We start from the raw sequence: 55028 nt of genomic DNA on the forward strand, positions 1-55028 counted from the left end.
TGCATGACAATATGAACAAAGCATTACATTAAAGGAGTAGTTCACTTCCAGAATAAAAATTTACAGATAATGTACTCACCCCATTGTTGTTCATACCTTTCTTTCTTCAAACGTAAAGAAATGATGGGTAACGCTTTAGATTACAACCCGCAAAGAACTACGTAAGTAAACTGAATTTACGGTGTATGTTTCTGTAATTATAGTGTACCTATAAAGAACGTACATGTAGGTATACGGGAACAATATGTTATATTTGGGTAATAAGGGGATAACAAACCAGATATTCAACCTGCAAAGAACTACATAAGTATACTGAATTTACGGTGTACGTTTCTGTAATAATAGTGTACCTATTAAAGAACGTACATGTAGGTATACGGGAACAATATGTTACGTTTTGGTAATAGAGAGTAACAACCAGATATATTTCATATTAAGTAAACGTTAAATGTTTAGATGATGTAAATATGTCAGTATTGTACATTTAATGTTTGTAAAAATGTAAATAAATGTACATTTTGTAGAACCACATTTTACGCCGCGTTGTTGTATTGTATACCAACCCTGTAACTTCGTTGAACAAGAGGGGAACAGTCGCCACTTTAATTTACAGCCCGCAGAGGGCACAATTACCCTGTAACTACATGGAACAAGAGCATATTTTCCCAGTAATTTTAAAAAGCTTAGGTATAGATACACCAAACTTACGATTTAATAGAACAGGTACCTGTTAAGTTTTTTTTTTTAAATTAATCCATTATAAATTATTTGCATATCTGTTTGCTAGCCCCGTTATTACCCAAACGTAACATATTGCTCCCTTATACTTACACGTAGGTACAATATAAATACGAAACATACACTGTAACTTCAGTTTACTTACGCAGTTCTTTGCAGGTTGTATATCTGGTTGTTACTCTCTATTACCAAAAAACGTAACATATTGTTGCCGTATACCTACACATACGTTCTTGAATAGGTACACTATAATTACAGAAACATACACCGTAAATTCAGTTTACTTATGTAGTTCTTTGCGGATTTAATCTAAAGGTTACCAAATTATGTTTTTTTTTTGAAAACATTTCCTTTATTCTCCAAATATGGACTTCAATTTTGCTCCTGAGTTTGAACGTCCAAAATGCATTTAAATGCAGCTTTATAGGTACACTATCCCAGCTGAGGAAGAAAGGGTCTTATCTAGTAAACGATCGGCCATTTTCTAAAAAAAAGAAAACATTTATGTACTTTTTAACCTCAAAGTCATGTTTAGCTCAGAAATAATCTACTTGTGATGGTCCTTAAATTTAGGTAGGTTGGAAAACTCCTCCAACTTCAAAATTACATCGCTGTTTTTTGGTAAAGGGACTTTTGTCCTTTTTTAAATGTTCACTTTATAAACACTGGCTGTACTTGTACAGCGATGCAAACGATTTTGAAGTTGGAGGAGAAAATGATTTTTTCGACATACCCTAACTGTATTGACCAGAACTTAAAGAGTACACATTACATGGCAGAGCTAGACAAGACGAGCAAATGGTACATACATTTGTTTGTCTGTGAAACCGGGGGTGAATGTGATTAATTTTACTAAAATAGTAATTCCAGCCATTTAACAATTTGGTCAAATGGGTGACTAAAAAGCCTTTACAGATGCCTTCCCTAGTGAAAAAAAAAAAACTAACAAAAATGTATTTGAAATACTTATTTTCATACTAAGTATACTACAAATACATTTACATATTATTTACATATTAGTAAACTGGTATACTTAAAGTATAAAGTGTAAATTGCCCTTTTGGCACCAACTGGCTTAGTATTTTCAGTGTTCAGTCTTTTGGTTTCAAATGAACAACTTTAAAATTATTAAGAATTTACTTGTGTCCCTTTTAGAAAGAGCTCATCAAGAGCTTTCATTTGATATACATATATCTCCATTTCACCCAAAATGTCACTTACGCCCTTCTGGTTCTCACCCCTTGATATATACTTCTGCTCTAGTCTTAAAGAAACAGTTCTCCTAAAAAACCCACTGACTTTCATTGTATGAGTAAAATCAAAATATCTTCTTTAGTGTTCTACAGAAGAAAGAAATTCATACAGATTTGAAATGGCAAAAAAACACTGTCATGAAAGAATGTTTGAAGAATATATCCAAACTATTGAGCTGATACATCGGCTAAACCTACAATCAGCATCCAGGACTGAAACAATCCATTTTATAATTGACTTTAAGGTGCTAAAGAATCTGAGCAAGTAAAATGGGTTATAAAATACTCACACTGAATGTCCAGCATCACTGATGAGTTTTGGCTGCCATGTTTGTTCTGAGCTGTACAGTGGTACCAGCCTCTGTGTTTCAGGTCGGTCCTATTGAAGGTAAGAGTGTGTCCAGTCTGCAGCTGCTCCAACTGTCCTTCACTCTCTCTGGACCAGGTGTAGTTCAACACTGCTGGATTTGCATCACTGCTGCAGATCAGAGTCACTGAACTGCCCTCCAACACAGAGCTGGAGGGAATCACAGACACTGATGTGTTTTTAGGCGAATCTGAAGGGAAAACAAATTTAGGGCCTCACAATAAAAATCACAATAATATAATTCACAAGTCAAAACTAAAAAGCATCACAAAGCATCACTTACACTGAACATGTAATGTGATGTTGTTCTGTGCTGTTTTGTTCTTGTCCTGTAGCTGGTAGGTTATAGTGCAGGTGAAAGTGACTCTGTGCTGACGGTGAGTAGCAGTGAAGTTCAGATCAGAGATGAGCTCCTGTAGTCTGCTGCTCTCACTGAGGGGGATTCTGGGAGTGGAGCTCCATGTGAGAGTTGGTGGAGGAGAGGAGCAGAGAGTCTCAGCAGAGCAGCGCAGACTCACAGAGCTCCCCTCCAACACCTCCAACACCTCCTCCTGATCCTGCACCTCCTTCTGCTCCACATACAGCTGCACTATAGGTTTGGGGGGAGAGTCTGAAAAAAACACAATTATATTATGTTGTTTTGTCACTTCATCATTTCAGATAATGACGGTGATACTGATATTATTTTACTGTATTAGATCACAACTTGTCATAATATTTCCAGTCTTTAAGTCACTCACCGATCACATTTATTGAAGTTGACTCTGTATCATAGGTCCATTTCAGTCCACCATTGCCCTCAATCCTGAAGTAATATTTACCATTATGATTTGAAGTAATATTGTAAAAGACAGTGGTGCAGTTCTTTTCGTGTAGTTTTCCAGTTATTTTCCCACTGAATTGATTAGGTTTGGGATCACTGGAATTAAACACTTGATTGTTAACCCCATGTGTTCCATCTTTGAGCCACAATCCTGTAGCTGCACTTTCAGTGAGGTCTTTGTCATAATCATTTTTAATCTCAAAAGTGCAGTTTATGATCACACATGATCCACTGAGAGCTTCAATATTTTTTGGCAAACTGATGCTGAAATCTCTACAGCAAACACCTACAACACAAACATAATAGAAATGTGAGAAATAATTTTAAAAATTCTTATAAATATCAAAAAATTTTTTTTTTTTTTTGTTAATTTAGTTTATAAATTGATATTGATATACCTTTCAACAGAAAACCAAGAAGAATTATTTTCTCTGCTGTCCAGATGTTCATATTTTCATTCAATAAGGAACATCAACCTATAGGTAAAAAACAAATTGGAAGGAAAAAAGATAAATGCAACACTGGGTAAACTGAGCCACCCCCTATACACCTCATTTATGCACAAATTATGTTATATATTATCTGTTATAATACTTTCTGTGATTAAGAGACATTTCTTTGAGTTTGCAATAGTACTGACAACATGCAATCAAGATGAATAAATACTGCAATGACTCTGGAATTAGATATTTAAACAATTAGTTAATTTTGCTTTATCCATATAAAAATAAGCATAATTAGAAAATTAATGATAATAAATAATTTAGTGTGATTCTTTTTTTATAATGTACAGTATTTGTAATAATGCTTATCATTAATAAAATAAATTAAATAAAGACAAATCTACCACTGTCCATATAATATATCCTTTTTAAAACAAATTTAACATATTGTATATGACAGCATCTGATTATGCTCAATAAGTATATTAACTTTTAGATTAATGTAATAGATGTAAAACAGCAAAAAGACTATTAAAATCTGACAGAGGGAATCTGTAAAAGAAACTGAATCTGACCTTCCTGAGAGCAGAAAGTGTGGGAAACTCCTGTTTAGATCCCAAGTTTCCGGTTGTAACTCCTGCTGCTGATTAGAGATGGAGTGAAGCTGTGCTGCAGAAACAGAATCTGAAGCATAATCTACTGACTTGCATCAGATCTACTATAACTTCCCTTTTTCATCACATCACAGCAGTACTTCCTGGATCAGCATTGACATGCATTGTTCAAACAAAGACTTTAATATAATTTCTATCAATAAAGTCTATTTCTAAAAAAACTATACAACTTGCATAAATTTGTACATTCGTCTAATTTAGTCTGTTGTTCACACAAAGCTATAGTATGGCTTCAGGAAACATCAGATGTAGTGCACAGGTTTTATAGATGTATGAGGGAGAGGGAAAAAAGTCAGGTGATAATGTAAATAATAAACAATATTATAATTGTATGGAAAAAACCTAAATAACTTAAAATTCAACTAGTGTTACATGAGCAACAGTCTACAGTATCTCTGTGGATAATGTGCTCATAATGCTGCTCTCTGCTGGTCAAATGATGAAGCACCAGTACAGTTCATTAGCTCTTTGAGTAATGTTTTCATTTTTATTTTAATGAAATATCTTTAACCAGAGAGAAAAAGATCAGAATCAGAAGAATCATGCAAGATGTAAAAATAACGAACATGTACATCACCCAAAAAAAAAAAAAAAAAAAAAAAAAAAAGAAAAGAATTAAAAGCCACCAGAATCAAGAATCAAAAAGCCACCATACTGGGCCAAGCATTTACAAAAGCTTTTTGGAAATCCCCTTACTTTCAGGATGATTATCTCTAGAAGGGTAGGAAAGAAATAGGAAATCAGAAGCATTCTACTGTAAAAACTAACATTTTTATATAGCAAATAGCTCCATAAAAAAGGCTCAAACCTAAAATATTCATGTACATACATTATATTTACCTAGGTAGCCCATAAAAAAAGATTTAGCACTACAGCTTAAACCATTCCTGTTATAAACTGAGCAATCATGATCATTACATTTGGACTTGAGTTCTGAGTCTTAAGAACTTGCTAAATGTTATACATGTACCCTACAACATGTTCTAGAGATTAGTTTTTGAAACCATGTGTTCCAGGCAACCAGGGACACCAAGTATATCAGCTTTTGCAAAGAGCTATTGATGTATTTCCTCTTGAGCTTCACACTGCCTTAGATCCTGCTCTCTAATGTGATCACTGTTGTGCTGTGGAGGAAATTAAAGAATGTTGTTGTTCTAAAGGTAATCATGGTGTTTAATAAGTATTTATACCTTATAATTCAAACACAATATGGCTAGTCACAGTACTTCTATTCTATTCAGTACTTCTGTTACAGTACGTCTATTTCTGCCCCACCACAAGTTTTAGCACTCTGGAATGAATCTATGTTTTTGAATGAATCGGTTGAGTGAATGAATGACTCATTCATAATGACAGTCATTTGTCAGTTCAGAGTGGCGTTTCAATATAAGCCTGCAGAAAGAGTCACTGACAATCCCCACCATTAATGCACAGACCAACAGCCTGGAATATGTGAACACAGACAAGCGGGTGAAACAAATACAGAAAAGTTCCAGTGCTGTTGGACTATGGATGATTTCTAATGGCACTGTGCACCCTTGAAGGGCACTGTAGATAGGGGGCACCACATGACAGGTCATTCCAATTCTCTTACTTCTTTTTTACGCAATCAACACTTTCAAGCTCCAAAAAGTCCAAAAGACATTTCATAACAAATAAAAATACATAAAATGACACAGAAATGATAACAAACAAATAAGTAGGGTCATGTGCACATAAAATGTTTTGTAATGCATCAGGCTTAAAAACAAAGAATCCAAGTGCAGTTAGTTGTTTTCTGTTAGATTATGAATGCAAATGAAAACTCTTTAACAGATAAAATCTCATGTCAAGTCTTTCATGTAACATACAGGTGCATCTCAATAAATTAGAATGTCGTGAAAGGTCATTTATTTCAGTAATTCAACTAAAATTGTGAAACTTGTGTATTAAATAAATTCAGTGCACACAGACTGAAGTAGTTTAAGTCTTTGGTTCTTTTAATTGTGATTTTGGCTTACATTTAACAAAAACCCACCAATTCACTATCTCAACAAATCAGAATACTTCATAAGACCAATAAAAAAAAAAAAAAAAAAAAAACATTTTTAGTGAACTGTTGGCCTTCTGGAAAGTATGTTCATTTACTGTATATGTATTCAATTCTTGGTAGGGGCTCCTTTTGCTTTAATTACTGGCTCAATTCGGCGTGGCATGGAGGTGATCAGTCTGTGGCACTGCTGAGGTGGTATGGAAGCCCAGGTTTCTTTGACAGTGGCCTTCAGCTCATCTGCATTTTTTGGTCTCTTGTTTCTTATTTTCCTCTTGACAATACCTAATAGATTCTCTATGGGGTTCAGGTCTGCTGAGTTTGCTGGCCAATCAAGCACACCAACACCATGGTCATTTAACCAACTTTTGGTGCTTTTGGGAGTGTGGGCAGGTGCCAAATCCTGCTGGAAAATGAAATCAGCATCTTTAAAAAGCTGGTCAACAGAAGGAAGCATGAAGTGCTCTAAAATTTCTTGGTAAACAGGTGCAGTGGCTTTGGTTTTCAAAAAACACAGTGGACCAACACCAGCAGATGACATTGCACCCCAAATCATCACAGACTTTGGAAACTTAATACTGGACTTCAAGCAACTTGGACTATTAGCTTCTCCACCCTTCCTCCAGACTCTAGGACCTTGGTTTCCAAATGAAATACAAAACTTGCTCTCATCTGAAAAGAGGACTTTGGACCACTGGGCAACAGTCCATTTCTTCTTCTCCTTAGCCCAGGTAAGACGCCTCTGATGTTGTCTGTGGTTCAGGAGTGGCTTAACAAGAGGAATAAGACAACTGTAGCCAAATTCCTTGACACGTCTGTGTGTGGTGGCTCTTGATGCCTTGAACCAAGCCTCAGTCCATTCCTTGTGAAGTTCACCCAAATTCTTGAATCGATTTTGCTTGACAAGCCTCTCAAGGCTGCGGTTCTCTCAGTTGGTTGTGCATCTTTTCTTCCACACTTTTTCCTTCCACTCCATTTTCTGTTAACATGCTTGGATACAGCACTCTGTGAACAGACAGCTTCTTTGGCAATGAATGTTTGTGGCTTACCCTCCTTGTGAAGGGTGTCAATGATTGTCTTCTGGACAACTGTCAGATCAGCAGTCTTCCCCATGATTGTGTAGCCTAGTGAACCAAACTGAGAGACCATTTTGAAGGCTCAGGAAACCTTTGCAGGTGTTTTGAGTTGATTAGCTGATTGGCGTGTCTCCATATTCTAATTTGTTGAGATTGAATGAATTGGTGGGTTTTTGTTAAATGCCAAAATCATCACAATTAAAAGAACCAAAGACTTAAACTACTTAGTCTGTGTGCATTGAATTTATTTAATACACAAGTTTAAAATTTGAGTTGAATTACTGAATAACTTTTCCACAACATTCTAATTTATTGAGAACTGTTTGCAGTATATAAAAATCCAGAAATCACAGTTGACTAAGGAGGACAAAGGAGGAGATGAAATGTCTATTTGTTATTTATTGTGTGTCACCTCTCTTAATGTTCAAAGTCTCATATTCAGAGGGTGGAGCAGAGAGCTGAAGGGAAGCATATGTGTCGGCTGCCTCATTCTGAGCCTGAAAACAAAAACACTCTTCAACACCATCATTGTTATGTCGTATTACTTTATCTACTATTTACTTCAAGAGACTCACCTTCAGCTTCATGGTCAATCTGGAAAAATAGTAGACTATTTATTAAAAAGAGTTCAAGCTCAGCACATCAGTACATTTATCTCTTGTTTGAGAAATGTGTTGTTACTGTCTGAATGACTTACTGTCTCATTTTGTAGAGTCCAAGTCCAACAGTCAGAGCGTACAGAACCAGAATCAGTGTTAATATGATCAAGAATGAAACTGTAGACTGTTGACAATCTAAAAACATGAAAAATATAGGACACAACAGAAAAGAGAGAAAAGAAAGAGTCTCAATACTTCCAAAGTAGTATTTACATGGAGCACAGTATCTTGACTTTGTACCAAAATAGAGGAATACTTTTTTTTTTTTTTTTTGTATTAAAATGAGAAAAACAAAAACTGTAATCATTCTGCTCCTGTCAATGATAAATGTTACAGTTCAGTACTGCTGGATTTGCATCACTGCTGCAGGTCAGAGTCACTGAACTGAGCATCTGAGAAGAATAGATAAAAGATTGATATGGCGAAAAATACTGGACTACTGGGGAAGTGAGGGTAGCTAATATTTCTGTAAGTTACTGTACAAAGTGGCCCAATTATTTGGACATAAGCATCACTTAAAAATATATGAATGAATGTATTTGCATTAAATAACAAAACATCAAAACAAGTGGCATTTGTTTTAAAGCAGATGCCATTTGGTAAGATGTTAATGTCATGTAACTGTTCAGAGACATGAAGAATCAAAACACAGTATTTATTGAAGGGGTAATCGACAAAGTCCAAAAATGGGCAAAGGTCATGTACAATCACACAATCCAAACAAAGACTGAGAGATTTGGAACAACATTAGTGAGATTAATCATGACAGAATATTATTTTTTTACGTCTTATTTTTGAACTACGCCTTTTATTAACACTTATGATCTCTGTTTTACTACTGGCTCTGTCCTTTTCAAACTGGTTAGAAACATTTTGTCACAAACTAATGTGTGAATAATGTTGAACTGAATGACTGTGCTGATGCATCAGCAGCCATTTTTAGTGTCAAGATATTTACAGTTCCAGTGCTATTACTTATAAATAAAACTGGGGGTGTGACAAACTGTACCAACTGCACAAATGAAATGATGCAAATATGCTGAAGGTGGCGCTGTTGTCTATGACATACGGCTGTCAGTAAGAGCTCTCTGCCCTGTAACAAACAATATGCTAATATTGCTTATAAATAATCCGTAATAAAACAGGGCAACAACAAGGTATAAAAGTTAAAGAAATGTAGCATATTTTTTACAATAGTATTAAAAATCGACAATCTGTAGAGACAGTAATTTTCATAAAGTGTCAGCTAAAAAAAAAAAAAAAAAAGGAAAGGGGGGGGTGATAAGTTCAGAGTGGAAGAGGAAAGAGATGGTGGAGTACAGAAATGAGACAAAAGCAAAGTCTGGTGGGTTCACCATGGTAATACCATGATACTAAATGATGATTACCACATTCATACTGACACTCCAAGTCACTTAAAAAAAACTGTACAATTATTTTACTGTACCAAAAACACGCCCCACTGAGACCATACTGAGGGGAGTCTGATTCCTTCAACTGTTTGTCAGTGCAGATGTGGTTATCAAAAACCAACTGAACTTCAACTGAATTAAGATGCAGTGAAGTATTTGGACACAATGTCTGAATGTCATTCATTCATGATACAAAATGACTAAGATGTATTCACAAACAAATAATGCAAGTGCTTTTCTCAGAACTAATTTCTCTACTCTGCTTTACTTGTTAAGCTAGTGGCTATCAAGGTACTTTTAGTAGATGTGTGAAGACTGTTCTCATCAAGTTCACACAGAGGAACCACAGCACTATTCATCACATTAGTGTCTGACAGTCACAAAGTGTCAAAGTGTTTTTTTGTGTTTGTTGTGAGCAGTATTTCTATAGTTTATCATCTAAACCCTAAGCATTTATTTTTTTAAATGTTTTTTCCAAACATATTTTAAATAAATGTCACTAAAACTGTTGCTTTGTTTGTTCTCATGTTTTTTAACATGAAATCACAAAACTGTAAGTTATTCTAAACAAAATGCAAAACTGTAAATATCTCCAAAATTGATCTATTAAATTATAAAATAAAACTAATGTAAACTGTGACTGCAGCTTTTGAACTTTAAGTGGTCAGTCACTTCATTATCAGTTTTAAAAAAAGATTGTGACTGGACTATCAGCTTCCTGCTCAGCATTCACACATTAGCAAGTGCCTTTCTCATCCACTCTATTAATAAAGAAAACTTTTTTCTCCAGACCTATCTAAAGTCTAATCAGATCTCTGTGCACAAGAAAGAAGTGTCATATAAGCCATTAAAAAAGCTCATTATTAAAAAGAATTTAAAAATCATTTGAAAAATATTAAAGAACTCCACTCCCAGAACAACAATTTACAAATAATCTTTCTTTCTTCAGTGGTAAAGAAATTATGTTTTTTGAGGAAAACTGCTATGGTGCCCTGAGTTTGAACTTCCAAAATGCAGTTTAAGTGCGGCTTCAAACGATCCCAAATGCCTTTATAAACGATCCCAGCTGAGGAAGAAGGGTCTTATCAAGCAAAACGATAGGTTATTTTTAATAAAAAATTATACAATTTATATGCTTTTTAATGCCAAATGCTCATCTTGTCTTACTCTGCCTGGACTGTTTTTTGTTCCTGTTCATGACAGTTAGGGTATGTCGAAAAACTCCCATCTCATGTTCTTCCTCAACTTCAAAATCATCCTGTACTGCTGTTTTACCTTTTTTGTTAAGGGTGTTTGATCTTCTTTGCATGTTCACTTTGCAAAGACTGGGTCGGAACTTCTGCAGCGATGTAGGATGATTTTGAAATTATTTTTGAAGTTGAGGGAGAAAATACAATTGAAGTTTTTTGATATACCCTAACTGTCTTGAGCCAGAATACACAGAGTTCATGGAGAGAAAGGCAAGACGAGCATTTGAGATTAAAAAGTATTTAAATTGTATTTTTTAAAATAAAAATAACCGATCGTTTTGCTAGATAAGACCCTTCTTCCTCGGCTGGGATCATTTACAACCGCATTTGGGATCGTTTGAAGCCGCATTTAAACTGCATTTTCAAGTTCAAAATCAGGGTACCATATCCATATGGAGAAAAATCCTGAAATGTTTTCCTCAAAAAACCTAATTTCTTTACAACTGAAGAAAGAAAGACATAAACATCTTAAACAACCCAATTTACACACAGCTATAAACGGGCCATTAGGCTACTGAACTACCAATTGAATTATATGTGTTATAAATTTGACAGATAACTTGCTGATCAGCTTTCAAACATTAAGAAGAGCTTTTCAAATCCTCTCTGTGAATAAGAAAACTTTCTACTCCAGACCAAAAGTCTGTTACAGTCTAATCAGATCTTTGTGCAGCACCAAACAGAAAGGCCCAAACAGGACTCACCTGCATCAAAAGTACATGATTACATTTAGCAAAAGGTTAAAAAAGGCACTTTTTTTAAAAAAAAAAAAAAAAAAAGAAAGTAGAGTAGAGAGAAGAGGTAATGAGGTAGTTAGATGAGATTTTAATGCCATGCCAGCAGCTGAGGCTAATTTGATGGCAACAAATTAATGATCTCCATCTTAAGTGGGTGTGTGCAATGCATATGAGCTTTAAGCTTTGTAATGGCATTAAAAATCAACACAACATGTTACACACACTTGTGTTTGCTTAGTTTTAAAGTGTCAAAAACTAAACCTACAAACCTTTCTCAGCCATATCTTTTTCTTATTTTAAAGCCCAATTCACAATCACCAGATTAGATCATGTCACTTCTCAAACTTTCCACAACCCGACAAACACCGACTGAGCATGTTCAATGGACAAGTAACACGCTGATCCAACAACATCTGATGAACTCAACTGTCTGTTATTAGCATTTGTCAGCATCTGTCTGTACAGTGTGAATTGGCCTTAAGAAGGTTGTCAGTAGGGGGAAATACTAACACTTATACAAACAATGAAATGGAAATGTGTACAAAAATAACTGGTCCTCCTAAGTAAACTAGCATTCCTAAACCAGCATTTAAAACAAAAAAAGAAAATGTAAAACAAGCTTACCAGCCTGAAAAATGAGAAAACAGTCTGTCCTGTGTAGTTACAGTTGCTGAGTGAGTTCCACAATTTGTGCCCTCAGATTTTTCAGCCAGTTGAATTTTGAATGCAGCTTCCAAAAAAAAAAAAAAAAGGCTGAATAATTTATATTTCATATTAATATCACGCCGGTGTAATTAGATCGTTCAGTGCCACACATCAGCTGCCAAATTCAAATCTGCGTTCGCGCTGCGCATTATAACCAATCACACACGATTCTGTTGAACTCATGAACGCTTTGGCCAATCAGAGGCGTTCAGATGAGTCATCGCTGAAGTGCAGTGTTTTGTTCAGTGCATGCTTGCTGAGTGAATTTGCTCGCTGGTGAATTCTCACCAGAAACCAAATGTCCAAATGTGCATCCGAATAAAAAAAAAAAAGTTATTCAATTCAAAATGTAAACAGATTCAGTGTTTTTGAGAGTGCTTGAGCTCCTAACAGAAGTTAATGATAATGTTCTTTGATAATGAAGGCTACATATTCTTTCCTTCTCTTTCCAAGTGTTAGAATAAGTAACTTACAATGTTTTTATTAAATTCACGTTAAACACAAAAATAAGCCATATTAAAAATATTTGTAACACTTTATAATAAGGTTCCATTAGTTAATGTTAATTAATGTATTAACTAACATTAATGAACAATACATACAGTATTTATTCGATCTTTGTTAATGTTAATGAAAATACAGTTGTTCATTGTTAGTACATGTTAGTTTACATTGCATTAACTAATGTAAACAAACACAACTTTTGATTTCAATAATGCATTAGTAAATTTTGAAATGAACATGAACTAAGATTAATAAATGCTGTAGAAGTATTGTTCATTCTTAGTTTATGTTAATAGCCTACAGTAATGTTAACTAACAAACCTTATTGTAAAGTGTTTCCAAAATATTTTATGCGCTATAGGTGATAGATTACACTAACATTAGGCAACTTGCCCATCGCCCATTATAGATCAACCAACATGATCTATAAAGGTGCAAAATGCATGTACTTATATTTGAGAATGGAGATATTTAATACATTTGGGAATATTTCAATATAAATATAAATATAAATATATAAAAGAAACAATTTCAACCAAGTCATAATCCGTCCCTGCAAGTGGGACTGTAGGCAGGCTATGAGGTTGTTCACACTAAGGAAATACATAACAGTAGCTACACCCTCATCTGACAATGGAGTGCAATAAATAAATGATATGACAAATGCAGAGATGGCTTAAAAAATTAATAATAGAATTTTATTTTAGACTAATGTTGCTTCAGAAATGAAATGTTGTGCATAAGTGTATAAGTTTGCCTGACATCAAAGGTTTTGATATAGTCTAATCAGATATGGATTATATGCCATGTAAATATACCATGCAAAATAATATATTTTTTTTACTTTTTTTTTTTTTTAAATAAAGCCTTAAAGCATATAAACAGTAAAGTTTAATTTAAGCGTTTTAAAATCATTTTCACACACTCCAGTTCAGGAGAGGGATTCCCATCAACCTCACAAAAACAAACAGTTGCATCAGTTTTGACACAGCTGGAGGATGGAGATATTTTAGGGGCATCTGAAAGTATTAAAGTAAGAAAAACAGAATAACTGTAATGATTCTGCTCCTGTCAGTGATAAATGTTACAGTTTAGTTTAGGGGCATCTGAGAAGAAAAGATAAAAGATTAATTGAGAAAAACTAAGGTGTTACAACCTCAGTTGTATTTGTTTCTCTTTTGTTCTATTTATGTATGCGTTTTGTGTTGCAGAGGTGGCTGTTCCGTGATTGGCTGTTGTCATTATTGAAGGCTGCCTCCTATTGGTGCTGACCACATGACGAGTGTTTAAAAATCTTCCATTCATCTTCTTCCAGAGCTTCTTTGAACATACATTTGCATTAGGTAACAAAATAGCAAAACAAGTTGTATTTTTTGTATTTTTTTAAATTTTGTTTATTTTGATTTTGTTTTGGGATTGTATTTTCATTGTATTTTGTTCATAATTTGTAAATTCTTGTAATTACTGCTTTGTTGGGTTGTAGGGTTCCGATGCCATTTATTTTGTTTGTTATTTCCAAACTTTGTTTAAAATATGTTTTGGAAGATAATCTCTGTATTTGAAGAGACTTTCTCCCATCATTTACTGACTCTCATAACAATCCAAACTGTGTACATGTCATTCTTTTGAGTGTTGCTTTGGACCCTACTGACTTTAAAGGGGTCATGAACTGAGAAACCAAAATTCTCTTTTCTTGACATATAAGAGGTCATTGCACTATAAAAACATCTTTATAAAAAGCTTATATTAAAGGCAGTCTGTCAAAATGACAGCTTTTTGAATGTATTACTCTTTGATGTAATAGGTAGTTAATCATTCTTTAGAATTATGCAGGGGGGTGTGGGGCTGTGAACAGCGCCAATATCCATCAAACTGTCCCTAGCAATAATTTTGATAAAACAATTAAATATACTATAAAAACATGTCTTTCAAAGGTATATCATTAATGCGAAAATTATATCGAGGGTGGGTGGCAGTCTGTCCCCAAAATGACAGCTTCAAAAGCAAGCCTATTGATGTAATAAGCTAGTTAATCAGAAGAAGATCAACATCACTGCCTGTTTAACCCCGCCCACTGATTAGTGCATAGTGTTTAGCAATAATTTTGATAAAACAATTAAATATATGTATATGTTTTTGACATGTGACATGAAACTGTGGTCAAAGGTCTACTATTAATGTGAAAATGATTGGGTGGTCGGGGGTGGGTGGTTTTACTTGTCCCCACCAATGTCAAAAGCAAGCCTATGCCCTTGTAGATAAGCAAAGTTCCAGACCGCATCAGTAAGAACTCAGTCCTTTGTTTACTTCATTTTACCACAGATTCATTTACAATTACCTATAGCATCAACGACGCAACGCTTGTTCCCTTATCTCAGGGAACTGAGGTTATGTCAGTAACCGGAGAGACACAATTCAATGCAGAATTTTCAGCAAGACTGAAACTAAAAGATGATGCTGTCCCACCTAAATTGGATCTGACAGTGATGTTACAACAAAAGTGTGTTCATTACATGGTCACTATTGCTTGGTCTCTTCTTACAGATCATTTGATATGTACTGAGTTATTTATGTGTTTTAAACCTAAATCACAGTGGTGTCCATCTATGAGGAATGAATGTGGGCTGTTAGCCAATCGTAGCAGTTACGTTTTTCAGAGTCTACAATCCACCACGACTATTCAAACAGAGCATTCTGCTGAAGGGGGGATAAAAGCAGGACAGAAAATAGCCTATTACTTCTAAATTTTGATGCTTTTTGATGTAAAAATCTTGATAACATTATAAGTTGACCTCAGAGAACAGTACAAAAGAAAAAACAAAGGCAGTTCATGACCCCTTTAACTGTCAGTTCATGACCCCTTTAACTGTCATCATTATTTTAACACTAAAGCATTAAATTTGTCTGTGCATTTAAATTAAATAAACATAAATGTGTTGTAAGGTTAACCAAACAACTTAAAGGCTTTTAAAATATTTTATGGCCTTAAACATAGTAAAGATAAACATTCTTCATAGAGTCGTAAAGGTCTTTGCACAGTCCGAATTTCTCGTCCAAAATTTTACATAAATGTTATAACATAAATATGACCTCACGTTGTGTCAATCACCTTTACACACTGCCTCTGAAACTTTCGTCCTTCATAAAAAAGTTTGGATCAGGTTCAATTTTCTTTGTTTTCACATCTGTAGTAAGCATTTTGGTAGGAAAGGATGACGAATATAAAAAAAAAAAGGTTTGAAATCAAAAAAAAAAAACTGTCATGAAAGAATGTTTGAAGAATACAAAAATTTCGGACTCAGTGTGCAATGATCTTTACAGCTCATTTTATAATTGATGTCACAGTCCTAATGAATGTGACAAATAATGGCTATTGTGTATTACTCACACTGAATGTCCAGCATCACTGATGAGTTTTGGCTGCCATGTTTGTTCTGAGCTGTACAGTGGTACCAGCCTCTGTGTTTCAGGTCGGTCCTATTGAAGGTAAGAGTGTCTCCAGTCTCCAGCTGCTCCAACTGTCCTTCACTCTCTCTGGACCAGGTGTAGTTCAACACTGCTGGATTTGCATCACTGCTGCAGATCAGAGTCACTGAACTGCCCTCCAACACAGAGCTGAGACACATGCTTAGAACTACACATTAGCTGGTCTAGAGCAAAATTAAGCTTTTGACCAAAAAAAGCTACTTGAGCATAAGAAACAAAACTTATGATACAGTTGTTGTCAGATTTCATTGGGGATTGCAAATATGAAAATGATCATCAGCTTGGTGAACAGTTTTAAAGAATTTGATGTTTCCTCATTCAGAGAGACAGAAGCTGCACTTGCATGATTGAAATAGCAGCCCGAGAGGTGTTTCAAAGATGGTCGCCAAATGAATTGGCTTGCCTCAGCGTACCTTCAGAAGAACTGTTTGAATAAGTGCCATTACATATACAGTGCCATGTGGTTTGATATTTTGTTATTTAATGCACTTATCTAGCGTAAGAATTGGTTATTCATTTAATAATAATACAATTTATATACTTTTTAATGCCAAATGCTCGTCTTGTTTTACTCTGCCTGGTCTGTTTTTGTTCTGGTTCATGACAGTTAGGGTATGTCGAAAAACCCATCTAATGTTCTCCTTCAACTTCAGAATCGTCCTATATCGCTGTTTTATCTTTTTTGTTAAGGGTGTTTGAACACTTTGCATGTTTACTTTGCAAAGGCTGGAACTGCCCTTCTGCAGTGATGTAGGATGATTTTGAAATGTTTTTTGAAGTTGAGAGAGAAAATATGATTAGGAGTTTTTCGAAAGATCCTAACTGTACTTGAGCCAGAATACTCCTAGATTTCAGGGAGAGAAAAGCAAGAGGAGCGCCTTTTGAGATTATCAAAGTATTTAAATTGTATTTTTAAAATGAAAATAACAGATTAGCTGGTACACTAGATAAGACCCTTCTTCCTTGGCTGTGAAAATTTACAACCGCATTTGGGATCATTTGAGTCGTTGCTGCATTTAAACTCCATTTTGGAAAGTTTTAAAAATCGGGGCACCATCATCAGTCCATTATATGGAGAAAAATGCAGAAATGTTTTCCTCAAAAAACATAATGAATTTACTTGACTGAAGACCTTCAAAGACATGAACATCTTGGATGACAAGGACAGTGCCACATTATATGTGAATCTTTGTTTTGGAAGCAATAATATTCAGACATTAAGTGACTCAAGTGTCCAAAAGTGTTCAAACACATTATTGGGCCACTTGAGAGTATATTGAGGGGGGAGAACCAGAAGGGCGTAAGTGATATTTCACCAACTTTACAGGAGGGCCAAAACAAAAATTTTACCATAATTTAATCTAACTTTGTGTACTGATTTCAATCATTTATAATAAAAATCTGTACACTCATTCCATTTCACCCTTCATACCATTTCATGTATAAAAATATGGGCTCATCTGATAACAATATGAACAAAGCATTACATTAAAGGAGTAGTTAACATCCAGAACAAAAATTTGCAGTAATGTACTCACCCCGTTGTCATCCAAGATGTTCATGCCTTTCTTTCTTCAGTCATAAAGAAATTATGTTTTTTAAGGAAAACATTTCAGGAATTATCTCCATATAATGGACTTCAATGGTGTCCGTGAGTTTGAACGTCCAAATGTAGTTTAAATGCAGCTACAAAGAACTCTAAACGATCCCAGCCGAGGAATAAGGGTCTTATCTAGCGAAACAATCAAAAAAATTACAAATGTATGTAATTTTTTAACCTCAAATGCTCATCACGTCTGCCATGCGCATGCATACTCTGTGTAATTCTGGTCAATACATTTAGGGTAGGTTGGAAAACTGTAAGGCAAAACACATTTGTTGCTATTGAGGTGGGATATGGGTAAGGTTAGGGAGAGGTTTGGTGGTATGGGTAGGTTTAAGGGTGGGTTAAGGTGTAAGGGATGGGTCAACAGTGTAATTAAAAATGTACTTACAGAAATTAATTACAGATGTAATTACATGCAGGTATTTTTAAAATCTAAGTACAATGTAAATACATGTATGCACACAATGAGTGCACTGTATCAAATGATTAATTTTAATGTAAGTACTTAGTAGTAAGGCCACTTAATATAAAGTGGGACCTAAATTTTGTATTTTTTTAAGAAAATGACAGATCGTTTTGCTGGATAAGACCCTTATTCCTCGGCTGGGATTGATTAGAGTCCTTTGAAGCTGCATTTAAACTGCATTTTTGATGTTCAAACTCTGGGGTACCATTGAAGTCCATTATATGGAGAAAAATCCTAAAATATTTTCCTCAAAAAACTATTTCTTTATGACTGAAGAAAGAAAGGCATGAACATCTTGGATGACAAAGGAGTGAGTACATTATCTGTAAATTTTTGTTCTGGAAGTGAACTACTCCTTTAATGAGTTTAAAGGAAATAATCTATTGTGATAACATAAAATATCACATAAAAAGCCCTTATATCAAATTAGTTAACTGAGGCCCAGTTTCACAGACAGAGTTTAGACTAAGTCAGGATTAGGCCATAGTTCAACTAGGACATTTAAGTAATTTTTATAAACGTGCTAGGGAAAAGACATTACTGATGTGCATCTTGAGACAAAACAAAGGCGCTGATATATTTTAAGATCAGTTATTGCAAGTTTGTTTCAGTCGAAACAGCTCAGACTTACATTTTAGTCTGGGATTAGGTTTAGGTCTTCTCTGTGAAACGGGGGGGTGAATGTGATTAATTTTACTAAAATAGTAATCCCAGCCATTTAACAATTTGGTCAAATAGGTGACTAAAAAGCCTTTACAGATGCCTTCCCTAGTGAAAAATAAATATACAAAAATGCATTTGAAATACTTATTTTCATACTAAGTATACTACAAATACATGTACATATTATTTACATATTAGTAAACTGGTATACTTAAAGTATAAAGTGTAAATTAAGTGTAAAACTAATTCTGTGGCATAAGTGCAGTTATGCCCTTTTAGCACCAACTGGCTTAGTATTTTCAATGTCTTAAGTTACTTAAGTCTTTTGGTTTCTAATGAATAACTTAAAATTTTTTAAGAATTCACTTGTGTCCTTTTGCCAGTAGAAAGAGCTCATCAAGAGCATATATATATATACATATATCTCCATTTCACCCAAAATGTCACTTACGCCCTTCCAGGGGCGGATCTACCGGGGTGGCACGGGGTGTCAACTGCCACCCTAAGAAAAAGCTGTGCCACCCCACCTGCCACCCCAGAATTATCACAGAATAAATGTGAGCAGTGTTTCACGTGCTACTTTTCAGCCGCAGCGATGACAGCGTAAGGCAAAACAATGGCAAAAAACACGTCTTTCAATAAAATGTGCACGATAGTTGCACGCGCACGCAGCGCGCGCCCAGTGTAATGGACTTCATTAACAAATGACTCTTATCAACCGGTTCTTTTTGAGTCAAAACACAAAGCGCGGCCCAGTTCACTAACGAGTTGTTTTACATTTGTTCGTAAATCCGATAATTACTGCTACAAATCTAATCCCGTACGGATATGTCTGAGATCGCGTAATTGTTTGATGATCTGATTCTCTGACCGCTCGCACCACGTTCATCATTGATATAGACCTTTTTGCCGTATCCGACGAAACAATAATAGCATGAAATCAATAAGAAGATGCCGATCACGGAAACTAATAGCAGAGTTGGGTAAGCATCTGGTCGTATTACAGATTTCTCGATTGTCAACACAATGTAACTGATGTTAGTTGGCTTATATTCCCAAACCATTAATTCAGTGCTGAAAACAAAGACACATTTCTCAAAAAGTTTAACAATAAGTAAGTTAAACAATAAGCAGCAAAACTGATGACACACCAATCAGAATCATTTACATGGGTATTATACTTACACATGCAGTGTAATTATGGTAGTACATTAGATGTACATTAGTACATTAGATTTCACTATTCTATATGTACAGTAAACTGTAGTACATGTTGTACACCTTCAGAAGTGTGACTGTCAAATTTTATTTGTAACCATTTTTTTATGTGTAGCCTACTGCATTTTTGCAGAACTGAGAAATGACTACTTAGAGATATAGTCTTTTGTCAGAAGACCAAATAGTACTGTATATTCTAATGAAATTTAGCCAAATGTGCAGAGGATGATTAATTTATGTTGTGTACTGTAATAGACATTGAATTGCAAATTAATTCCTAATAAGACTCTTTTGTTAGTATTACTGATCTCACGAGTGTTCACTGGGCAGGAAAGTCATTGTTGTATTTGAATTGTGTGTAAGCATTTAAAAATACCTGTAATCACTAGATTGAAATGTTTGAAAGACATATTTATGCTGGCTTGTCTTAAGACTTGTTTAAAAACATAAATTGTTTGGTCAGTTAGATGTTCTAGATGTTTGGTGAAGTGTTGCTAGTTATTTGTTAGGATATTCTGGGTGGTTGCTAGGCTCTTGCTATGCAGTTGCTGGGGTGTTGCTAAATTATATGGTTGATAGTGTGTTCTGGGTGATTACAGACATTTCTACCTCGATTAATAACAGAAAATCAACCATTGTTTACAAAACTGATCCAGTTTCAGTGCTTTGATATTATAATATTTCTTTCTAATGTTAGGAAATTAAGATTAAATCATCAACATTAACATCTTAAACTTGCACTAAAACACGATTTATACCATCTAAGTAGTAATTAAATAGAATTGCATGTATTCTTTAGTGATGCAAGCTCAGAAACATTTACTGTATAACCTGTTTAAGTTTTTTTTTATATATTGTTTATTGACTTGGTGCCATGATGGACATTGAAATGTTGTTATTTATTTTTCATTTTAAACAGTATAGATGACTTAATGGTAATGCAATATTTGTGAACACAACTGTGTATGTCAGACTATAAATCCCCAAAAACTATGCATGGGGGCTTTCTTTGGTGTTGCCACCCCTAATAGACCCCATGCCACCCCTTTGCCACCCTAAAAATTATTTTCTAGATCCACCCCTGCGCCCTTCTGGTTCTCACTCCTCGATATATACTTTTACTTTTAGTCTTAGAGAGACAGTTCTCCCAAAAAACCATTCATTGTATGAGTAAAATCAAAATATATTCTTTAGTGTTCTATAGAAGAAAGAAATTCACACAGATTTGAAATGGCAAAAAAACAACAACAACAACAACAACAATAACAACAACAACAACAACAACAACAACAACAACAACAACAACAACAACAACAAACACCATCATGAAAGAATGTTTGAAGAATATATATCCAAACTATTGTGCTGATACATCGGCTAAACCTACAGTCAGCATCCAGGACTGAAACAATTAATTTTATAATTGACTTTAAGGTGCTAATGAATCTGAGCAAGTAAAATGGGTTATAAAATACTCACACTGAATGTCCAGCATCACTGATGAGTTTTGGCTGCCATGTTTGTTCTGAGCTGTACAGTGGTACCAGCCTCCGTGTTTCCGGTCGGTCCTATTGAAGGTAAGAGTGTGTCCAGTCTGCCGCTGCTCCAACTGTCCTTCACTCTCTCTGGACCAGGTGTAGTTCAACACTGCTGGATTTGCATCACTGCTGCAGATCAGAGTCACTGAACTGCCCTCCAACACAGAGCTGGAGGGAATCACAGACACTGATGTGTTTTTAGGGGAATCTGAAGGGAAAACAAATTCAGGGCCTCACGATAAAAATCACAATAATATAATTCACAAGTCAAAACTAAAAAGCATCACAAAGCATCACTTACACTGAACATATAATGTGATGTTGTTCTGTGCTGTTTTGTTCTCGTCCTGTAGCTGGTAGGTTATAGTGCAGGTGAAAGTGACTCTGTGCTGACGGTGAGTAGCAGTGAAGTTCAGATCAGAGATGAGCTCCTGTAGTCTGCTGCTCTCACTGAGGGGGATTCTGGGAGTGGAGCTCCATGTGAGAGTTGGTGGAGGAGAGGAGCAGAGAGTCTCAGCAGAGCAGCGCAGACTCACAGAGCTCCCCTCCAACACCTCCAACACCTCCTCCTGATCCTGCACCTCCTTCTGCGCCACATACAGCTGCACTGTGGGTTTGTGGGGAGACTCTGAAACAGAGACAGTAAAATGACAATGGTAGCAACATTTAAAACACTGATTCAACATATTTGTTTTCAAATAAATGGCTCAAATCACTCACCAATGACATTCATAGTGGAGAAGAGTTGTCCGTAGGTGTATTTCAGATCACCACTTATGATCCTGAAGTAATATTTACCATTGTGATTTGAATTAACATTATAAAAGATAGTGGTGCAGTTCTTTTCGTGTAGTTTTCCAGTTATTTTCCCACTGAAGTGATTAGGTTTAGAATCTTTGGAATTAAACACTTTATTGTTATTCCCTTTCACTGCATCTTTGAACCACACTCCTATAGCGCTCTCATTGAGATTTCTGTCATGTCCTTCATTAATCTCAAAAGTGCACTTTATGATCACACAGGATCCACTGAGAGCTTCAATCTTCTGTGGCAGACTGATGCTGAAATCTCTACAGCAAACACCTACAACACACACACAATAGAAATGTGAGATATAATTATTATAAATATCAAGAAAAGAGGTGTGGAATGTTTTTGTTGTTGTTAATTTAGTTTATGAATGGAAAATACTGAAACCTTTTAACAGAAAACCGAGAAGAATTATTTTTCCTGCTGTCCAGACGTTCATATTGTCAATAAATAAGCAACATCAACCTATAGGTGGAAAGCAAATTGCCCCAAAAAAAGGAAGAAAGAAAAATGCAACACTGGATAAACTTCGTAATAATGTTCATCATTAATTAAATAAAGACAAATCTACCACAGACATTTAAAATTGTCCATATAATTTATCCTTTTTAAAAGTAATTTAACATATTTGATATGACAGCATCTGTTTATGTTTATTGAGTATATTCATTTTAGATTGTAAATAGATGTAAAACAGCAAAAAGGAAATCAAAATCTGACAGAGGGAATTTGTAAAAGAAATTGAATCTGACCTTCCTGAGAGCAGAAAGTGTGGGAAACTCCTGTTTAGATCCCAAGTTTCCAGCTGTTACACTGAACTGTTACGGACTGAAGCTGTGCTGCAGAAACAGAATCTGAAGCATAATCTACTGACTTGCATCAGATCTACTATAACTTCCCTTTTTCATCACATCACAGCAGTACTTCCTGGATCAGCATTAACATGCATTGTTCACACAAAGACTTTAATATCATTTCTATTAATAAAGTCTATTGCTACAAAAGCTATACAACTTGCATAAATTTGTACATTTGTCTAATTTAAGTCTGTTGTCACACAAAGCTTTAGTTTGGCTTCAGGAAACCTCAGATGTAGTGCACAGGTTTTATAGATGTATATGAGGGAGAGGGAAAAAAGTCAGGTGATAATGTTAATAATAAACAATATTATAAATGTATAGGGAAAAAAAGCCTAAATAACTTAAATTTCATTTTTTTTTTTTTTTTTACAGTGTCTATTTGTTGTTTATTGTGTGTCACCTCTCTTAATGTTCAAAGTCTCATATTCAGAGGGTGGAGCAGAGAGATGAAGAGAAGCATATGTGCCGGCTGCCTCATTCTGAGCCTGAAAACAAAAACACTCTTCAACACCATCATTGTTATGTTGTCTTACTATATCTTCTGTTTACTTAAAGAGACTCACCTTCAGCTTCATGGTCAATCTGGAAAAATAGTAGACTATTTAGATAAAAAAGAGTTCAAGCTCAGCACATCAGTACATTTATCTCTTGTTTGAGAAATGTGTTGTTACTGTCTGAATGACTTACTGTCTCATTTTGTAGAGTCCAAGTCCAACAGTCAGAGCGTACAGAACCAGAATCAGTGTTAATATGATCAAGAGTAAAACTGTAGACTGTTGACAATCTAAAAACATGAAAAATATAGGACACAATAGAAAATAGAGAAAAGAAAGAGTCACAATACTTCCAAAGTAGTATTTACATGGAGCACAGTATCTTGACTTTGCAGCAAAATAGAATACTTTTTTTTTTTCTTAAGTACAGTGATTTTTGGAGGCAAGTACAGGTGTTGTACAGTCTGACAGCTTTATGTATATTTTCACAATACAGCAGTCTTAGGTTCCTTATGTATTGTATAAAACCGTTTCAACATAATAAAAATATTAAGGTTTTAGCATAAAACATTATTTTACCAAGCTAATTCTTTGATGGATATCAATTCATTGAAATATATATTTCCTGACATAATGACACAATGTTGTCATGATTCACCTGCAAACTGCAGATGACAGAGAGGCAGTTGAAGTTGTTTTCTTGCAGTTCCATGAGTGTTTTTGCTGACACACTGCAGAGTGGATGTGTGTGTGAGAGACTGATGTAGAGTGATGGAGCTCCTCAAGCCTGTGCTGCTCAATCGCTCTTCACTGATGAACATGTTTGAAGAGTTAGCGACAGGACGTCCAGACAGATGCCACTCCAGTTCAGGAGAGGGATTCCCATCAACCTCACAGAACACACAGGTACATCAGTTCTGGTACAGCTGGAGGATGGAGAGATTTTAGGGGCATCTGAAAGTATTAAAATGAGAAAAACAATAACTGTAATCATTCTGCTCCTGTCAATGATAAATGTTGCTTTTGGACCCAAATGACTTTAAAGGAGAAGTCCACTTCCAAAACAAAGATTCACCTAATGTACTCTAGAGAAAAGCTAACAGTACCAAGGTGTTCATATGTCTTTATTTCTTCAGTCGTAAAAGAAATAATATGTTATTTGAATAAAAAATTTCAAAGCAAGTGGCATTTATTCCATATATGGGACTGATATTTTGTCCCGATTTTGAACTTCCAAATATAGTTCAAATGCTTGGAACTTAAAGCAAACGAATCCCAAATGCGGTTGTAAATGTTTTGAATTTTTTTCATGTTCAGTTCATGACAGTTAGAGGTATGTCAAAAAACTCCTATCCTAATTTTGTTCATGGGGACCCTCAACTTCAAAATCATCCTATAAAGCTGTAAAAATACCTTATTTGTTAGAGCTGTTTAATCATCTTTGCATGTTCACTTTGCATAGACTGGGTCGGTACTTCTGCAGCGGTGTAGGATGATTTTGAAATGATTTTTGAAGTTGAGGGAGTTTTTTCGACATACCCTAACTGTCTTGAACCAGAATACACTGAGTTCAAGGAGAGCAAGGCAAGACAAGATGAGCATTTTAAAATAGAAAGTATTTAAATTGTATTTTTTTTATGAAAATAACCGATCGTTTCGCTAGATAAGATCCTTTCTCCTTTTGAAGAGGTTGTTTCCACCGCATTTGGTATCGTTTGAAGCCGCATTTAAACTGCCTTTTGAAAGTTCGAAATCAGGGCCCCATACCAGTCCATTATATGGAGGAAAATGCAGAAATGTTTTCCTCAAAAAACTATTTCTTTACGAATGAAGAAAGAAAGACATGAACATGTTGGATGACAAGGGGGTGAGTACATTATATGTAAATATAATTTGTTTTGGAAGTGGACTTCTCCTTTAACTGACATTGTTAACTTTAACACTTGTGATCTCTGTTTTTCCACTGGCTCTGTCCTCTTCACACTAGTTAGATCAACATTATGTAAAAATGCAGCAGAAACAGTGTCACAAACATATGTGTGAATCGTGGCTAAATAACACAAAAACAGCATCATAACTGTTCATTTTATAATTGACTTTAAAATTGACAAGGTAAAATTTGCTGTTATGTAATACTCACACTGAATGTCCAGCATCACTGAAGAGTTTTGGCTGCCATGTTGGTTCTGAGCTGTACAGTGGTACCAGCCTCTGTGTTTCAGGTCGGTCCTATTGAAGGTAAGAGTGTGTCCAGTCTGCAGCTGCTCCAACTGTCCTTCACTCTCTCTGGACCAGGTGTAGTTCAACACTGCTGGATTTGCATCACTGCTGCAGATCAGAGTCACTGAACTGCCCTCCAACACAGAGCTGGAGGGAATCACAGACACTGATGTGTTTTTGGGGAATCTGAAGCAAAGCAAATTCAGGGCCTCACAATAAAAATCACAATAATATAATTCATAAGTCAAAACTAAAGAGCATCACAAAGCATCACTTACACTGAACATGTAATGTGATGTTGTTCTGTGCTGTTTTGTTCTTGTCCTGTAGCTGGTAGGTTATAGTGCAGGTGAAAGTGACTCTGTGCTGACGGTGAGTAGCAGTGAAGTTCAGATCAGAGATGAGCTCCTGTAGTCTGCTGCTCTCACTGAGGGGGATTCTGGGAGTGGAGCTCCATGTGAGAGTTGGTGGAGGAGAGGAGCAGAGAGTCTCAGCAGAGCAGCGCAGACTCACAGAGCTCCCCTCCAACACCTCCTCCTGATCCTGCACCTCCTTCTGCTCCACATACAGCTGCACTGTGGGTTTGGGGGGAGACTCTGAAATACATACAATTATATTATATTGTTTTAACTATCATTTCATAATTTCAGATAATGATGGTGATACAGATTTTATTGTACTGGATTAGATCACAATTTGTCATAATATTTCCAGCCATAAGTCACTCACTGATCACATTTATTGAAGTTAAGTTTTTATCATAGGTCCATTTCAGTTTATCTTTACTCCTCAATCCTCTTTTCGTGTAGTTTTCCAGTTATTTCCCCTTTGAACCAATTAGATTTATGGTCCCTAAATTGTTGTTCATATTAGTTCCATCTTTGAGCCACAGTCCAGTAGCAGCAGTCTCAGTGATCCCTTTGTCATATCCTTCATTAATCTCAAATCTGCACTTTATGATCACACAGGATCCACTGAGAGCTTCAATCTTCTGTGGCAGACTGATGCTGAAATCTCTACAGCAAACACCTACAACACACACATAACAGAATGAGAAATAATTTTAAAATGATTATAAATATCTAGAAAAGAGGTCTGGATTTTTTTTTTTTTTTTTATTATTATTATTGTTTTTGTGTTAATGTAGTTTATAAATGGAAATATACTCAAACCTTTCAACAGAAAAATAATTACTTTCTCTGCCATCCAGATGTCCATCTTTTCATTCAATGAAGAACCTATAGATGAACAGCAAATTGACAAAAAAAAAAAAAAAAAGAAAGAAAGAAAAAAAAATGCACCACTGGATAAACTGAGCCACCCCCTGTACACCTAATTTATGCACAATTTCTGTTATATCATATAGCACCGACAACATGCAATCAAGATGAACAAATACTGCAGTGAATTTGGAATTAATTAATTAGAAATTAATGAGTAATAATAAATAATTTAGTGTGGGTTTTTTAATAAAGTATTTGTAATAATCATTAATTAAAGACATTTAAAATTGTCCATATAATATATCCTTTTAAAAATTATTTAATATATTGTATATGACAGCATCTGCTTATGTTCAATGAGTATATTAATTTTAGTTTATTGTAATGGAAGTAAAACGGCAAAAAGACTACCAAAATCTGACAGAGGTAATCTTTAAAAGAAACTGAATCTGACCTTCCAAAGGGCAGAAAGAGTGGGAAACTCCTGTTTAGATCCCAAGTTTCCGGCTGTAGAGACGGAGTGAAGCTGTGCTGCAGGAACAGAATCTAAACCATAATCTACTGACTGGCATCAGATCTATTATAACTTCCCTTTTTCATCACATCACACCAGTACTTCCTGGATCAGCATTAACATGTATTCATGTGCATAGACAGAGCCTTAAATTTAATTCTTGGAAAGTCTTTTGCTACCAAAACTATACAATCTACATAAACCTGTACATTCCATCTAATTTCAGTCTGTTGCTCACACAGAAAACTTGAGATGTAGTGGATGATGTATGAGCAGGGGGAGGGGAAAAAGTCAGGTGAAAATGTAGTAAATAATAAACAATATTATGTTGCAGAGAGTCTCAGCAGAGCAGTGCAGACTCACTCAGAGCTCACCTCCAACACCTCCAACACCTCCTCCTGAACCTCCTTCTGCTCCACATACAGCTGCACTGAAATACACACACATTAATGTTGTACATATGAATATGTTGATTATAAAGTGACATTTTGGTCAAAAACTATACAGCCTATCAGTTGATCATGAAAACCTGTGTTTTGAGCTTTAAAATCATATGAATAATTTAGTAAACTAAGTATATTCTCAGGTTTTGACCTTTAAGACATATTCAGTCACTGTCATTTCTAATGTAAAAAAAAAGAAAAAAAAAAAGTTCCACCAGCTTCCTGCTCAGCATTCACACATTAACAGCTTTTTAAATCCTCTCTGTGAATAAAGGTCATTTTTTTCTTTAGACAAAAAACATCTGATACAGTCTGATCTGGGTCCACATTTAGAACCGCTGCGTACGCACAAAACCTGCCCTGAAAGATATGTATTATATGAATTTAGGCATATTTGTAGTGGATGCGCTTGATCACTTTTCCTGTGGTGTGCTATGTTTTAATGACAGTGAGGAGTGCTATAGGTGCACAATAATTCATATTTAAACTAAACTGCAGATTGCATATTACAAGAAAATATTTTTGTAGCGAGAACAATGATGAATAATGCGCACTTTGATATTTTGGTGGACACTGGATTTAGTGGTCGAACGGTCCATTCTCCAGTTTGAATAGGTCCAGTTGGTCTGATGCTACGGTGGCCCATATGCGCTGAGTGCAATGCACTGTTGTGACACTTTTAACCCATAACCATCACTAAAATTGACTTGTGCAGCAGACCAGAAGGGATATCCTTTGTTGCCCTTGTGCATCAATCGGCCTTGGGTGCATAACATCCTGTTGATGGTTTGTAGTTTGCTGTTCTGAGCACTGTTGGTGAATTCAGCTACATCAGTTCTGATACAGCTGAAGGAGTTAGTGATTTTAGGGGTATCTGAAAAAAATGAAAAATATAATATTTTTGAATATGAGTAGTCTTGAAAAAAAAAACATTGTTTTTAAACACTGTACAAATGTTCTAAAGTAAATGTCTGTAAGCAGAGCAGAGTATGTGAAGCACCACAGAATCATATTGAAGGAATAATAATAGTTCAGCACTTAAATTTAACTCTCATTCATGTCACACCAAACATGTCAAACTATAATTAAAAATGAAACCACACCTTCTAAAAGAAAGCAGAAAAGAATCATATTCTCTGTTCATCTCTTCATTAACAACTGCTTCTGTAGGGAAACACACATTTGTAAATCTGCACAGATGACAAAAATAAACTCTTGGAAATCATAAATTTAGCTGCACAAAAAAGCACATTGATTTATCATTTTTTAAAACAGATATTCATAAATGCATTGGCAGTACTGCAGTGAAATCTATGTGACAGAAATAATGAGATGGTCAAATATTTGTTATAAATAAGCCTTATGTTAATGACTTTATTACAAATTTAATCACAATGTCTTGTAACTTCATGAAATGATACAGCAAAATGATTCTTGAAGTCTGGCGCTGTTCCAGCAAAATCAATAAACAGGCTTTCAGCATAACCAAACCCTTGTCTTGGCTCTTTCTTTAACTTTCAATATGCAAATATTACATCTACAAAACATATTACTGGAATCTAATTAATGTTTCCACATAAACTGACATAAAAATAAGTATAAACGTTCAAGAAATGTAGCATATTTTTAGAATCATATTTAAAAAATGGACAATCTAAAAGTGAGCTAGCTCTGTAATAAAAAATAAACGCCTACAAATGAGTTTAACAAATATTTTTAAAATACTCAGTGACAGTTCAGTAACAAGCAATATGCTAATATTGCTTTTAAATAATCCGGCAAAAATAGTTAAAAGTATAAAAGTTCAATAAAAATGTAGCATATTTTTATAATAATATTAAAAACTGACAATCTATAGAGACAGATGATGATTACCACATTCATACTGACACTCCAAGCCACACAAAAAAGTTGTACAATTATTTTACTGTCCAAAAAACATGCCCTGCTGAGACAAGGCTGATTCCTTCAACTGTTTGTCATTGCAGATGTGGTTATCAAAAACCAACTGAACTTCAACTGAATTAATATGCAGTGTAATTAGTTATAGTATTTGGACATGTATGTCTGAATGTCACACATTCATGATACAAAATGACTAAGATGTATTCACAAACAAATAATGCAAGTGCTTTTCTCAGAACTAATTTCTCTACTCTGTTTTACTTGTTATGTTAGCAGCTATCAAGGTACTTTTAGTAGATGTGTGAAGACTGTTCTCATCAAGTTCACACAGAGGAACCACAGCACTATTCATCATATTAGTGTCTGACAGTCACAAAGTGTCAAAGTACTTTTCTGTGTTTGTTGTGAGTAGTATTTCTATAGTTCATCATCTAAACCCTAACCATTTATTTTTTTAATCTTTTTCCAAACATATTTTAAATAAATGTCACTTTTATTGTTGCTTTGTTTTTTTCTCATGTTCGTTTTTTAACATGAAATCACTAAACTTGTCAGTTAAGTTATTCTAAACAAAATGCAAAATTGTAAATATCTTCAAAATTGATCTATTAAATTATAAAATAAAACTAATGCAAACTGTGACTGCAGCTTTTAAACTTGAAGTGGTCAGTCACTTCATTATCATTTTAAAAGAAAAAAACAAAAAAAAAAAAGGATTGTGGCTGGACTATCAGCTTCCTGCTCAGCATTCACACATTAACAAGTCCCTTTCTCATCCACTTTCAAAATGTAAACAGATTCAGTGATTATAACAGGAGTTTTTGAGAGTGCTTGAGCTCCTAACAGAAGATAATGATAATGTTCTTTGATAATGAAGGCTACATATTCTTTCCTCTCTTTCCAAGTGTTAGAATTAGTAACTTACAATGTTTTTATTAAATTCACGTTAAATACAAAGATAAGTCATATTAAAAATATTTGTAACACTTTATAATAAGGTTCCATTAGTTAATGTCAATTAATGTATTAACTAACATTAATGAACAATACATACAGTATTCATTGATCTTTGTTAATGTTAATGAAAATACAGTCATTCATTGTTAGTACATGTTAGTTTACATTGCAATAACTAATGTTAACAAGCACAACTTTTGATTTCAATAATGCATTAGTAAATTTTGAAATGAATAAAGAATTAAAATTAATTTAAAATAATAATAATAATAATAATAATAATAATAATAATAAAAGCATGGGTTACAGTGTGGTACTTACATCAAAGTAAATGAGGTCAAACTGTAAACATTAAAATACTGTTTCAAGAGTATAGCCACAAAATGTAAAGACTATGCATATATTTTGCATGATTTGTGATTTTGTAAGCATTTTACAGCTTTGCTGCAGTGACGTTGCAGCGACCTGTCACTTGCAGATGAGATTAGGAAACAACAATGATCCAATTGGTTCTTTTTAAGAAAACAAGGGAGGAACTTGAAATATTCCTTAAACAACTAAGACGGCAATCTTTTGTCCACACTAAAATGTTACTGTATGACTGTATATACATAACCCATAAGTTGTTCCCTTTTTTTACTTTTACAGTTATTTTAGCTTCTGTTTCAAGCTTGAAAGCTCTAGTCAACACTTATTGTAAAATATGCTTGTGTGAGCAATTCTAGCTCAAATGGTGATACTTTCATACGTTGTATCTTCTGATGGCTGGGAGAACACTCCGATCTTTGCCTCCTGCTCTAGTATGGTTTGATTTTCCTCAGACTTCATCACAGCTGAGACGCTGCTGTTGGGCTGATCACTTCCTGTTGAGCTCTCTTCCTCTGATACTCCACCAGGATAACATCGGACCACAGCGTAGTCTTTTGTCAATGAGGAGACGCCCCTGATCTCATCTGACTCTGGTGGTGGCATCTTTGTGAAGTCAATGGAGGCATAATAGAGGGGTTCTTTGCGATTCTGGGTGGCAGCTCCATTTGGTGACAACATGGCGGTATTGGCATAAACAGGGTCACTCTCATCTCCAGCAGTGGAGATCTGTGGAATATTCTGCTTTTAAAACATTGAAATGAGTGTGTTTTGTTGCAATATTTCAAAATGAAAAAGATACATTGAGGGAACTCACCCTGTCAGTCAGAACGAGTCCAGGGTCACTGTCTCGTCTGGGCCTGGGCCATCTTCCTCTTCTGAAAAATAATTTCCATGTGCACATAATCAAAGAATACTGACATAAACATCAGCCAAGTATGGATTTGACATATGACTGGGGCAAAGAATTTTTAAAGTTTAAGACATTATTTAATTATTGCTTAAGTTGGGAACCTTTATTCCACAAAAAGCCACAGTAAAAATTATATATATTTTTTTAACAATAGAAAATACAGTGCATGTACCTTGCAAAGATACATAAAATGCAGCACAAGATCACCACAGTAGCCCCAACAGCTACTCCAGCCAAAAAAGAGAAAGAATGGAAACCTAATAATAATTAAAAGAAAGAGAAAAAAAGTTTTGGGAGAACCACTAAGAGAATCTACCAGCTATATGCAATAAAAAAGCATCAAATTCTACTGAGGCTAGTGATTCTGCTTCCTCATCTAGCAGCTAGTTTGAATTGTGGTTAGTAACAGAAGTGGTTTGTGTCTGAAGCAAAAAGAAGGCTCTTTTGCAGCTTGTTTAAATAGACATTTACACATGATGTGTGAAGTAATGAAGAATTAAGCATTTGTCTTTTCTCTAATGTAACAACTGGAAATGAACACCACCCATTAAACTGTATTAAATGTATAAATAATGGTATTTAAGATCATGCATCTGTAAATGCTTTACATTAAACATTAACATAAACCTTAAAAATCAGTAAATGTCTATAAAAATTACCTGACTCCTGATAAGTGACATGAAGCAAATGAAACTCTTGACTTGCAGTTCCATGAGTGTTGTTGCTGACACACTGCAGAGTGGATGTGTTTGTGAGAGACTGATGTAGAGTGATGGAGCTCCTCAAGCCTGTGCTGCTCAATCGCTCTTCACTGATCAACGTGTTTGAAGAGTTAGTGACAGGACGTCCAGACAGATGCCACTCCAGTTCAGGAGAGGGATTCCCATCAACCTCACAGAAACACACAGTTACATCAGTTCTGTAACAGCTGGAGGATGGAGAGATTTTAGGGGCATCTGAAAGTATTAAAGTGAGAAAAACAGAATAACTATAATGATTCTGCTCCTGTCAGTGATAAATGTAACAGTTTAGTTTAGGGGCATCTGAGAAGAAAAGATAAAAGATTAATTGTGGTAAAACTAAGGAGTGCTTTGGAAGGTTACATACTGTATACAGTGGCTCAATTATTTGGACATAAGCATCACCTAACATATAAATGTTCATAACTTTCATTGTTATCCGCAATTTACATTTAAGATGAAACTTCATTTCCATGTCTAGTGGGAAGATGAACGTAATACAGTATAAAATGTTTAAACTTAGGATGCCTGGATTCATTCTGACTCTGCTGAATCTGAAGTGCTGCCTGTACTTTGTCACTGCTACGCTGTAATAAAAGTTATTCTTCATCAAGATCTTCAACATCCTCATCACTTTTACTTACAGGGCCATTGTATATATACTTTTTTTAGTCTTAAAGAGACAGTTCTCCCAAAAAACCCACTCACTTCGATTGAGTAAAATCAAAATATCTTCTTTAGTGTTCTACAGATATTCATATTCATATAGATTTGAAATTGCAAAAAAACACAATCATGAAAGAATGTTTGAAGAATATATCCAAACTATTGCACTGATACATCGACTAAACCTACAATCAGCATCCAGGACTGAAACAATTCATTTTATTATTCACTTTAAGGTACTAATAAGTGTGACAAGGCAAAATTAGCTGTTATGTATTACTCACACTGAATATCCAGCATCACTGGTGAGTTTTGGCTGCCATGTTTGTTCAGAGCTGTACAGTGGTACCAGCCTCTGTGTTTCAGGTCAGTCCTATTGAAGGTAAGAGTGTGTCCAGTCTGCAGCTGCTCCAACTGTCCTTCACTCTCTCTGGACCAGGTGTAGTTCAACACTGCTGGATTTGCATCACTGCTGCAGATCAGAGTCACTGAACTGCCCCCCAACACAGAGCTGGAGGGAATCACAGACACTGATGTGTTTTTTGGGGCATCTGAGAAGAAAATGTAAAAACATTGGTAGAGGAAGGAATAACTGATGTCATTTTGCTTGATATTTTATGCAATAATATTCAGAAATGATGTGTGGCTGAAGTATCCAAAAGTGTTCAACTATGTTTTGGGGCCATTGTATATATACTTTTTTTAGTCTTAAAGAGACAGTTTTCCCAAAAAGAAAATTTTTTTGGACCCTATAGACTTTCATTTTAAGGCAAAATCAGAATGTCTCTTGTGTTCTGCAGAAGAACGAAACTCATACAGGTTTAAAAAGACACAAAGGAAACTAAATTATGACAGAATATTTATTTTTGCATGAACTAAGCCTTTTCTTAACATTTATGTTATTTCTGTTTTACCACTGGCTCTGTCCTCTTCGCACTGGTTAGAAAAGCATGACAGTAACTGCAACAAAAAACAATTTTGTCACAAATGAATGTGTGAATACTGTTAAACTGGACAATTGTGCATCAGCAGCTATGTCAGTGTGTATTTGCAAAACACATTAGTGTCCAGATATACTCATCTGAAGGTCTCAAGCTACAGTGTCTGGAACTCAACAGCAAATGTTCAAGCACTAATGAGAATAAATCCCAACATTTAAATGATAATTTAAATGGTAACAGAACAGCTCAGGCTTTTTAATTATTATTTGGGATTAAATCAAGATAAACATTTTTTATAGTAGCTATTACTATAATATAATAATAATAATCTATATAATCATAATAATCCCTTCTCTGCATTCTCTCTCAAGGCAAGTAGTAGTAACTGAGTGGATATGATAATAAATAAGTTATTGGTTACTTGCTACCTGACAGCTACACCTCACTGACATTGAATTACATACATATCTCAATGCCTTTTGGCACCATCTGGCTTAGTATTTTCAGTGTCTTTCAGTCTTTTGGTTTCTAATGAACAACTTCAAAATTATTAAGAATTCACTTGTGTCCTTTTGCCAGTAGAAAGAGCTCATCAAGAGCTTTCATTTGATATAAATATATCTCCGTTTCACCCAAAATGTCATTTATGCCCTTCTGGTTCTCACCCCTCGATATATACTTGTGCTCTAGTCTTAAAGAGACAGTTCTTCCAAAAAAAAACCCCACTGACTTTCATTGTATGAGTAAAAACAAAATATTTTCTTTAGTGTTCTACAGAAGAAAGAAATTCATACAGATTTTAAATGGCAAAAAAAAAAAACACTGATGTGTTTTTAGGTGAATCTGAAAGGAAAACAAATTTAGGGCCTCACAATAAAAATCACAATAATATAATTCATAAGTCAAAACTAAAAAGCATCACAAAGCATCACTTACACTGAACATGTAATGTGATGTTGTTCTGTGCTGTTTTGTTCTTGTCCTGTAGCTGGTAGGTTATAGTGCAGGTGAAAGTGACTCTGTGCTGACGGTGAGTAGCAGTGAAGTTCAGATCAGAGATGAGCTCCTGTAGTCTGCTGCTCTCACTGAGGGGGATTCTGGGAGTGGAGCTCCATGTGAGAGTTGGTGGAGGAGAGGAGCAGAGAGTCTCAGCAGAGCAGCGCAGACTCACAGAGCTCCCCTCCAACACCTCCAACACCTCCTCCTGATCCTGCACCTCCTTCTGCTCCACATACAGCTGCACTGTGGGTTTGTGGGGAGAGCCTAAAACAGAAAAAGTAAAATAATAATGATACAAACTTCGTAAAACACTCATTTAACACGTTTTTTATAAATAACAGTTTCAAATCACTCACCAATGACATTTATAGTGGACATGTTTGTTGTGTAGGTGTATACCAGATCACCACTCATGATCCTGAAGTAATATTTACCATTGTGATTTGAACAACATTGTAAAAGATAGTGGTGCAGTTCTTCTTGTGTAGTTTTCCAGTTATTTTCCCACTGAACTTAGGTTTGGAATCACTGGAATTAAACACTTGATTGATAAACGGATGTGTTCCATCTTTGAACCACACTCCTGTAGCTGCACTCAGTGAGGTCTTTGTCATAATTGTCCTTAATCTCAAAAGTGCAGTTTATGATCACACATGATCCACTGAGAGCTTCAATATTTTCTGGCAAACTGATGCTGAAATCTCTACAGCAAACACCTACAACACAAACATATTAGAAACATGAGAAATAATAATAAAAAAATATTATAAATATCAGGAAAGGAGGCCTGGAATGTTTTATTTTATTTATTTATTTTTTGTTAATTTGGAAATATACCACAAAACCTTTCAACAGAAATTTGAGCAAAGCCAAAATTATTTTCTCTGCTGTCCAGATGTTCATATTTTTATTCAATAAGGAACATCAATTAGGAAATCAAGTAAAAATCAGTTAAATGAAGACACCTCATTTAAAAAATTCCTACTGTAATTATGTTATAAACTTTTCTGTTTGATTATTAGACATTTTTTTGAGTTTGCAAAATATACTGAAAAAATTAAAAATAAATACTGCAATGAATTTGGAATTAGATATTGAATTAACTAGTTAATTTTAATAATAAAAAATTTATTGAAACATTTTTAATATAAATAATTTTGTACTTTATTTTATAATGTATAATGCTAATATTAGACAAATTAATTAAATAAAGACAAATCTACCACTGTCCATATAATATATCATTTTTTTTAAAAGTAATTTAACATATTGGATATGACAGCATCTATTTATGTACAATGAGTATATTCATTTTTAGATTAATGTAATAGATGTAAAACAGCAAAAAGGAAATCAAACTCTGACAGAAGGAATTTGTAAAAGAAACTTAATCTGACCTTCCTGAGAGCAGAAAGTGTGGGAAACTCCTGTTTAGATCCCAAGTTTCTGGAAATAACTCCTGCTGCTGATTAGAGACGAAGTGAAGCTGTGCTGCAGAAACAAAATCTGAAGCATAATCTACTGACTTGCATCAGATCTATTATAACTTCCCTTTTTCATCACATCACAGCAGTACTTCCTGGATCAGCATTAACATGCATTATTCACACAAAGACTTTAATTTCATTTCTATTAATAAAGTCTATTGCTATAAAAACTATACAACTTGCATAAATTTGTACATTCGTCTAATTTAAGTCTGTTGTCACACAAAGCTTTAGTTTGGCTTCAGGAAACCTCAGATGTAGTGCACAGGTTTTATAGATGTATGAGGGAGAGGGAAAAAAGTCAGGTGATAATATTAAACAGTATTATAAATAATAAACAATATTATAATTGTATGGAAAAAAACTAAAATCACTTAAAATTCAACTACAGTGTTAGATGAGCAACAGTCTACAGTATCTCTGTGGATAATGTGCTCATAATGCTGCTCTCTGCTGGTCAAATGATGAAACACCAGTACAGTTCATTAGCACTTTGGGTAACGTTTTCATTTTTATTTTAATGAAATATTTTTAACCAGAGAGAAAAAGATCAGAATCAGAAGAATCATGCAAGATGTAAAAATAATGAACATGTACATCACCCAAAAAAAAAAAAAAAAAAAAAAAATGAACATTTGTCAGTCCAGACTGGGCCAGAATCCATTTATAAAAGCTTAATTAAGCACAGACCGACAGCCTGGACCATGTGAACACAGACAAGCAGGTGATACAAATACAAAAAGTTCCAGTGCTGTTGGACTATGGATGATTTCTAATGGCACTGTGCACCCTTGAAGGGCACTGTAGATAGGGGGCACCACATGACAGGTCATTCCAATTCTCTTACTTCTTTTTTACACAATCAACACTTTCAAGCTCCAAAAAGTCCAAAAGACATTGTATAACAAATAATAGGCCTACCTGAAAATATATTGTCAGAAATAGTACATAAAATGACACAGAAATGATAATAAACAAATAACTAAGGTCCATGTGCACATAAAATGTTTTGTAATGCATCAGGCTTATAAAACGTAAGGAATCCATGTGCAGTTAGTTGTTTTCTGTTAGATTATGAATGCAAATGAAAACTCTTAACAGGTCAAATCTCATGTCTTTCATGTGGAAATATATGCAGTATATAAAAATCCAGAAATCACAGCTGACTAAGGAAGAGGAGATAAAATGTCTATTTGTTGTTTATTGTGTGTCACCTCTACTAATGTTCAGAGTGTCATATTCAGAGGGTGGAGCAGAGAGATGAAGGGAAGCATATGTGTCGGCTGCCTCATTCTGAGCCTGAAAACAAAAACACTCTTCAACACCATCATCATTATGTTGTCTTACTATATCTACTATTTACACAAAGAGACTCACCTTCAGCTTCATGCTCAATCTGAAAAATAATAGACTACATATTATTAAAAAAAGTTCAAACTCAGCACATCAGTACATTTATCTCTTGTTTGAGAAATGTGTTGTTACTGTCAGAATGACTTACTGTCTCATTTTGTAGAGTCCAAGTCCAACAGTCAGAGCGTACAGAACCAGAATCAGTGTTAATATGATCAAGAATGAAACCGTAGACTGTTGACAATCTAAAAACATGAAAAATATAGGACACAACAGAAAAGAGAGAAAAGAAAGAGTCTCAATACTTCAGTATCAAAGAATACTTTTGTAAGATGTGAAATTATTTCCTAGAATCCAGAACTCTGACAAAAACAGATGCCATGCAACAAAAAAAAAACTAATCTGGAGTATTTACATGGAGCGCAGTATCTTGACTTTATAGCAAAATAGAATACTTTTGTAAGATGTGAAATTATTTCCTCATGAATTTAAAGTCCAGGAACTCTGACAAAAACAGATGCCATGCAACAAAACAATAAAACTAATCTGGAGAAGAGATCTTCAAAGAGGGCAAACAACACCACCCCTATTGCTCATTTACACCTCTCCTCTCCCCTCCCTGCATCTCACACTTTTCCCCCAAAAGATTCCACTGAAAGTCACTAAGAATGTCCATATACTACATGCGTTACATTTTGTGAATATGTTGAATTTTCCCTTTCATGTTTGGTATCGTTCTAAAGGTCTCTGTGCGATTGGTAAAATGGTCTCAATTTCACAGCAGTCACTTATATTATGAGGAAGACTGAACACTTTTGTAGAATTGTGTTTTGGTGCTGAGGGGTGTGTTTTCCCCTTAGGGTCGGGTGAGAATCTCCAGCCAGGTGTGACCCTGTGGGTCATGAGATCTCCTGACACACCAAAAGGTCTTTATGTTTTTACAACTGATTGGAAGATTTGTTTGTTTTGGTCTGGGTATATAAGCAAAGTGACAAAACACTACGGGGGGATTCTGTATTCAGAAGAACCCCCACACTGTGTGTGAGAGTCTCTGGAGCTTTGCCTCCAAACCTCTCACATGCTGTTGTGTATCTCTCTGCGCTCAGGTATGCATCTCCCACTCTTAGATTTATCTTTGAGTAATTGATGTTATGTATTTATTTGAATTGGAAATGAATTTAATTCTGAATTGGATTTTCATTGTTTAATTGTGTAATTGGCGTGATACATTTTACCTGACAAATAAATTGTTCTATTTGATTCAATCTGATCTCTTCTGAAATCAATATTTCTAGTAGATTAAAGTGTAGTCTGATATTTTCCACAAAGTTTGCGTCCAGGATGGATCATACCGAAGTACCAATGGTTGGACCATGGGGAACACCATTAAGGGCTTCCGATTACTGACTGTCACTGGCTTAACACGTTGTAGTTCTCGTGATTATAGAAAAAAATACACTTTATGGTAAGAGCTGCAGGGTGCAGTCTGCATAAAATGTATTATAACCACCCCTCATCCTCTGAGTAAGTCCAGAACTGGCGAGCTTGTGTCGTGTGTTCACTGTTGGCCAAGTGAATTGCAAAACGATATTAGGTCCTTAATGAATGAATAATTGAAAGTATGGGATTTACAGAATAATCAAGTATCTAAAGTAATAGACACTGATATTTATGATCAGCCTAAATTAAACACCTCAATTCTAATGATCATATGAAATTGGAGTCAGATTAAACATGGAGCTAGATTAAAATTGAAACTAAATCCTAATAAATTAAGCAAACTTTGCAGAAGCGTTGTGAAAAGACTGAACATGCATTAAACCTTCAATCAGGCCACTGGACTCTGCGTTTGGGCCAGTGGATGGATCCTTACACTTTTTTTTCCTTGTTTATTAAGTACAGTGATTTTTGAAGGCAGTTACAGGTGTTGTACAGTCTGACAGCTTTATGTATATTTTCACAATACAGCAGTCTTAGTCGTTTCAACATATTAAAAATATTAAGAATTTGACATAAAACATTATTTTACCAAGCTAAATAAAAATAAAATAAAATTTACCTGACTCCTGATAAGTGACATGAAGCAAATGAAATGCTTGACTTGCAGTTCCATGAGTGTTTTTACTGACACACTGCAGAGTGGATGTGTGTGTGAGAGACTGATGTAGAGTGATGGAGCTCCTCAAGCCTGTGCTGCTCAATCGCTCTTCACTGATGAACATGTTTGAAGAGTTAGTGACAGGACGTCCAGACAGATGCCACTCCAGTTCTGGAGAGGGATTCCCATCAACCTCACAGAAACAAGTACATCAGTTCTGGTGTAGCTGGAGGACGAAGAGATCATAGGGGCATCTGAAAGTATTAAAAAAAAAAAAAAAAAAGAAAACAAACAAACAAAAAAACACTAATGATTCTGCTCCTGTCAATGATAAATGTTACAGTTCAGTACTGCTGGATTTGCATCACTGCTGCAGGTCAGAGTCACTGAACTGCCCTCCAACACAGAGCTGGAGGCAATTTCTGAAGCTGATGTGTTTTTACGAGCATCTGAGAAGAATACATAAAAGACTAATATGGCGAAAACTAACTGGACTACTGGGGAAGGGAGGGTAGCTAATATTTCTGTAAGTTACATACTGTACAAAGTGGCCCAATTATTTGGACATAAGCATCACTTAAAAATATATGAATGAATGTATTTGCATTAGGTAACAAAACATCAAAACAAGTGGCATTTGTTTTAAAGCAGATGCCATTTGGTAAGATGTTAATGTCATGTAACTGTTCAGAGACATGAAGGCAGAGAATCAAAACACAGTATTTATTGAAGGGGTGACAAAGTCCAAAAACAGGCAAAGGTCATGTACAATCACACAACTCAAACAAAGACTGAGAGATTTGGAACAACATTAGTGAGATTAATCATGACAGAATATTATTTTTTACATGAACTACGCCTTTTATTAACACTTATGATCTCTGTTTTACTACTGGCTCTGTCCTTTTCAAACTGGTTAGAAACATTTTGTCACAAACGAATGTGTGAATAATGTTGACCTGAATGACTGTGCTGATGCATGAGCAGCCATTTTAGTGTGTATTTGCAAAACACATTAGTGTCCAGATATACTGCTCTGATGGTCTCAGGCTACAATGTCTGGAACTCAACAGAAAATGACTGAAGCACTAATGAGAATTATTTTTGAGTTTGTGAACTTCAAGCTCTAAATGTATTAAATAAAACTGAAATAAACAGTAATGTGGTAAGGTTAACAGAACAAATTAAAGGCTTTTTAATTATTATTCAAGATTAAATTTAATGAAGCTAAGGATAAATTAAATTTAAGGATACATTTCTTTTTCATAGTAGCTATTAATGTGTCATAACACAATAACAGTGTCAAAATTGTTCATTTTATAATTGACTTTAAGGTGCTAATAAAATGACAAGGTAAAATTGGCTGTTATGTAATACTCACACTGAATGTCCAGCATCACTGATGAGTTTTGGCTGCCATGTTTGTTCTGAGCTGTACAGTGGTACCAGCCTCTGTGTTTCAGGTCGGTCCTATTGAAGGTAAGAGTGTGTCCAGTCTCCAGCTGCTCCAACTGTCCTTCACGCGAATCTGAAGGCAAAGCAAATTCAGGGCCTCACAATAAAAATAACAATAATATAATTCATAAGTCAAAACTAAAGAGAATCACAAAGTTGACTCTGTAGCAAAGTTCCATTTCAGTTTATCTTTACTCTTCAATCCTCTTTTCGTGTAGTTTTCCAGTTATTTCCCCTCTGAACCAATTAGATTTACGGTTCCTGGAGTTAAACACTAAATTGTTGTTCATATTAGTTCCATCTTTGAGCCACAGTCCAGTAGCAGCAGTCTCAGTGAGGTCTTTGTCATGTTTCATTAATCTCAAATCTGCAGTTTATGATCACACAGGATCGTCCATCTTTTCATTCAATGAAGAACCTATAGATGAAAAGCAAATTGACCAAAAAAAAAAAAAAAAAAAAATGAAGAAAGAAAAAATGCACCACTGGATAAACTGAGCCACCCCCTGTACACCTAATTTTTGCACAAATTCTGTTATATCATATAGCACCGACAACATGCAGTCAAGTCAAGATGAATAAATGCTGCAGTGAATTTGGAATTAATTAATTAATTAATTAGAAATTAATTATTAATAATAAATAATTTAGTGTAATGTATTTGTAATAATCATTAAAGTAAAATCTACTAGACATTTAAAATTGTCCATATAATATATCCTTTTTAAAAATGTAATATATTGTATATGACAGCATCTGCTTATGTTCAATGAGTATATTAATTTTAGTTTATTGTAATGGAAGTAAAACGGCAAAAAGACAGATCTGACAGAGGGAATCTGTAAAAGAAACTGAATCTGACCTTCCAGAGGGCAGAAAGTGTGGGAAACTCCTGTTTAGATCCCAAGTTTCCGGCTGTAGAGACGGAGTGAAGCTGTGCTGCAGGAACAGAATCTAAAGCATAATCTACTGACTGGCATCAGATCTATTATAACTTCCCTTTTCCATCACAACACACCAGTACTTCCTGGATCAGCATGAACATGTATTCATGTACATAGAGCCTTAAATTTAATTCCTGGAAAGTCTTTCGCTACAAAAACTATACAACCATGTGGTTTGACCTTTAAGACATATTCAGTCACTGTCATTTCTAATGTTAAAAAAAAAGAAAAGAAAAAAGTTCCACCAGCTTCCTGCTCTGCATTCACACATTAACAGCTTTTTAAATCCTTTCTGTGAATAAAGGTCATTTTTTTTTTTTAGATAAAAAGCATCTGATACAGTCTGATCTGGATCCACATTTAGAACCGTTGCGTACGCACAAAACCTGCCCTGAAAGATATGTATTATATGAATTTAGGCATATTTGTAGTGGATGCGCTTGATCACTTTTCCTGTGGTGTGCTGTGTTTTAATGACAGCGAGGAGTGCTATAGGTCCAATATAATTCATATTTAAACTAAACTGCAGATCTCATGTTACGTGAAAATATTTTTGTAGCGAGAACAATGATCAATGATGAACACTTACTTCGATATTTTGGCGGACACTGGATTTAGTGGTCGAATGGTCCATTCTCCAGTTTGAATAGGTCCAGTTGGTCTGATGCTATGGGGGCCCATATGCACTGTTGTGACATTTTTAACCCATAACCATCACTAACATTTTGTGTGACTTGTGCAACAGTAGACTTTCTGTTGGCTCAGACCAGAAGGGACAGCCTTTGTTGCCCTTGTGCATCAATCGGCCTTGGGTGCATAACATCCTGTTGATGGTTTGTAGTTTGCTGTTCTGAGCACTGTTGGTGAATTCAGCTACATCAGTTCTGATACAACTGAAGGAGTTAGTGATTTTAGGGGTATCTGAAAAAAAAAAGAAAAATATAATATTTTTGAATATGAGTAGTCTTGAGAAAAAAATAAACATTGTTTTTAAACACTGTACAAATGTTCTAAAGTAAATGTCTGTAAGCAGAGCAGAGTATGTGAAGCACCACAGAATCATATAGAAGGAATAATAATAGTTTAGCACTTAAATTCACACTCATTCATATCACACCAGACATGTCAAACTATAATTAAAAAATAGATGTGAAGAAGAGAAATGAAACCACACCTTCTAAAAGAAAGCAGAAAAGAATCATTTTCTCTGCCGTGTCCATCTCTTCATTAACAACTGCTCAGTCCTGTAGGAAAACACACATTTGTAAATCTGCACAGATGGCAAAAATAAACTCTTGGAAATCATTAATTTAGCTGCACAAAATTGCACATTTATCATTTTTGAAACAGATATTCATAAATTCATTGCAAGCAACCTACAGTTCCAGTGCTATTACTTATAAATAAAACTGGGGTGACAAACTGTACCAACTGCACAAGTGAAATGATGCAAATATGCTGAAGGTGGCGCTGTTGTCTATGACATACAGCTGTCATCAAGACCTTTCTGCCCTGTAACAAGGAATATGCTAATGTTGCTTATAAATAATCCGTAATAAAACACGGCAAAAACAACGTATAAAAGTTCAAGAAATGTAGCATATTTTTATAATAATATTAAAAATTGACAATCTATAGAGTCAGATGATGGTTACCACATTCATACTGACACTCCAAGCCACTTCAAAAAACTGTACAATTATTTTACTGTCCAAAAAACATGCCCTGCTGAGACCATGCTGAGAGGAGTCTGATTCCTTCAACTGTTTGTCAGTGCAGATGTGGTTATCAAAAACCAACTGAACTTCAACTGAATTAATATGCAGTGAAGTATTTGGACACAATGTTTGAATGTCATTCAGTCATGATACAAAATGACTAAGATGTATTCACAAACAAATAATGCAAGTGCTTTTCTCAGAACTATTTTCACTACTCTGCTTTATTTGTTAAGCTAGTGGTACTTTTAGTAGATGTGTGAAGACTGTTCTCATCAAGTTCACACAGAGAAACCACAGCACTATTCATCCCATTAGCGTCTGACAGTCACAAAGTACTTTTTTGTGTTTGTTGTGAGCAGTATTTCTATTGTTTATCATTTAAACCCTAACCATTTTTTAAATGTTTTTTCCAAACATATTTTAAATAAATGTCACTTTTACTGTTGCTTTTTTTTTTTCTCATGTTGTTTTTTAACATGAAATCACAAAACTTGTGAGGTTGACTTATTCTAAACAAAATGCAAAACTGTAAATATCTCCAAAAATTAAAAATTGATCTATTAAATTATAAAATAAAACTAATGTAAACTGTGACTGCAGCTTTTGAACATTCAGTGGTCAGTCACTTCATCATCAGTTTTAAAAAAAGGATTGTGGCTGGACTATCAGCTTCCTGCTCAGCATTCACACATTAACAAGTGCCTTTCTCATCCACTCTATTAATAAAGAAAACTTTTTTCTCCAGACCAAAAGCATCTAAAGTCTAATCAGATCTCTGTGCACAAGAAAGAAGTGTCATATAAGCCATTAAAAAAGCTCATTATTAAAATAATTTAAAAAATAATTTGAAAAATATTAAAGAAGAACTCCACTTCCAGAACAACAATTTACAAATAATCTTTCTTTCTTCAGTCGTAAAGAAATTATGTTTTTCGAGGAAAACATTTCAGCATTTTTCTCCATATAATGGACTGCTATGGTGTCCCGAGTTTGAACTTCCAAAATGCAGTTTAAATGCGGCTTCAAACAATCGCAAACGTGGTTGTAAACAATCCCAGCCAAAAAAGAAGGGTCTTATCTAGCGTAAGATCGGTTATTTTAATAAAAATGATACAATTTATATGCTTTTTAATGTCAAATGCTTATCTTGTCTTACTCTGCCTGGACTGTTTTTTTTCCTGTTCATGACAGTTAGGGTATGTCGAAAAACTCCCATCTCATGTTCTCCCTCAACTTCAAAATCATCCTATATCGCTGTTTTACCTTATTTGTTTGATCTTCTTTGCATGTTCACTTTGCGAAGACTGGGTTGGAATTTCTGCAGCGATGTAGGATGATTTTGAAATTGTAAATTGAACTTTTTCGACATACCCTAACTGTCTTGAACCAGAATACACAGAGTTCATGGAGAGAAAGGCATAACCAATCACACACGATTCTGTTGAACTCATGAACGCATTGGCCAATCAGAGGCGTTCAGATGAGTCATCACTGAAGTGCGGTGTTTTGTTCAGTGCGTGCTTGCTGAGTGAATTTGATCACCAGAAACCAAATGTCCAAATGTGCGTCCGATTTAAAAAAAGTTATTCAATTCATTCAGTGATTATAACAGGAGTTTTTGAGAGTGCTTGAGCTCCTAACAGAAGTTAATGATAATGTTCTTTGATAATGAAGGCTACATATTCTTTCCTGTCTTTCCAAGTGTTAGAATTAGTAACTTACAATGTTTTTATTAAATTCACGTTAAATACAAAGATAAGTCGTATTAAAATATTTGTAACACTTTATAATAAGGTTCCATTAGTTAATGTTAATTAATGTATTAACTAACATTAATGAACAATACATACAGTATTCATTGATCTTTGTTAATGTTAATGAAAATACAGTCATTCGTTGTTAGTACCTGTTAGTTCACATTGCAATAACTAATGTTAACAAGCACAACTTTTGATTTCAATAATGCATTAGTAAATTCTGAAATGAACATGAACTAAGATTAATAAATGCTGTAGAAGTATTGTTCATTCTTAATTTATGTTAATAGCCTACAGTAATGTTAACTAATGAACCTTAGTGTAAAATGTTTCCAAAATATTTTATGCGTATAGGTGATAGATTACACTAACATTAGGCAACTTGCCCATTGTAGTGTATTAAAAAGGGTTAATTAAGCACTACAGCGCCCCCCGGAGGAATGTTTACTTTACTGTGAGCTAATTGACGATAAGAAGTTTCTTTTGTGTTCAGTCTGTTAATAAATATCGTCTTCTTGATATTACGATGTTTCTGCGAGTCCTTAAAATTGTCTCTTCCTCATTCCCTGATGATGATGCAGCCGCTTGAACACAACAGTTTGGCGACGAGGATGGGATGAGAGAGGAAGTAGCTCAAAGTGAGTCGGACTAGAAGCTGGTATAATACAAGAAGATGGCGGTGTTTAGCTCAGATTCGGGCCTGTGTTTCATAGAGGTTAACGAGAGCTTCACAGACTATGAGGAGCGTTTTGCACAATTTGTGGAAGCCAACGGAATTGAAGAGAGCAAGCAATGCGCTGTTTTTCTGTCTGTGGTAGGTGCAAAAACCTTTTCATTGCTTACGGATTTACTGGCACCGAAAAGGCCGTCTGAGACACCACTAACCGACATTTTGAAAGCGCTCAGAGACTTCTATGTGCCCAAGAAAAACGTCTTGAGCGAAAGATACAGTTTCCGAGCACGGAAGCAGCTGAATGGGGAATCCTTAGCCGAATACGTGGCCGCTTTAAAGGGATTAGCCTCCACCTGTGAGTTCGGCGCTTCTTTGGAGGAACAGTTACGGGATCAGCTCGTGTACGGAATATGCAGTAAGGATTTACGAGCCCGGCTTCTGAGTGCAGCGTACAGTGAACAGTTGACCTGGTCTAAAGTATTGGACACTGTGAACAATTTTGAATGTACTGTTTCAAGTTTAAAAGCCTTTCAGCATGCACCGATGAGAACCGACAGCGTGATTTACGCTAAGCCAGAGAGAGAGCCCCCGGGAGCAGAGGAGAGAACGCCAGGGAAGGGCAGACGTGATAAGAGCGAATTAACGCCCTGTTACCGTTGTCTGGTAAAGGGACATGCTGCGTCGAACTGCAAGTATAAGGATTTTCAATGTAGAGCCTGCGACAAAAAGGGACATTTAGAACGTGCCTGCCGAAATGCCACGTCTAAAAAAACAACATCACGAGCCGCAAATAAGCCAGCTTGGGAACGCGAGACGAAATACATCTCGACGGAAGGGGGCAGCGAAGGAGAGATCGCGCCGCGGACAACAAAGAGAGTGCTGTGCCGTCCTTCGAAGGCAAAATGGAGTGCCGATCAGCTATCTCGACCACCAGACTCAGATGCAAGCGATGAACTGAACCAGCCCACTGTGGAAGCTGAGCTGCAACAGTCAGAGACTAATAAGGACTATGGACTGTTTGCGTTAAGTAAGGGATAATGTACAGGCAGCCGGTAGTTATCGCAGAAATAAGCCCCGACAGTGTGATCAGGACCCGACGCGAAGCGGAGGGTCTTGTATCACGCTGAAGGGGCTTATTTCGCGATAACTACAGGCTGCCTGTACATTATCCCGCTTATTACACGGCTACTTGCCACATAAGGAAAAAAACTGGACATGAATATGAATTTGAAACATTTTATGGGCATATTTGTTTTAAATTAACATTTTTATCCTTCCGCGAAACGATATAGTGACTAACATTCAAATGTTAGTAAGACAATTTATAACATCTACATATGAATATATAATAACGGATGTATTTTATTTATTTACAAGTATTAAATTGCACGTTTCCATTAATTGTGAACTGTGACATTGTAAATGTGGTCCCAGCGGGGATGTTGAAGTTGATGTTTTTGGTAGAGTCAGCTAAAGTTTTCTCTATGGACTTTTTGTTGATGGCACCTAAAAAACATAGAAATAATAAAAAAAACTTATCATTAAACTATGTTGGTGATTGAATTTTATGATAAATATTATATTTAATACAAACACTTACTGCTTGCCAAGCTGTTGTCAGGATTTGATGAGAGTATACTACTCCATTTCTGTCTGTCAGCGGTGGTCGGAGTCCAGTAAGTCTTAAGACTGCTTTCACATCTATGTCCGGTCACAGTCATAATCTCTCTCGTTTCCAGTCCGGCACGCGAGAGAAGTTGCACAGCCGTGCTTCTTAAACTGTGGTTTGTGTATCTTCGTGAGAGGCCAGCTGCTTCGCTGATTGTGGGCATCATCTTGGCAAGGTAGTTATGTCCCATCGGCTCTTTAGAGTACCAGACTGTTCTTTTGTTCAGTGTTTCCTGGTTTTGTCGTAGTGGATGAAGATAAAATGCGTCTGCGTCTGACGGACAGAGTGCCAGGTATTTTTGAAAGTAGCAACAGGACACTTAGGGTTGTTGGGTTCAGCGAAGATGCAGCCTCTGTAATTTTCTTTACATGGATCTTTCGGGTCTTTGTGGTTTTTAGTCTCTGCATTGTGGGACAGAGTAATGTATTCGGTGCCATTGTCGTCACATTTCATGGTAAAAGAATCCCTTCTTAAATCTCGGTTCCCTTCTCTGCCTCGTCTTGCTAGATGTAGTTGTACATCAAACCACACTTTCCGAACTAGACCAGTTGCTGTGTCGGGCGACAGCACATCGGAGTTTCGTATTAGATGCATGTCTGCTGGTGAGATCGGTGGATGATGGTGACTAATGTCTTTGCCAGCTTTACGAATGGCTTTAATTGTAGATTTAAAAACTGCATTGCTGGAGTTGAAGGTTGGACTTTTCAGGATATCAAACTTTTTAAAATATCTGGCAATGCCAGTCCTGATGGCCATATAGCTGGCTATTGAATAAATCTGACCCTTCGCACTTTGAACAGATGCATAAAATGATCGTAATACCTTATTAAGATCCTCTGCTTCATACTTGTCGTAGTCTGTCTCCATTTTTTTCTCTTTTAGCCAGTCTTTGAGAAGTTTTATTGCCCATTCTGTATTTTTTTGTGTGTTGGCTTCGTAGCTGTCATGCTCTATTTTGTCAAGTTCAGTCTCAGTAAGCTCTCTGTGTCTTGTCGTTGTTTGTTCTTCGTAGTTCAATTTTCGTTTTTTCGTCTTAATTGGGGAGTCATTTGATTCGTCCGAATCTATCCACTGTTCAAACGTTTTGTTTTTACCGTACATGTTAAAATTAATGTCGAATTTTTCCATTGTTAATTGTGGTTGTCCAGTGTTTCTCACAAGATGGCGCCAAACGGTAATCTTTGTTGGCGCGGAGGGATTTCAAACATACAAGTAGTACCGGCTATGCGTTATTACTTTGGAGCGGTTATTATTTGAAAAGAACGAACCTGCAAATGTCTCAACTGACCAATCAGAATCAAGCATTCCAGAGAGCCGTGTAATAAAGGGGAACAGTGAATGTGTAAATCCCTACATGGTAATGATCAGATGTAATGGTGTTAAGGTAAAGATGGAGGTTGATACAGGTGCAGCCATGTCCATCATTTCTGAGACGTTGTACAGAAAGAGGTTCAAAAGATGTAAACTTCAGCCATGTTAAGTAACTTTGAGGACATAACGTTACTCTTCAGAGCAAATTCCACTGTTGGGTCAGGTTCAGGTTACTGTGAAATGCAGAAAACAGACAAAAACCCTGGTTTTACTGGTGTCTAAGGGTAAGGGGCCTAGCCTCATGGGTAGAAACTGGATTCAGCACTTACATCTAGACTGGTCTAGAGTGAACCATGTAGCTAACCCAGTAAGTGAGCTTACAGAGAAATACTCCAATGTGTTTAATTTAAAAAAAGGGGTAATTTCAGGTGTACAATTTGCAAGTCGCTGAAAATGCTGTTCCAAAGTTTTGCAAGAGTAGAACGGTGCCATATGCCGTGAGAGAAGCTGTTGATAAACAGTTACAACTGTTAGAGAAGCAGGGTGTAATTACACCTGTTGAGTACAGTGAATGGGCGGCACCAATCGTGTGTATACCAAAAACAAATGGAGAGGTAGGCATTTGTGGCGATTACAAGGTCACGATCAACCCGTGGTTAGCTGTTGACAAATATCCCTTGCCAAAACCTCAAGATCTGTTTGCATCGTTGGCTGGCGGGCAACATTTTACCAAGCTAGACTTAACTCAGGCTTACCAGCAGGTAGAGTTAGACCCAGAATCTAAGCCTTATCTGACTATTAACACTCAAAAAGGATTATACCACATGAATCGGTTGCCCTGTGGTGTGTCTAGCGCACCTGCAATCTTTCAACGTATAATGGATCAGACATTACAAGGCCTGTCAAATGTAGTCTGTTATTTGGATAACATTCTGATCACTGGTAAAAACGAAAGTGAACATTGGGAAAATGTTGGACAGGTGTTTCGAAGGTTACAAGAAAGAGGGATTAGAGTGAATAGGGACAAATGTGTGTTCTGTCAACCTCATGTAACCTATTTGGGGCACCAAATTGATCAGGAAGGTGTGCACCCAGTACCGGAAAAGGCTGAGGCTGTTGAAAACGCCCCCGCACCCAAAAACGTGACTGAGCTTAGACCTTTTTTAGCTTTACTCTCGTACTATGGAAAATTCTTGGAAAACTTGTCGACTGTAATTAAACCGATGACGGAACTATTACACAAGGATCGGTCTTGGCAATGGTCAGAGGCATGTCAAGCATCGTTTGAAGAAGCTAAAAAGCTTTTGTCTTCTTTAAAGGTGCTGACGCATTTTGACCCTCAGTTACCCATATTGCTTGCTAGCGTGCAATGCATCTGCATATGGAGTAGGGGCAGTGATTTCTCATCAAATGTCTGATGGTTCGGAAAAACCCATTGCATATGCTTCTCGCACTCTGAGCAAGTCAGAATTGAACTATTCCCAAATTGAAAAAGAAGCCTTGGGCATCATTTTTGGCGTGCAAAAGTTTAGAGACTATTTGTACGGCCGAAAATTTTTGCTCATTATGGACCATCAGCCTTTGGTTAAGATTTTGGGACCAAAAACGGGAGTGCCAGCTTTAGCAGCTGCGTGGTTGCAAAGATGGGCATTGCTTTTGGCGGCATACCAATATGACATTAGATATAAATCTTCTGCAGAGCACGCAAATGCCGACGGGCTTTCGCGATTGCCTGTACATGAGACTGGTCAAAAGTGTAATACAGAATTTAAAGTCTCATTTATCGAGGCAATTCCTATAGCTGAAAAAGACATTAAAATTGAAACTGAAAAAGATGAAGTTCTGAGGAAAGTGAAACTGTTCACATTGAAGGGTTGGCCAAAATTTATGGCAGATGAGAAACTGAAACCATATTGGTATAGACGTCAAGAGCTCACAATTGAGAATGATTGTCTGTTGTGGGGTTTATGGGTAATTGTACCAGACTCACTATGACCACAACTCTTAAAAGAACTACATGAGTCACATCTAGGATGGTCAAGAGTAAGGCAGTAGCCCGTAGTCATTTTTGGTGGCCTAAATTAGACGAAGACATCAAAAACATGATTAGCCAATGCAGAGTATGTGCATTAAACCAAAAACAGCCTAATGTTGTGTCTGTGCACCCCTGGAAATGGCCTGGAACATCCATGGGAGAGAGTTCATGTTGATTTTTGTGAAAAGGGAAAGCATCAATTTCTCTTAGCTATGGATGCCTATTCTCGTTGGTCAGAAATCAAGCTGATGACCACTACCACTGCTAAAGCAACTGTTGAGGTTATGCGCAGTATGTTTGCTAGCTATGGATTACCTAAAGTAATCGTTTCAGATAATGGACCTCAATTTGTGTCCAGGGAGTTTGAAACCTTTTTGGAAAATAATGGAGTAAAACATGTCAAATCAGCATCTTACCATCCAGCCTCAAATGGGTTGGTGGAAAGGTTGGTTCAAACCTTTAAACAGTCATTGGACAAACAAGGATTTGGACATTACACTTCAGTGTTGCATTGACAGATTTTTGTTCAGTTACAGAAATGCTCCTTTGACAGTGACGGAAAAACCTCTGTCTGAATTGTTTCTGAAAAGAAAGATTAGAACGAGGCTGTCTCAGATACAGCCACGGTTCTCTTCTCAAATGCAAGAAAAGCAGCAAGTGCAGACAACAAGTTCTGCTCGTGTGAGAGCATTTTACCCACAGCAGAAGGTACTTGTGAAGCAATTCAGGGGAGGGGAAGAAAAGTGGAAGTTAGGAGAAATTGAGAGATCGTTAGGTCTGGTTACGTACCTGGTCTGGGTAGAAGGCAAGGCCTACAAAAAGCATGTAGAACAGATGAGAGCAACACAATTAAAGGTGGCCGAGCAGGAGGTGGAAGCACTGTCGGCTAAAAACTTGTGTGACACTTCTGAAAAGGGGTTAAGTGTGACTGAAAATTCAGCAGAGGTACCAGAAGTATCTCAAGGTTCTGTTTATACTAGGCCTTTCCGGGTAAAAAGGGCCCCACAGAGATTAAATCTGTAAAACACTGTTCGATATGGTGTAAAGGTGTGTTGATTTTGATTTTTTGTTTTTGGTTAGAGAAGTGAACAAAATGTGATTTCTAAATGGATGGATCTTGTGTGATTGGAAGAAGCGTTAATTTTCAGGGGAGGAAAATATAGTGTATTAAAAAGGGTTAATTAAGCACTACAGCACCCCCGAGGAATGTTTACTTTACTGTGAGCTAATTGAAGACAAGAAGTTTCTTTTGTGTTCAGTCTGTTAATAAATATCGTCTTCTTGATATTACGATGTTTCTGCGAGTCCTTAAAATTGTCTCTTCCTCATTCCCTGATGATGATGCAGCCGCTCGAACATAACACCCATCGCCCATTATAGACCAACCAACATGATCTATAAAGGTGCAAAATGCACGTACTTATATTTGAGAATGGAGATATTTAATACGTTAAGAAATATTCCAATATAAACATAAATTTAAATATATAAAAGAAACAATTTCAACCAAGTCATAATCCGTCCCTGCAAGTGAGACTGTAGGCAGGCTATGAGGTTGTTCACACTAAGGAAATACATAACAGTAGCTACACCCTCATCTGACAATGGAGTGCAATAAATAAATGAAATGACAAATGCAGAGATGGCTTAAAAAATGAATAATAGAATTTTATTTTAGACTAATGTTGCTTCAGAAATGAAATGTTATGCATAAGTTTATAAGTTTGCCTGACATCAAAGGTTTTGATACAGTCTAATCAGATATGGATTATATGCCATGTAAATATACCATGCAAATATAATTATTATTTTATTTTATTTTTTTAAATAAAGCCTTAAAGCATATAAACAGTAAAGTTTCATTTAAGCGTTTTAAAATCATTTTCACACATGAATTAAAATGAATTTAAAATAATAATAATAATAAAAGCATGGGTTACAGTGTGGTACTTACGCTAGTAAGTACCTCAAAGTAAATGAGGTCAAACTGTAAACATTAAAATACAGTTTCAAGAGTATAGCCACAAAATGTAAAGACTATGCATATATTTTGCATGATTTGTGATTTTGTAAGCATTTTACAACTTTGCTGCAGTGACGTTGCAGCGACCTGTCACTTGCAGATGAGATTAGGAAACAACAATGATCCAGTTGGTTCCTGGTGGACGAAATACCATCATTTCATTCGCAATTTACTTTGCTTCTTCAAAACTTTTACCAAACACTTCCATTACAAATGTCTCACTATAACCTTCTTTTTTTTTTAAGAAAACAAGGGAGGAACTTGAAATATTCCTTAAACAACCAAGATGGCAATCTTTTGTCCACACTAAAATGTTACTGTATGACTGTATATACATAACCCATAAGTTGATCCCTTTTTTACTTTTACAGTTATTTTAGCTTCTGTTTCAGGCTTGAAAGCTCCAGTCAACACTTATTGTAATACATGGGAAAATATGCTTGTGTGAGCAATTCTAGCTCAAATGGTGATACTTTCATACGTTGTATCTTCTGATGGCTGGGAGAAAACTTCTTCGATCTTTGCCTCCTGCTCTAGTATGGTTTGATTTTCCTCAGACTTCATCACAGCTGAGACGCTGCTGTTGGGCTGATCACTTCCTGTTGAGCTCTCTTCCTCTGATACTCCACCAGGATAACATCGGACCACAGCGTAGTCTTTTGTCAATGAGGAGACGCCCCTGATCTCATCTGACTCTGGTGGTGGCATCTTTGTGAAGTCAATGGAGGCATAATAGAGGGGTTCTTTGCGATTCTGGGTGGCAGCTCCATTTGATGACAACATGGCGGTATTGGCATAAACAGG

General features: G+C 35.7%; 2 pseudogenes; both read right to left on the reverse strand.

Annotated features, from left to right (window-relative positions):
• Positions 1–3317: 3317 nt before the first annotated feature.
• LOC127161011 (sialic acid-binding Ig-like lectin 5) lies at positions 3318–27267 on the reverse strand (annotated as a pseudogene).
• Positions 27268–31583: 4316 nt separating this feature from the next.
• On the reverse strand, positions 31584–42447 carry LOC127161010 (sialic acid-binding Ig-like lectin 5; annotated as a pseudogene).
• Between the last annotated feature and the right edge of the window lie 12581 nt (positions 42448–55028).

The sequence above is a fragment of the Labeo rohita genome, unplaced genomic scaffold (genome assembly GCF_022985175.1).
Source record: "Labeo rohita strain BAU-BD-2019 unplaced genomic scaffold, IGBB_LRoh.1.0 scaffold_521, whole genome shotgun sequence".
NCBI classification, from domain to species: Eukaryota; Metazoa; Chordata; class Actinopteri; order Cypriniformes; family Cyprinidae; genus Labeo; species Labeo rohita.